The sequence below is a fragment of the Lucilia sericata genome, unplaced genomic scaffold (genome assembly GCF_015586225.1).
Source record: "Lucilia sericata isolate MDLA Ls3-8-SP2 unplaced genomic scaffold, ASM1558622v1 Contig002041F_arrow, whole genome shotgun sequence".
NCBI lineage: Eukaryota > Metazoa > Arthropoda > Insecta > Diptera > Calliphoridae > Lucilia > Lucilia sericata.
Genome location: NW_023995903.1, coordinates 9,820 through 72,897, shown reverse-complemented (window position 1 = coordinate 72,897; position 63,078 = coordinate 9,820). Strand labels below are relative to the sequence as shown.

General features: G+C 31.8%; 1 protein-coding gene across 3 annotated transcripts; it reads right to left on the bottom strand.

Moving 5' to 3' along the window:
• Positions 1-2,985: 2,985 nt before the first annotated feature.
• LOC119613275 (glycogen-binding subunit 76A) lies at positions 2,986-51,179 on the bottom strand. Of its 3 annotated transcripts, none has more exons than XM_037969275.1 (3): positions 50,468-51,179; positions 8,496-8,693; positions 2,986-8,419 (listed from the first exon to the last, which is right to left on the bottom strand). In XM_037969275.1, exons 2-3 carry the CDS (start codon positions 8,661-8,663, stop codon positions 6,668-6,670), a joined length of 1,920 nt encoding a protein of 639 aa, XP_037825203.1. In that variant the 5' UTR covers positions 8,664-8,693; positions 50,468-51,179; the 3' UTR covers positions 2,986-6,667. The 3 variants fall into 3 exon arrangements, with proteins under 3 accessions (XP_037825203.1, XP_037825202.1, XP_037825206.1); XM_037969274.1 differs by lacking the exon at positions 50,468-51,179 and adding an exon at positions 44,244-44,820; XM_037969278.1 differs by lacking the exon at positions 50,468-51,179 and adding an exon at positions 23,132-23,383.
• Between the last annotated feature and the right edge of the window lie 11,899 nt (positions 51,180-63,078).

Sequence of the window (63,078 nt, the reverse complement as noted above, 5' to 3'; positions counted from 1 at the left end):
GTATAGACTATAGTATAGACTATAGTCTGGACTATAGTATAGACTATTAGTCTGGACTATAGTATAGACTATAGTCTGGACTATAGTTGGACTAGTATAGTTTTACTGTAGTCTGGGACTATAGAATAGACTATAGTATACTTTACAGTATAAACAATAGTATGGACTAAAGTACAGACTCTAGTCTGTACTATAGTATAAACTATAGTCTGGGCTATAGTATAGACTATAGTCTGGGCTATAGTATAGACTATAGTCTAGACTATAGTATAAACTACAGTCTGGACTATAGTCTGGACTATAGTATAGACCATAGTCTGGACTATAGTATAGACCATAGTCTGGACTATAGTAAAGACTATAGTCTGGACTATAGTATAGTATAGACTATAGTCTGGACTATAGTATAGTATAGACTATAGTCTGGACTATAATATAGAATAGACTATAGTCTGGACTATAGTATAGAATAGACTATAGTCTGGAATATAATATACCACTGCAGTATAAACTATAGTCTGGACTAAATTATAGACTCTAGTCTGGACTATAGTATAGACTATAGTCTGGACTATAGTAGTCTGGACTATAGAATATACTATAGTCTGGACTATAGTATAGACTATAGTATAGACTATAGTCTGGACTATAGTATAGACTATAGTCTGGACTATAGTATAGACTATAGTCTGGACTATAGTATAGACTATAGTCTGGACTATAGTATAGACTATAGTCTGGACTATAGTATAGACTATAGTATAGACTATAGTCTGGACTATAGTATAGACTATAGTCTGGACTATAGTATAGACTATAGTATAGACTATAGTCTGGACTATAGTATAGACTATAGTCTGGACTATAGTATAGTATAGACAATAGTCTGGACTAATACAGAATAGACATAGTCTGGACTATAGATAGAATAGACTATAGTCTGGACTATAATATACACTGCAGTATAAACTATAGTCTGGACTAAATTATAGACTCTAGTCTGGACTATAGTATAGACTATAGTCTGGACTATAGTATAGACTATAGTTTGGACTATAGTCTGGACTATAGTATAGACTATAGTCTGGACTATAGTATAGACGATAGTCTGGACTATAGTATAGGCTATAGTATAGACATATTCCAGTCTGGACTTTAGTGTAGACAATAGTCTGTATTATATTATGGACTATTCGATAGTCAATAGTCTGGACTATCGTATAGTGTACAGTCTGGACTATAGTATAGACTATTGTCTTGAATATATAATATAGACTATAGTGAGTCTGAGTTATTGTATAAACTATAGTATAGTCTGGACTATAGTATATACTATAGGGTGGACTAGAGTATAGATTATAGTCTGATTTGTATTACATACTGTTGTCTGAGCTATAGTGTGTAATCTTTTCGAGACTACAGTCTATTTTAAAGACTATAGCCTGGACTAAACCCTGGACTATAGTATAGACTATAGTCAGGACTAAAGTATAGGCAATACTCGGACTATATCAAAGTCTAATATTGTAGACTATGGTTTGAACTATATAGTAGACTATAGTCTACTATATTTTGGACTATATTCTACTATAGTTTTGATTATAGTATAGACTGTAGTCTATAATATGGATTACAGGCTGTACTATAGTATAGACTATAGTCGGAACTATAATTTGGTTTATAGAATAGACTAAATTCTGGACTATGGTATAGACTATAGTCCGGACTATTGTATAGACTAAAGTCTGGATTATAGTATAGACTATAGTTTGGACTATAGTATAGACTATAGTCTGGACTATTGTATAGACTAAAGTCTGGATATAGTATAGACTAGTTTTATAGACTATAGTTTGAACTATAGTATTGACTAAAGTATAGACTATAGTCTGGACTATAGTATAGAATCTAGTCTGAATTATAGTATAGACTATAATTTTTAAATTCATTCGTAAATCATTTTGAAATATTTCGTATATTGTTATAGTAGTAGTAGTAGCTGTCTGATACTTGGGCCTAGAAGGAAGATTAAAAGTTGTTTTTGAATATTTCTTAAGCTGTCTTTGATTCGTACCAAGTTACTAAGGAACTCGAATAATAGTTTAAATTTGAATGGCTTTAAGCTTTCAAATTTTCCTGTTAGGAAGTCATTTTATTTCAATTGAGGTCCTGTAATAAAGTAAAATTTTAATAGAAATTATTTGAAAACCCCAGATTACGGTATTGCTTAGTTTAGAACCGTTAGTGATTGAAATTAGTTGTAATTAATCATTTTAATAGTTGTTTTTTGGTGTAAATAGTTTATATTTATAAACAAAATAGGAAATAAAACAATAAAATAAACAGAGAAAATTATAAACAAAATAAATACAAATAAAAAACTAAACAAAATTAAAAATAAAATTGTTCAAATAAAACATAAAATTATTATAAAACTAATGCAATATTACCTAAAAACTAATATTTTCATTTATATCGACATCTCTTTTCTAGTTTTTGCTTTTCAATAATTTATTTAAAATTTTTTTTGCATAATTTTCAATATTATTTCTTTATTAACTTTATGCAATTTTGCTTTAGAGTGCAAGTTTTCAAAATTTAATATTGAATATTTTTTTGTTAAAAACTATTCTTTTAAAAAAATTTAGTTTTTTTTTTCAAAGAATTTTGTTTATAGTTATAACAACAGTCTTTTAATAAAATTGTATAAAAAAATTTACCTGAGATTACTTATTCGTTTTTTTATTGTTTTAAAGGGGCGGAGGGGGTTTTGTTAAAAAATTTTTTTGTATAAATAGTTTATTTAAAAAAATATAATAGATAAATAAATAAAAATCAACAATACAAAAAGATTTTATTTTATATAAAAAATATACAGTCAAATCACAAGCTGTATTGTAAAGTTGTTAGAAACAATGAAAATATTATACAACTTTACAACACTGCTTGTGAATTGACTATATAATATTTCGATATGAATGTTTGTTTTTTTTTTTTTTTTTGTTATTTCATTAACAATAAAGAAAAGGCTGCAATTATAACCATAAACTTATATATAGGTACAAGATTACACCAGAATAATAGATAATAGGAAAGCCCGAGTATTCTCAATCAAAATTTCGGTTCTTGAATTAATTACATTTTTAAAGCTTTTAATATAGAAATTAATCTTCATTTTTTAATAAACTAAAGATTTGACATAGTGGATTTGTGACCCTATTATAATAGAGTCTTCCGATTTCTAAGAACTCAACCATTTAGGCGCCATGATGTTTTCAATAGGCAGAAAGACAGACAAACAGATGGAAGGACAGGTCCACGACCAATATTTTGATCTGTTACAAAATCACATCTTCTCACTTCGGTGGGTATAAATATTTGGGATTCGATCTATAAATTTCTTTTAAATTAAAGATCATCTCTAGATTACATTTAATAACAGTTTAAACTTCGCGATCGTATTCAATATAGAGTTGTATTCTATGTAGATCAGCAGTGAACTTATTTTCCTGTAATACAAGTGAGTAAAACTGATTTTGAGAAACTAAAGATCAGAACAGATCTTTTCTTGATCATGTTTAATAACAGTTTAAAACTTCCCTAATGAATTAATGGTTAATGAAAGGTGATCATTTAACAATAGTTTAAACTTTCTTAGTCAATTAATGATTAAACATAGCTGTTAAATGATCGTGTGATTGTGTTTAGGGAAGAGTTATAAATAAATAGATCATAATGTTCAAACTTCCTTAATCAATTAACTATTAAACCAAGATTGTTAGAGGAAGGTGAACGTTTTCAAGAGAGAGTTATTTTTGTGACAAACTTCTATAAGATCAGTAGTGAAGTTGTCTATAGCTGTAATAAAAACGAGTGTAAAAGGTTTGAGTAACTAAATCAGAACAGAGTATTTCTGATCATGTTTAACAAAAGTTTAAACTTCTTTAATCAATTGATGGTTTACAAGTGTTAAACAAGGTGATCGTTTTCTTGATCAACTCTTCCCTTACTTCCCTTACAGGTAAGGTGGTCGCTACACCTTCAAGACTTTCTTTTCCTCCAATATCTTGTGAAACGTCCTTAATCATTTCATGCTTAAACCTAATATGTTGAATCGTGTTTAGGGGAGAGTTTTATCCGCCAATTTTATTTATTTGTGAATCTGAACAGGAACTTGCGCATACAGTTTAAACTACGTTTAGTGTAACTAAGATCAGAACATATCATCTCTTGATAAATTTATGACCAGGTTTAACACAAAACCCGTTTTGAGTAACTTAAGAAAGGATCATCTCTTGATCAATTCAAGGAGACTTCTTTCCCTCCAATATTCTTTCTAGATCAGCAATGAACTTGTCTATAGCTGTATGCAGGGCACCTTGAGTTAAAACAGATTTGTGTTACTTAAGATCAGGAAAGATCATCTTTTGATCATATTCAATGAAGTTTAAAAACTTCAAAGGTTAATGCAAGGTATTAAAGAAGATGATTTCTATATGGATCAGGAGGGACCTTGTATTAGTAGGAACTTAATGCAAGTGTTTTGATCACATTCACAGGTGACTTCTTTCCCTCCAATATTCTTTCTAGATCAGCAATGAACTTGTCTATAGCTGTATTATAAGCACCTTGAGTTAAAACAGATTTGTGTTACTTAAGATCAGGAAGGATCATCTTTTGATCATGTTCAATGAAGTTTAATAACTTCAAAGGTTAATGCAAGATATTAAAGAAGATGATTTCTATATGGATCAGAAGGGACCTAATAGGAACTTAATGTAAGTATTTTGATCACATTCACAGGTGACTTCTTTCCCTCCAATATTCTTTCTAGATCTGCAATGAACTTGTCTATATCTGTATTATAAGCACCTTGAGTTAAAACTCATTTGTGTTACTTAAGATCAGGAAAGATCATCTTTTGATCATGTTCAATGAAGTTTAAAAACTTCAATAGTTAATGCAAGGTATAAAAGGAAGGTGATCGTGTTCAGAATTCATTTCTATATGGATCTGCAGGGACCTTACATTAGTGGAAACTTAATACAATTATTTTGATCACATTCACATGAGACTTCTTTCTCTCCAATATTCTTTGTAGATCAGCAACGAACTTGTATATAGCTGTAGTACAAGCATCTTGAGTTAAAGCAGGTTTGAGTAACTAAAGATCAGGAGAGACCATCCGTTGATCATGTTTAATAAAGTTTCAAAACTTCAATAGTTAAACCAAGATATTAAAGGAAGTTGATCGTGTTCAGAGTTCATTTCTATGTGGATCAGCAGGGACCCTGCATCAGCTGGAACTTTATACACGAGTTTTTACAAGTTTGAGTAACTAAAGATCAGGAGAGATCATCCGTTAATCATGTTTAATGAAGTTTAAACCAAGGTATTAAAGAAAGTTGATCGTGTTCTGAGTTCATTTCTATATGTATCAGTAGAGACCCTGCATCAGCAGGAACTTTATACAAGTGTTTTTGAATGGTTTCTTCAAGACACTGTTAACATTTTTTTTTACTAACGATCAGTTCTAAACTTTAAGATCAATTGTTAAACATTCAATTAACTAAGAACTAGATTTAAACTTAAAGATCAGCATTTAAGCTGCAACAAAAGTAAGTTTTGAATTCTTGTTTGTTTGGATCTTTTGATCCTTAAGTTAAAAATGTGTTTGAGCTGTGTTTAAAGTTTAGAATGATTCATCTTGATGATCTTTAAGACCACCTCCTATATACTAAACTTAGTTTAAACTTAAATGAATTGATCTAACGTTTAATATTTAAATTGAAAATTTAGTTTAAACTGAAAACTATTTCTAGTTTATACATCATTAGTTTAAACTGAGTTCAGTATTTTAAATAAAGTGCAGACATTAAAGGTTTGAATTGATCGCGCGTAAGTTGAAAACTGACTATAGTATATAAGCCATCTTTAAAGTGCATTAAGGGTATACAATTTAAACGTTTAAACCGATACAATCTTTGAACTGATCTTAAGTTTGAACTGATTTTAAGTTTGAACTGATCTTAAGTTTGAACTGATCTTAAGTTTGAACCGATCATATGTTTAAACTGATCAAATATTTGAACTGATCTAACGTTTGTGTTGATCCAACATTTGCACTGATCTAACGTTTGAACTGATCTAATGTTTGAACTGATCTAACGTTTGAACTGATCTAACGTTTAAACTGATCTAACGTTTGAGCAGATCTTATAAACTTTTTTCGCTTAAACTAAGATTAAAGTATAAAATAAAGAGTTAACTCAAGCTCTTCCCATTCGACTCAAACGCTTCAAATTTCCTGGAAAGTTTCGAACTTTCTCTTAAACTATACCATGATCATTATCAAACTTTAAATTTGCCCGCAAATCCTTTAACTTTAACGATATTTTAAGCAATTTTTTTCAATTTGTTTTCTTTTTCTCATTCGTATTATTATTCTTAAGTGTAATCTGGTCATCCTATATATATTTTTTTCTATATATATACACATACAACATAATCATGTTAACATTAATTTCTATAGAATCTATAAATTGTTGTTTTTTTTTGTTTGTTTAATTTAATTACTTTCGCTTAATTCTTAATATTAGCATTTGTTTTAATTTTAAACTTTGAGTTTCACTTCACTCCTCGTGTGTGTGTGTGTTCGAGAGAGAGCTCAATAAAACGAAGTACACCAGGTTTCACCCACGGTAGGACTTAATAGAGCGACCATATTATTGCTATGATGTGATGGAAGCATTGTTGCGATGGGATTTATGACAGGCGCCGATGCGGGCAAACACTGGAAACAGTAGTTGGAGCCATAGTTATTATCCCAATATTGTTGACCCTTACATTGAAAACGCACCGCGAATTCTAGACGCTGGCCAATGTGCAACGAATTGCCAAACAAAACGAAAGAGAATTTATCCGAGAAGCCGTCACAAGAGTTTTCCACATAATTTGCCTGCAAATCAGCAAAACTGCGCCAGCCATCTAACGAATAACGTATGTGTACGGATTTATGGAAATCCAAATTTCTTACTCGAACACTGCCGGTTATGGTGTGATTAATGCTATCGGTAACGGCAGCATTTTCCAGTGACACTAACTTTTCGCGTACAATATCCAAATAGTTGGGTAAACCTCCGGGCTGTTGGAATAGGGGCATAAGTATTTTATCGGATTTGGGTCCCAATTGTACCGGCGGTTCCGATTCCAAGATCTCTAAGTCTTCATAAGCTGATTTGGGTATGGTGGGTATTTCATCGAGGAACGTCTTAACATCGGCCAAATCCAAACCCAAGACATCAGCAAAGCGTACAATTTTCTTGCGTCCTGGGGTGCCCGGTGGAGTTTTGCCAGTTTTCAAAGAGGAACAACGTCTTATTCTCTGTGGTCGACAGTCATCTTCATCGTCGGTGGTGTCCATGTGTAAATGAGAAGTTTTGGGTTTTTCAGTTTCTGTTTGCGAAGGTACATCGAGTTCCTGTTGAGAGTCTTTTGTTATGGAGGGTTCATTTTCATTCGAGTTATTTTCCTGTTTTTTAACTTCTTTATTTTCATCTTTTTGTGGTATAACTTCTTCCACTTCTACCTTTAAAACATCTTCACCATTCTCGCCATGTCCATTTATAATGTGTACAACTTGTTTCGATTCCTGTTCCGGTTTTATTTCCTCTTCCTTAGCTGTAGCCGTTTCCGTTTCTGTTACCTTAGTTGTATCTTCTGTTATTTTACATTCCTGCTCCTCCAAATTCTTCTTATTATTATCCTCCTCCTCGTCTTTATAATCCAATGATTGTTGATGCAATTCCCTTAAGATTTGCGCCTGTACACTTTGGCTAATATCGACTTGTTTAGAGCTTTCCATGTGTAAAGTTTCCTCTTGCTGTTTGGCCATTTCAATATCGGGTCCTTCGCTGGGCAGTGTTTGTGTTAAATCTTCATGATGACTGTTATAACCATTGCATTGACCCGTTTCGGTCATTTGTTTGGACGACGATGTACAATCCACCTCATCTTTAGCCGCCTGATGATGTGGTTGACATATGTGATTTGAGGTCTGTAGCTGGTGTGGATGTAGATGACTCATGCAGGCTTCATTTTCGGAATTAACATCAAAATAGGGACCATCTGAGGAACTATGTGAACTGGCCGCTGAGGCACAAGCATAACCCGATTCTGCAGCCGAGTTGTGTGGTGTATTAGAAGTAGATTCTATAAGTCTTAAATATTCACATTCATCAACCGGACTGCCGGGACTCTCCAGTTCGCAATCGAAATCAAAAAACGAATCCGACTCATGTCTTAATGGTTGTAGATCTGTGACCGTTTGTTCTCCGCCATCACCACCGGTGACCCAAGTATTTGTATTACCTCCATTTATGATGGGTTCATCCTCCTGTGAGGGATCTGCCTCGTCAGCCTTGAAAAAGAAACAGTGACGCAGATATAAAAACATTTTGAGTTTCAACTCTCTTTTCTCTTTCTCTCTAACTCACCTGTGTGCCTAACGTGCGCAACTTGGAGGATAAACGGCGTGCAAATGCCTCAGCTCGGCCTCTACATGATGACATACCTACTATGGGTATTATAGAGACTAAACTGCAGTTCTTGGGGTCTGGTGTGGCACTACTATGTGTTACTGTTAAATCGCCTGGACCGTTCATTTACGTCAGACTTTTCAATTTTGCGCCGAACTGCAAATATACAAAAAGACATAAAATATATTAACATTTTTGTTGCTTTTGTGCAGTTTCGAAAAAAATGTAGGAAAATATTTAAATTTTATTAAAAATCTTCTTCATATAAAATTGTCTTCATTAATATTTTGACCGATTTTTTTTTATAAAAATTAAAATTAAATTCCATATATTATTTTATATAGTATATAGATAATAAAAGTAAATATGCATTTTTATTAATTATATGTATATTGTATTAAGTATATAAAGACTGAACAGTGTGGTTAAAAAAGAGAAAATATGAGCAAAAAATATTGAGATCTCAATTTTGAAACTGACCACAGTGTAGTTCAGTTTCCTTACAATAGATTTTGACAACAGATTATAGAACGGGCTATAGACTTGACTATAGTCTGAACTATAGATTGGACAACACTATTGACCACACTATAGACTGGACTACAGAGTATTATAGATATTAGACTATAGACCAAACTATAGACAATACTATAGACTAATCCAAAGACTAGACCATAGATTAGACTAAAGACTAGACTATAGATTACACTATAGACCATAAATTACACAATACAGACTAAACTAAGTATAGATTATACTATACACTAGACTATAGATTAGACTATAGACTCTACTGTACATTATACTATAGACTACACTATGGGCTAGACTATAGATTAGACTATACACTAAACAGAACTAGAACAGAACTAGAACTAGAACAGAACTAGAACTAGAACAGAACTAGAACAGAACTAGAACAAACTAGAACAGAACTGGAAGAGTACTAGAACAGAACTAGAACAGAACTAGAACAAACTACAACAGAACTAGAACAGAACTAGAACAGAACTAGAACAGAACTAGAACAGAACTAGAACAGAACTAGAACAGAACTAGAACAGAACTAGAACATAACTAGAACAGAACTAGAACAGAACTAGAAAAGAACTAGAACAGTACTAGAACAAAACTAGAACAGAACTAGAACTGAACTAGAACAGAAGTAGAACTGAACTAGAACTGAACTAGAACTGAACTAGAACTGAACTAGAACTGAACTAGAACTGAACTAGAACTGAACTAGAACTGAACTAGAACTGAACTAGAACAGAACTAGAACTGGAACAGAACTAGAACAGAACTAGAACTGAACTAGAACTGAACTAGAACTGAACTAGAACTGAACTAGAACAGAACTAGAACAGAACTAGAACAGAACTAGAACAGAACTAGAACAGAACTAGAACAGAACTAGAACAGAACTAGAACAGAACTAGAATAGAACTAGAACAGAACTAGAACAGAACTAGAACAGAATTAGAACAGAACTAGAACAGAACTAGAACAGAACTAGAACTGAACTAGAACTGAACTAGAACTGAACTAGAACTGAACTAGAACTGAACTAGAACTGAACTGAACTGAACTAGAACTGAACTAGAACTGAACTAGAACTGAACTAGAACTGAACTAGAACTGAACTAGAACTGAACTAGAACTGAACTAGAACTGAACTAGAACTGAACTAGAACTGAACTAGAACTGAACTAGAACTGAACTAGAACTGAACTAGAACTGAACTAGAACTGAACTAGAACTGAACTAGAACAGAACTAGAACAGAACTAGAACAGAACTAGAACAGAACTAGAACAGAACTAGAACAGAACTAGAACAGAACTAGAACAGAACTAGAACAGAACTAGAATAGAACTAGAACAGAACTAGAACAGAACTAGAACAGAATTAGAACAGAACTAGAACAGAACTAGAACAGAACTAGAACTGAACTAGAACTGAACTAGAACTGAACTAGAACTGAACTAGAACTGAACTAGAACTGAACTAGAACTGAACTAGAACTGAACTAGAACTGAACTAGAACTGAACTAGAACTGAACTAGAACTGAACTAGAACTGAACTAGAACTGAACTAGAACTGAACTAGAACTGAACTAGAACTGAACTAGAACTGAACTAGAACTGAACTGAACTAAAACTGAACTAGAACTGAACTAGAACTGAACTAGAACTGAACTAGAACTGAACAAGAACTGAGCTAGAACTGAACTAGAACTGAACTAGAACTGAACTAGAACTGAAGTAGAACAGATATAGAACAGAACTAGAACAGAACTAGAACAGAACTAAAAACTGAACTAGAACAGAACTAGAACAGAACTAGAACAGAACTAGAACAGAACTAGAACAGAACTAGAACAGAACTAGAACAGAACTAGAATAGAACTAGAACAGAACTAGAACAGAACTAGAACAGAATTAGAACAGAACTAGAACAGAACTAGAACAGAACTAGAACAGACTAGAACTGAACTAGAACAGGAACTAGAACTGAACTAGAACTGAACTAGAACTGAACTAGAACTGAACTAGAACTGAACTAGAACTGAACTAGAACTGAACTAGAACTGAACTAGAACTGAACTAGAACTGAACTAGAACTGAACTAGAACTGAACTAGAACTGAACTAGAACTGAACTAGAACTGAACTAGAACTGAACTAGAACTGAACTAGAACTGAACTAGAACTGAACTAGAACTGAACTAGAACTGAACTAGAACTGAACTAGAACTGAACTAGAACTGAACTAGAACTGAACTAGAACTGAACTAGAACTGAACTAGAACTGAACTAGAACTGAACTAGAACTGAACTAGAACTGAACTAGAACTGAACTAGAACTGAACTAGAACTGAACTAGAACTGAACTAGAACTGAACTAGAACTGAACTAGAACTGAACTAGAACTGAACTAGAACTGAACTAGAACTGAACTAGAACTGAACTAGAACTGAACTAGAACTGAACTAGAACTGAACTAGAACTGAACTAGAACTGAACTAGAACTGAAGTAGAACTGAAGTAGAACTGGAACAGAACTAGAACAGAACTAGAACAGAACTAGAACAGAACTAGAACAGAACTAGAACAGAACTAGAACAGAACTAGAACAGAACTAGAACAGAACTAGAACAGAACTAGAACAGAACTAGAACAGAACTAGAACAGAACTAGAACAGAACTAGAACAGAACTAGAACAGAACTAGAACAGAACTAGAACAGAACTAGAACAGAACTAGAACAGAACTAGAACAGAACTAGAACAGAACTAGAACAGAACTAGAACAGAACTAGAACAGAACTAGAACAGAACTAGAACAGAACTAGAACAGAACTAGAACAGAACTAGAACAGAACTAGAACAGAACTAGAGCAGAACTAGAACAGAACTAGACAGAACTAGAACTGAACTAGAGCTGAACTAGAACTGAACTAGAACTGAACTGGAACTGAACTAGAACAGCACTTGAACAGAACTAGAACAGAACTAGAACAGAACTAGAACAGAACTAGAACAGAATTAGAACAGAATTAGAACAGAACTAGAACAGAACTAGATCAGAACTAGAACAGAACTAGAACAGAACTAGAACAGAACTAGAACAGAACTAGAACAGAACTAGAACAGAACTAGAACAGAACTAGAACAGAACTAGAACAGAACTAGAACAGAACTAGAACAGAACTAGAACAGAACTAGAACAGAACTAGAACAGAACTAGAACAGAACTAGAACAGAACTAGAACAGAACTAGAACAGAACTAGAACAGAACTAGAACAGAACTAGAACTGAACTAGAACTGAACTAGAACTGAACTAGAACTGAACTAGAACTGAACTAGAACTGAACTAGAACAGAACTAGAACAGAACTAGAACAGTACTAGAACAGAACTAGAGCAGAACTAGAACTGAACTAGAACTAAACTAGAACTGAACTAGAACTGAACTAGAACTGAACTAGAACTGAACTAGAACTGAACTAGAACTGAACTAGAACTAACTGAACTGAACTAGAACTGAACTAGAACTGAACTAGAACTAGAACTGAACTAGAACTGAACTAGAACTGAACTAGAACTGAACTAGAACTGAACTAGAACTGAACTAGAACTGAACTAGAACTGAACTAGAACTGAACTAGAACTGAACTAGAACTGAACTAGAACTGAACTAGAACTGAACTAGAACTGAACTAAAACTGAACTATAACTGAACTAGAACTGAAGTAGAACTGAACTAGAACTGAACTAGTACTGAACTAGAACTTAACTAGAGAAAAAAGTTTGGATTATAGTCGAGGTTATAGGCTAGAGCTTATTCAATATGAAGCTTTTTGGCTTTATATAATAATCTTCGTTTTTACAACCCACTGTTTAAACTTTTTGAGAAATGATGCTTTTTATTTAATTCTGTTGTTGTTGCTATATCATCAAAAAAAAAGAAGATCTTCAATCATTAAGAAAATAAACATACATTATACGAACGTCATACCACCCAAACAAATGTAATAAAAATGAAGAATATAAATAAAAATAAATGCAAAAAAAATTTAAGAAAAAAATTTAAAACAATTTAAAAAGAACACAATATTTAAGCGCATTTAATATAGATTTCTGCACTTTTCAGTTGGAAGCAAGCCATTTTGAAAAAGAAATTGAAAAGACAACAAAGAAAAAAAAAAACGAAAACAAAAGCAATGATTTTTAAAGAAATGTTAAACTTAGAAGATAATAAATAAATAAAAATATGAAAATAATTATAAAAGTAAAAATAAATTTTAAGAAAAACCAGACTTTGAAAGTTCAGTATTCAACTTTTTGCAGTTTTTAATTGAAACAATTAAATTGTTTGTAATAACATTCTTTATAAATTTATTTATAATTTCCTTTGATACTACTACATCTGTTTTATGAGAAACTTCCGTTTGTGCTTTTCCGGTTACGGTTCAGATTTACTTTCTAGCATCTGTCAAATCTGACGTTTAACAAGTTCATATGCTAAACGTTTAGAGTCTTGTGAATTTCCTCTGTTTATTGCCAATATTTTTACGAAATTTTCATTATAGTTCAAGGCCATTGGTTAATTGGCAAAATCTTTTTTTGCAACTTAAAACATTTAAATTATTTAGTTTATTGTATTTCTTTTAATTTTTTGTTGGTTTTTCATGTAAATAGTTTTGTAATAGTTTTCAAATGTTGAAATTTTTTTTCGTTTCTATAAATTTGCCAGATGTCGGTAAATATTTCAAGAATTTTCACGTGCCAATTTGTTAAATTTGTTCCTAAAAATACTCCCCAAAAAATTGTTAATTAAATTGTTTCAAAAAACATTTAGCAAAACATTTTAATACATTTTGGTATAATTTCTTTCATAAATTAATAATAAAATTTAATTTAGCCCATGAATCATGTAATTAAAAAACCTATAATTTACAAAATTATGTTAAACATTTTCTATATTTTATGAATGATTTCTATAGAAAATTTAAACTTTTAAAGGTTTTTACGTTTGCCAAAAAAATCTATAAACATAATTTTAAAAAATTTTGTTAAAAATAGTTGACTTTGACAAATAATTTATTTTAAATACTTTTTTGCTTATAGAAATAAATTAAAAATGACATTACGCTAACAATACGAAATACTTTTCACAGTCAAGGGCAAAAGTTTAACTGCACTTTAGCTATCTCTAAACCCACGTAATATTTGTGTACTTAACAAAATCTTAGTATGACTAATTCTAATATTTATATGAATTTTTATGAATCAATTTCAAAACTATTTGAAAATAGTCTCTTGAAAAAAACAATTTTTGTGTTTTAGTGTTTTCAGGTTTATTTTAGTACCCAAAATGTCTTTTAATTGACGTACAATGTATGTTTTATTTTAAGTACTTTTACGTATTAGTTTTTATTTACTATTTACTTTATTATTAGAATTTTGTATAAAAAAAATAAACAAAATATTGGTAAAATTAAAACAAAAACTAAGTGTAGAGCTAGCACTGAACTAGAACTGAACTAGAACAGGACTAGAACAGAACTAGAACAGAACTAGAACAGAACTAGAACAGAACTAGAACAGAACTAGAACAGAACTAGAACAGAACTAGAACAGAACTAGAACAGAACTAGACAGAACTAGAACAGAACTAGAAACTAGAACTAGATACAGAACTAGACAGAACTAGAACAATAGAACAGAACTAGAACAGAACTAGAAACAGAACTAGAACAGAACTAGAACAGACCTAGACAGTAAACTAGAAACAGAACTAGAACAGAACTAGAACAGAGACTAGAACAGAACTAGAACAGAACTAGAACAGAACTAGACAGAACTAGAACAGAACTAGAACGAACTAGAACAGAACAGAACAGAACAGAAACTAGAACAGAACTAGAACAGAATAGAACGAACTAGAACAGAACTAACAGAACTAGAACAGAACTAGAAAAGACTAGAACAGAACTAGAACAGAACTAGAACAGAACTAGAACAGAACTAGAACAGAACTAGAACAGAACTAGAACAGAACTAGAACAGAACTAGACAGAACTAGAACAGAACTAGAACAGAACTAGAACGAACTAAACAGAACTAGAACAGAACTAGAACAGAAACTAGAACAGAACTAGAACAACTAGAACGAACTAGAACAGAACTAGAACAGAACTAGAACAGAACTAGAACAGAACTAGAACAGAACTAAACAGAACTAGAACAGAACTAGAACAGAACTGAACAGAACTAGAACAGAACTAGAACAGAACTAGAACAGAACTAGAACAGAACTAGACGAACTAGAAAGAACTAGAACAGAACTAAACAGAACTAGAAAAGAACTAGAACAGAACTAGAACAGAACTAGAACAGACTAGAACTGAAACTGAACTGAACTAGAAAGAAACTAGAACTGAACTAGAACTAGAAACTGAACTAGAACTGAACTAGAACTGAACTAGAACTAGAACTAGAACTGAACTAGAACTGAACTAGAACTGAAACTAGAACTGAACAGAACTAGAACAGAACTAGAACAAACTAGAAGAACTAGAACAAACTAGAAGAACTAGAACATGAACTAGAACAGAACTAGAACAGAACTAGAACAGAACTAGAACAGAAACTAGAACAGAACTAGAACAGAACTAGAACAGAACTAGAACTGAACTAGAACAGAACTAGAACAGACTAGAACAGAACTAGAACAGAACTAGAACAGAACTAGAACAGAACTAGACAGAACTAGAACAGAACTAGAACAGAACTAGAACAAACTAGAACAGAACTAGAACAGAACTAGAACAGAACTAGAACAGAACTAGAACAGAACTAGAACAGAACTAGAACAGAACTAGAACAGAACTAAACAGAACTGAACAGAACTAGAACAGAACTAGAACAGAACTAGAACGAACTAGAACAGAACTAGAACGAACTAGAACAGAACTAGAACAGAACTAGAACAGAACTAGAACAGAACTAGAACAGAACTAGAACAGAACTAGAACAGAACTAGAACAGAACTAGAACAGAACTAGAACAGAACTAGAACAGAACTAGAACAGAACTAGAACAGAACTAGAACAGAACTAGAACAGAACTAGAACAGAACTAGAACAGAACTAGAACAGAACTAGAACAGAACTAGAACAGAACTAGAACAGAACTACGAACAGAACAGAACTAGAACAGAACTAGAACAGAACTAGAACAGAACTAGAACAGAACTAGAACAGAACTAGAACAGAACTAGAACAGAACTAGAACAGAACTAGAACAGAACTAGAACAGAACTAGAACAGAACTAGAACAGAACTAGAAACAGAACTAGAAACAGAACTAGAACAGAACTAGAACAGAACTAGAAACAGAACTAGAACAGAACTAGAACAGAACTAGAACAGAACTAGAACAGAACTAGAACAGAACTAGAACAGAACTAACAGAACTAGAACAGAACTAGAAAGAACAGAACAGAACTAGAACAGAACTAGAAAGAACTAGAACAGAACTAGAAGAACTAGAAGACTAAACTAGAAAGAACTAGAACTGAACTAGAACAGAACTAGAACAGAACTAGAACTGAACTAGAACTGAACTAGAACTGAACTAGAACAGAACTAGAACTGAACAGAACTGAGAACAGAACTGAACTAGAACTGAACTAGAACTGAACTAGAACGAACTAGAAGAAAAGAACTGAACTAGAACTGAACTAGAACAGAACTAGAACAGAACTAGAACAGAACTAGAACAGAACTAGAAAGAACTAGAACAGAACTAGAACAGAACTAGAACAGAACTAGAACATAAACTAGAACAGAACTAGAACAGAACTAGAACTAGAACAGAACTAGAACAGAACTAGAACAGAACTAGAACAGAACTAGAACAGAACTAAACAGAACTAGAACAGAACTAGAACAGAACTAGAACAGAACTAGAACAAACTAGAACAGAACTAGAACAGAACTAGAACTAGAACAGAACTAGAACAGAACTAGAACAGAACTAGAAATAACTAGAAAAACTAGAACAGAACTAGAACAGAACTAGAACAGAACTAGAACGAAACTAGAACAGAACTAGAACAGAACTAGAACAGAACTAGAACAGAACTAGAACAGAACTAGAACAGAACTAGAACAGAACTAGAACAGAACTAGAACAGAACTAGAACAGAACTAGAACAGAACTAGAACAGAACTAGAACAGAACTAGAACAGAACTAGAACAGAACTAGAACAGAACTAGAACAGAACTAGAACAGAACTAGAACAGAACTAGAACAGAACTAGAACAGAACAGAACTAGAACAGAACTAGAACAGAACTAGAACATAACTAGAACAGAACTAGAACAGAACTAGAACAGAACTAGAACAGAACTAGAACAGAACTAGAACAGAACTAGAACAGAACTAGAACAGAACTAGTATTGAATTTAAGTAAAACCGATTGTTAAACCAAAAATACAACAATTCGGAGATTAGTTCTATATTAGTTACCTTTCCTGATGATTCATTACTGAAATTACGATAAGGATTTCTTTAGCTTTATGCTAGCTTTATACTAAGTTCAAGGTCCAACTAACTTGTGTTCTGTTTATTTTTAATTATACTACAAAGCACGTGCTTGCTATTGTTACTATAAATACAGTTAAAAAATATAACTATCAAGCGATATTCTATTACAATTCATATTTTTCAAAATCGTGAAAAAATTATGAATACAAGCGTAAGTTCACATCCTAAATGAGTGATCGATTTGTAAAAGTGCGACGAAATTTTTGTTTTTTAAGAACTTTAAACTCTCAGTTGATTGGCATGTGAATGCTTGGCTGATTTTGATCCAGTGATCTTGACAACTGAGTGCTTAAACTGTTGTTGTGGCTGGTGGCGAGCAAATGTAACATTTTGATTATTATAGGTATACTATATAGAAGAGAGTGATTAATATTAAAAATATTTATATATATATATAATTTTACAGTTATTATGATAATTATTTTTCTATATAATAAAAAAAAAGATTGTTTTTGCAAGCAACGCCAGTTGTTATTTTTAGAAATTTTATATGAAATGTAAACAAATTAAGATTTTTTAAGATGATTAGGATGTATATTATAGAACCTATATAAATTTCTTAGAAAACCCACTTTATACCTATATTCTACCCATGGTGCACAATTAGAGTGCTCAAACATAAGCGTTTTAAGGGTCTAATGCTTTTAGCATTAGACATGTGATAGACTTATAATAAACTCTCGACATTATCAATTAAATTCTCATAAATCTGAAAGGTTCAACCTATGAAATGCTAATGACAATTTAGAAATAAAAAACTACAAGATTGAAAAGTTGTTTAGATTATTATTTTATTTTTTTTTTTATAATCAAATTGATTATTTTGCTGTTTTGTTTTTAATTTGATTTCTATTTTTGCAAAATTTTTTTTTAAAAATACTTTTTTTTTTACTAAATTATCAATTTGTTATGAAACAAGCAGAGGCTATTTAATTTGCGTGGGTGTATTTTAAATTGTCTGTGCTATTTTCTAAAAAACAGGGGTTTCAAAAATTCCATAATAAATACATAAAAACACTGAAAAAGTGTAGAGCCAAAACATTCAGTATAAATCATGTGATAAAAATTTTTTTTCAAAAAGAAAAGTGGAAAAATATCCACCAAAATACACTTAATATTAATTTAGTAAAAAAACATATATATAATTTAAAAAATTAACAAAAAACACACACACAAACAGCATCTGTTGCAAAAACATCATTTGGTTTTTAATAAATTATAATTTAACATTTTGCGCAAAATTTTTAAATAAAAAAAATTAAAACTGACAAAGTGTTGAAAATTGCGAATTTTTCATAAGCACGATAAATAATAATTCCTTAATTGTTTTTCTTTATAACTGGAATATTGGCTATAATTAGCTTGTTATGTGAAATTGCTACATATTGCAAAAATACTTCTAACAGGGGCGGGCACGTGTTTTAAAAGTTTCTTAAGTCACGCCTTCATTTTAAGTTTATTTCGTTTTTTTTTTTTTTTTCTATAAAATCACACTTTGTTTTAAATTAATTTTAATTAATTGCTTTTTATTATAATATTTATTATTTTCAACGCAATTTTTTTTAAGTTACACTTTGTAATCATTTGCTACATGTCAAAAACTTTTCAAAATTTTATTCATCTCAATAGTAAAATTAATTATACGGAATGAAAAAATTCAATATTCCTCTTAGTAAATATGTATAATATTATAAATAAAATGATAATTTTGTAACCATTTGTAATATAAACAAGTAGGTATTCGCTGTTACAGTAAAAGCTAACTAAAGCGAATCGTAAACACTCCGTTATCTAATATATTTGATCTGCTATAAGTTAACTTCAGCTCTATTTATGTTCTAGTTCTGTTCTATTCCTGTTCTAGTTCTGTTCTAGTTCTGTTTCTAGTTCTGTTCTGGTTCTGTTCTAGTTCGTTCTAGTTCAGTTCTAGTTCAGTTCTAGTTCAGTTCTAGTTCAGTTCTAGTTCAGTTCTAGTTCAGTTCTAGTTCAGTTCTAGTTCAGTTCTAGTTCAGTTCTAGTTCAGTTCTAGTTCAGTTCTAGTTCAGTTCTAGTTCAGTTCTAGTTCATTTCTAGTTCAGTTCTAGTCAGTTCTAGTTCAGTCTAGTTCAGTTCTAGTTCAGTTCTAGTTCAGTTCTAGTCAGTTCTAGTTCAGTTCTAGTTCAGTTCTAGTCAGTTCTAGTTCAGTTCTAGTTCAGTTCTAGTTCAGTTCTAGTCAGTTCTAGTTCAGTTCTAGTTCAGTTCTAGTCAGTTAGTCAGTTCAGTCAGTTCTAGTTCTAGTTCAGTTCTAGTTCTAGTTCAAGTTCAGTCAGTTCAGTTCTAGTTCAGTTCTAGTTCAGTTCTAGTTCAGTTCTAGTTCAGTTCAGTTCTAGTTCAGTTCTAGTTCAGTTCTAGTCAGTTCTAGTTCAGTTCTAGTTCAGTTCTAGTTCAGTTCTAGTCAGTTCTACTTCAGTTCTAGTTCAGTTCTAGTTCAGTTCTAGTTCAGTTCTAGTTCAGTTCTAGTTCAGTTCTAGTTCAGTTCTAGTTCAGTTCTAGTTCAGTTCCTAGTTCTGTTCTAGTTTAGTTCTAGTCCTGTTCTAGTTCTGTTCTAGTTCTAGTTCTGTTCTAAGTCTGTTCTAGTTCTTTTCATTTCTATTCTAGTTCTCTTCTAGTTCTGTTTTAGTTCTTTTCTATTTCTTTTCTAGTTCTCTTCTAGTAATGTCTAGTTCTGTTTTAGTTCTGTTCTAGTTCTGTTCTGTTCTAGTTCTGTTCTAGTCAGTTCTAGTTCAGTTCTAGTTCAGTTTCTAGTTCAGTTCTAGTTCAGTTCTAGTTCAGTTCCAGTTCAGTTCTAGTTCAGTTCTAGTTCAGTTCTAATTCAGTTCTAGTTCAGTTCTAGTTCAGTTCTAGTTCAGTTCTAGTTCAGTTCTAGTTCAGTTCTAGTTCAGTCTAGTTCAGTTCTAGTTCAGTTCTAGTTCAGTTCTAGTTCAGTTCTAGTTCAGTTCTAGTTCAGTTCTAGTTCAGTTCTAGTTCAGTTCTAGTCAGTTCTAGTTCAGTTCTAGTTCAGTTCTTTCAGTTCTAGTTCAGTTCAGTTCAGTTCTAGTTCAGTTCTAGTTCAGTTCTAGTTCAGTTCTAGTTCAGTTCTAGTTCAGTTCTAGTTCAGTTCAGTTTCAGTTTCTAGTTCAGTTCTAGTTCAGTTCTAGTTCAGTTCTAGTTCAGTTCTAGTTCAGTTCTAGTTCAGTCTAGTTCAGTTCTAGTTCAGTTCTAGTTCAGTTCTAGTTCGTTCTAGTTCAGTTCTAGTTCAGTTCTAGTTCAGTTCTAGTTCAGTTCTAGTTCAGTTCTAGTTCAGTTCTAGTTCAGTTCTAGTTCAGTTCTAGTTCAGTTCTAGTTCAGTTCTAGTTCTCAGTTTCAGTTCTAGTTCAGTTCTAGTTCAGTTCTAGTTCAGTTCTAGTTCAGTTCTAGTTCAGTTCTAGTTTCAGTTCTAGTTCAGTTCTAGTTCAGTTCTAGTTCAGTTCTAGTTCAGTTCTGTTCAGTTCTAGTTCAGTTCTAGTTTCAGTTCTAGTTCAGTTCTAGTTCGTTCTAGTTCTGTTCTAGTTAGTTCTAGTTCAGTTCTAGTTCAGTTCTAGTTCAGTTCTAGTTCAGTTCTAGTTCAGTTCTAGTTCATTTCTAGTTCAGTTCTAGTTCAGTTCTAGTTCATTTCTAGTTCAGTTCTAGTTCATTCTAGTTCAGTTCTAGTTCAGTTCTAGTTCAGTTCTAGTTCAGTTCTAGTTCAGTTCTAGTTCAGTTCTAGTTCAGTTCTAGTTCTTTCTAGTTCTTCTAGTTCGTTCTAGTTCAGTTCTAGTTCAGTTCTAGTTCAGTTCTAGTTCATTTCTAGTTCAGTTTCTAGTTCAGTTCTAGTTCAGTTCTAGTTCAGTTCTAGTTCAGTTCTAGTTCAGTTCTAGTTCAGTTCTAGTTCAGTTCTAGTTCAGTTCTAGTTTCTAGTTCAGTTCTAGTTCAGTTCTAGTTCAGTTCTAGTTCAGTTCTAGTTCAGTTCTAGTTCAGTTCTAGTTCAGTTTCTAGTTCAGTTCTAGTTCAGTTTAGTTCAGTTCTAGTTCAGTTCTAGTTCAGTTCTAGTTCAGTTCTAGTTCAGTTCTAGTTTAGTTCTAGTTCAGTTCTAGTTCAGTTCTAGTTCAGTTCTAGTTTAGTTCTAGTTCAGTTCTAGTTCAGTTCTAGTTCAGTTCTAGTTCAGTTCTAGTTCTAGTTCAGTTCTAGTTCTAGTTCAGTTCAGTTCTAGTTCTAGTTCAGTTCTAGTTCAGTTCTAGTTCAGTCTAGTTCAGTTCTAGTTCAGTTCTAGTTCAGTTCTAGTTCAGTTCTAGTTCAGTTCTAGTTCAGTTCTAGTTCAGTTCTAGTTCAGTTCTAGTTCAGTTCTAGTTCAGTTCTAGTTCAGTTCTAGTTCAGTTCTAGTTCAGTTCTAGTTCAGTTCTAGTTCAGTTCTAGTTCAGTTCTAGTTCAGTTCTAGTTCAGTTCTAGTTCAGTTCTAGTTCAGTTCTAGTTCAGTTCTAGTTCAGTTCTAGTTCAGTTCTAGTTCAGTTCTAGTTCAGTTCTAGTTCAGTTCTAGTTCAGTTCTAGTTCAGTTCTAGTTCAGTTCTAGTTCAGTTCTAGTTCAGTTCTAGTTCAGTTCTAGTTCAGTTCTAGTTCAGTTCTAGTTCAGTTCTAGTTCAGTTCTAGTTCAGTTCTAGTTCAGTTCTAGTTGAGTTCTAGTTGTTCTAGTGAGTTCTAGTTCAGTTCTAGTTCAGTTCTAGTTCAGTTCAGTTGTTCTAGTTCAGTTCTAGTTCAGTTCTAGTTCAGTTCTAGTTCAGTTCTAGTTCAGTTCTAGTTCAGTTCTAGTTCAGTTCTAGTTCAGTTCTAGTTCAGTTCTAGTTCAGTTCTAGTTCAGTTCTAGTTCAGTTCTAGTTCAGTTCTAGTTCAGTTCTAGTTCAGTTCTAGTTCAGTTCTAGTTCAGTTCTAGTTCAGTTCTAGTTCAGTTCTAGTTCAGTTCTAGTTCAGTTCTAGTTCAGTTCTAGTTCAGTTCTAGTTCAGTTCTAGTTCAGTTCTAGTTCAGTTCTAGTTCAGTTCTAGTTCAGTTCTAGTTTATTCTAGTTCAGTTCTAGTTCAGTTCTAGTTCAGTTCTAGTTTTATTATCTATAATACACTAAAACTGGTCCGCGAATATAGAACGTCATTGGATGAGATCTTTGAAATTTGTTTTTAAATTCCTTCATAAATATATTGTCAGCTCTTTCGATTTTCGTCAGACTATATATAATAAATATTTTTATTTTTTAATTGTTTCTTTAAGTACATTTATCACACATGATTTGGATATATCACACCCCTTTTTTGCATATGGGAGTGTCTAGATATAAAAAATATGTAGACATCAGTTGATTTCTTTCAAATGTTTTTTCACATATATTATTTATAATTTGAAATCTTTCACTAATAGTTTTCACTAGATAAAGATATTATTTTTGCACTATTTACCTAATAGGAATTATGTAATTTTCACAAGATTTAACTTTTTTTTTAAATTTTATAAAAAAGTTTTTATGTTAAAACTTTAATAAAACTTTAGTTTTGTGTATATTAAATATTATTTTCATAAAAAACACTTTCATTTAAAAAATGTGAAATTTTGTAATTTTCTTTAAAGTATTAAGAATATTTTTAATGCGACAAAATTTAAAAATATAATAAAAACAAATTACAAACTTGTTTATACCGGTGTCTAAATGTGCACTGATTTGTTTTGATTTTGGCATATACAATGATAATAATATTGAAAATGAAATAAAATAAAAAAGTGTTGTATTTTCAAGATTCAAAACACAGACTGACTAAGTACCTATATGCCAGATGATTATGATGGTGAATGCGGGTAAGGCGGACGATAAGAAATGGCAGGCAGAAAACCATGTCGAAATTAACATTTAGCGAAAAAAGTGCATTTTATTTAGTACCAATTTAATCGCACTAGAGGTAGAAAATAAAACATACATGCACACAAACAGCTTTAAAGTATCGAGATGCTGCCTGCAATTAGGTAGCTAGATAGATAGAAAGAAAAATGCATCTGTGCATTCGTACTTTTATGTAGAGGTGTGAGTAAGTAGCAGATACTTGACGCCATAAAACTGCGGTTATTTTTTTGTTCACAAAAAAACGTATTGTTTTTCTTTAAGAGTGAAACCCTCCTGCCAGTTGTTCTATGGTCTACCGAATCTAGATGTTTACAACAAAAATCACAAATATTTAAATATTTTTCTTAGGAGTTTATTGTTATATATCTGCTCTGTATTTAATAGATACGGGAATAATAATAAAAACTCTCTAATTAATAAGATTTCGAAAAAAGCGAAAATAATAAAAATATTTTAATAAAATTAAAAACAATTTAATTTTCAACGAAATGTTTATACCCTACACTCCTATAGTCCAGCATAGTAGAGACCAATAACTAGGCTATAGATAATACAAACTATACCACTAGACTATAGACTAGACTATAGACTAGACTATAGACTCGACTATACACTAGACTATAGACTAGACTATAGACTAGACTATAGACTAGACTATAGACTAGACTATAGACTAGACTATAGACTAGACTATAGACTAGACTATAGACTAGACTATAGACTAGACTATAGACTAGACTATAGACTAGACTATAGACTAGACTATAGACAGACTATAGACTAGACTATAGACTAGACTATAGACTAGACTATAGACTAGACTATAGACTAGACTATAGACTAGACTATAGACTAGACTATAGACTAGACTATAGACTAGACTATAGACTAGACTATAGACTAGACTATAGACTAGACTATAGACTAGACTATAGACTAGACTATAGACTAGACTATAGACTAGACTATAGACTAGACTATAGACTAGACTATAGACTAGACTATAGACTAGACTATAGACTAGACTATAGACTAGATATAGACTAGACTATAGACTAGACTATAGACTAGACTATAGACTAGACTATAGACTAGACTATAGACTAGACTATAGACTAGACTATAGACTAGACTATAGACTAGACTATAGACTAGACTATAGACTAGACTATAGACTAGACTATAGACTAGACATAGACAGACTATAGACTAGACTATAGACTAGACTATAGACTAACTATAGACTAGACTAGACTATAGACTAGACTATAGACTAGACTATAGACTAGACTATAGACTAGACTATAGACTAGACTATAGACTAGACTATAGACTAGACTATAGACTAGATGACCAGCGGTTCCCACCGATTTTTACTTCGCGGACCCCTTGAAGAACTTATTTAATTTCGCGGACCCCCATACATATTTGATATCTTATTGTTCTAAATAATTGTCCATCCGAAAATTGACCTAGTTCATTAATTATAGGTCTAATAAATGTAGAGATTGTCATATCTATAAATATTCCCGTACTTTGCGAATATATAATATTTCAGATAGGTTTTCAATTGCATGTTTTGAGATAGAATGACTTCTTTGTTGATATGTTAACATGATGTTTAATTTTATGATCGTGAGATCTTTCATGTTCATTTTTCTTCAAGGTAGCGAAAAGGTTTCTTTATCAAATATTGTCACATGTGCTTAAGGAGTCACGTTTCAAAAATTTGTTGCGATTGCAAAGGGTGAACTGAGTAAGTGAGCTAAGTTTTCGGGAAAATAATATAAGAAGTTGGACTTCTTCTATGTTGTTGCGGAATGCGTTATCCGCATAATATATGATTTGAACTCTTTGTTAAAGTACTATGAATTTGGAACTTAAATTTGAATTTTAAAATACCAACGAATTATTTTACTTCATGGTTTTTTGGCTACATATTTACGCGAAACGCTATGGATTTTCTGATGTTAATTTAATAATATGTATTGGTCAACAAAATCAAGTTAAAATCTGTGTATCACGTCGGATTGGAATATTTATAAAGATATACATAAAGAGTCACCTCTGTTTTGGAAATATATAATTTTAGTCCTTTCAAACAAGAACACTTTTGCTTACAATTTGATAAACTTAAATCTGTAATAAGCTTGTCTTTGAATTAAACTTCATACTCCGGTACCAGTATCCCTAATTTAATTGTAAGGCAGAGTATTATTTGTCTGAAATAAAAACCATTATTTCAGTACATATACAGAAATAAAAATTACAAATCACGCAATACTTTATTTTATAAAAGTTATACAATAATTTGTAGGGCCTAGCTTCTTCCTGATAAACAACCGAAAAAATAAATTCAAAAAGTCACCAAAAAATTTGGGATTATTGCACAAAATTGGAGATATGTACATACATACATATAAAAGCAGAATATTGTTTATTCATGGTTTTTTTTCGTTCGTCTTCGCGGACCCCCTAGGATTTTTACTACGGACCACTAGGGGTCCGCGGACCCCCATTTGGGAACCGTTGGACTAGACTATAGACTAGACTATAGACTAGACTATAGACTAGACTATAGACTAGACTATAGACTAGACTATAGACTAGACTATAGACTAGACTATAGACTAGACTATAGACTAGACTAGACTATAGACTAGGATAGACTATAGACTAGACTAGGACTAGGACTAGACTATAGACTAAGACTTAGGACTTAGACTGTAGACTAGACTATAGACTAGAATATAGACTAGACTATAGACTAGGACTATAGACTAGACTATAGACTAGACTATAGACCAGACCATAGACTAGACTATAGACTAGACTATAGACTAGACTATAGACTAGAGTATAGACCAGACTAGACTCGGACTATAGACCAGACTATAGACTAGACTATAGACCAGACTATAGACTAGGACTATAGACTAGACTATAGACCAGACCATAGACTAGGACTATAGACTAGACTATAGACTAGACTATAGACTAGACTATAGACTAGGACTATAGACTAGACTATAGACTAGACTATAGACCAGACCATAGACTACGACTATAGACTAGACTATAGACTAGACTATAGACTAGACTATAGACCAGACTATAGACCAGACTATAGACTAGACTATAGACTAGTCTATAGTCTAGTCTATAGTCTAGTCTATAGTCTAGTCTGATAGTCTAGTCTATAGTCTAGTCTATAGTCTTGTCTATAGTCTAGTCTATAGTCTAGTCTATAGGTTAGTCTATAGGTTAGTCTATTGGTTAGTCTATAGGTTAGTTTATAGTCTAGTCTATAGTCTAGTCTAGTCTATAGTCTAGTCTAGTTCAGTTCTAGTTCAGTTCTAGTTCAGTTCTAGTTCTAGTTCTAGTTCAGTTCTAGTTCAGTTCTAGTTCTAGTTCAGTTCTAGTTCAGTTCTAGTTCAGTTCTAGTTCAGTTCTAGTTCAGTTCTAGTTCAGTTCTAGTTCAGTTCTAGTTCAGTTCTAGTTCAGTTCTAGTTCAGTTCTAGTTCAGTTCTAGTTCAGTTCTAGTTCAGTTCTAGTTCAGTTCTAGTTCAGTTCTAGTTCAGTTCTAGTTCAGTTCTAGTGCAGTAGGGTATTATATAGCCATGCACAACCAACACTCTTACTTATTCAGTTATATTTTATATTCTTTTTAACAATTTACTAAAATTAAAAAACCACAAAGATTTTTTTATTATTATTGCTGTTGTCGTTTTTTTTATTGACAAATGATAAGAGACCAATTGAACTTATCACACGTTTAGATGATTTATTTATATTTAATGGACCTCAGTTAGTCATTCATTTATTTGCTGCTTAAATTAATTTTATTTTCTTTTACCCAAAAAATAAAATACCAGCAAATTTTCGGTTCATTGCTAGAGAAAATTAAATATTTTTAAATTAAACATTGTATAGTTAATCAACTACAACAGCTGTCAATGTGACATTTGACATTTTGAGTATAAAATTAGGAATAATTTATAGAAAATTTTATAAATATTTTAAAATGTCAAAAGAACTAACGCAAAGGTAAGTTGCTTAAATAAGTGATGAAGAGGTAAGGAACATAAAACGCCCATTTCAAAATGGATGGATTTGCCTCTCCATTCTGTTTAGTATCTATAAGGAATATCATTGTGGTACAATTTAAACTTAATTATGTACATATACATATAACTGCTAAAATATTTTTGAAAACCTTTTAAAGAAATCACCCTGTTGTGTTTAGACTACGATTTGAACACCTTATCTTTGAACACCTTATCTTAAGTTCCACCAGTAACGAACATAGACCCAACACAATCTTCGGTGATAACATATTTTTTAATGTACATATAATCTCTGTGTTTTATATATACATGCATATAACTGTTCTAAATTTAATAAAATCTGCAAATGATTAGTAATAAAAGAATGTTATCGGTTAAACATAAAATCTTATCTGGTTTTAGAGTTTATTGTTAAACGATCGCAAATATATTTTCTATTGTAAGAATATCTATTCGAAAGTAAAAACTTTACACAATGTTGTTTAATTCATAGGATAAAGACTAAACAATAGACAAGACTATAGTTTAAACAATATACTATACTATAATCCAGAACATAGTCAAGCATATAGGCTACTTCGACTATATTCAAGAAGATAATAATGACAATAGGCAATAGTTCTGACTATAGACTAAACTAAAGACTAGAATATAGTTCAGTCTATAGGCCAGACAATATATTATACTTTAGACTGAGTATAGACTAGACTATAGACTAGACTATAGACTAGACTATAGACTAGATATAGACTAGACTATAGACTAGACTATAGACTAGACTATAGACTAGACTATAGACTAGACTATAGACTAGACTATAGACTAGACTATAGACTAGACTATAGACTAGACTATAGACTAGACTATAGACTAGACTATAGACTAGACTATAGACTAGACTATAGACTAGACTATAGACTAGACTATAGACTAGACTATAGACTAGACTATAGACTAGACTATAGACTAGACTATAGACTAGACTATAGACTAGACTATAGACTAGACTATAGACTAGACTATAGACTAGACTATAGACTAGACTATAGACTAGACTATAGACGACTATAGACTAGACTATAGACTAGACTATAGACTAGACTATAGACTAGACTATAGACTAGACTATAGACTAGACTATAGACTAGACTATAGACTAGACTATAGACTAGACTATAGACTAGACTATAGACTAGACTATAGACTAGACTATAGACTAGACTATAGACTAGACTATAGACTAGACTATAGACTAGACTATAGACTAGACTATAGACTAGACTATAGACTAGACTATAGACTAGACTATAGACTAGACTATAGACTAGACTATAGACTAGACTATAGACTAGACTATAGACTAGACTATAGACTAGACTATAGACTAGACTATAGACTAGACTATAGACTAGACTATAGACTAGACTATAGACTAGACTATAGACTAGACTATAGACAAAACTATAGACTAGACTATAGACTAGACTATAGACTAGACTATAGACTAGACTATAGACTAGACTATAGACTAGACTATAGACTAGACTATAGACTAGACTGTAGACTAGACTATAGATTAGACTATAGACTAGACTATAGACTAGACTATAGACTAGACTATAGACTAGACTATAGACTAGACTATAGACTAGACTATAGACTAGACTATAGACTAGACTATAGACTAGACTATAGACTAGACTATAGACTAGACTATAGACTAGACTATAGACTAGACTATAGACTAGACTATAGACTAGACTATAGACTAGACTATAGACTAGACTATAGACTAGACTATAGACTAGACTATAGACTAGACTATAGACTAGACTATAGACTAGACTATAGACTAGACTATAGACTAGACTATAGACTAGACTATAGACTAGACTATAGACTAGACTATAGACTAGACTATAGACTAGACTATAGACTAGACTATAGACTAGACTATAGACTAGACTATAGACTAGATTATAGACTAGACTATAGACTAGACTATAGACTAGACTATAGACTAGACTATAGACTAGACTATAGACTAGACTATAGACTAGACTATAGACTAGACTATAGACTAGATTATAGACTAGACTATAGACTAGACTATAGACTACACTATAGACTAGACTATAGATTATACTATAGACTAGACTATAGACTAGACTATAGACTAGACTATAGACTAGACTATAGACTAGACTATAGACTAGATTATAGACTAGTCTATAGACTAGACTATAGACTAGACTATAGACTAGACTATAGACTAGACTATAGACTAGACCATAGACTAGACTATAGACTAGACTATAGACTAGACTATAGACTAGACTATAGACTAGACTATAGACTAGACTATAGACTAGACTATAGACTAGACTATAGACTAGACTATAGACTAGACTATAGACTAGACTATGGACTAGACTAGACTATAGATTATACTATAGACTACACTATTTACTAGACTATGGATTATACTATAGACTAGACTATAGACTAGACTATAGACTAGACTATAGACTAGACTATAGACTATAGACTAGACTATAGACTAGACTATAGACTAGACTATAGACTAGACTATAGACTAGACTATAGACTAGACTATAGACTAGACTATAGACTAGACTATAGACTAGACTATAGACTAGACTATAGACTAGACTATAGACTAGACTATAGACTAGACTATAGACTAGACTATAGACTAGACTATAGACTAGACTATAGACTAGACTATAGACTAGACTATAGACTAGATTATAGACTAGATTATAGACTAGACTATAGACTAGACTATAGACCAGACTTTAGACTAAACTATAGACTAGACTATAGACTAGACTATAGACTAGACTATAGACTAGATTATAGACTAGACTATAGACTAGACTATAGACTACACTATAGACCAGACTATAGATTATACTATAGACTAGACTATAGACTAGACTATAGACTAGACTATAGACTAGACTATAGACTAGACTATAGACTAGATTATAGACTAGTCTATAGACTAGACTATAGACTAGACTATAGACTAGACTATAGACTAGACTATAGACTAGACCATAGACTAGACTATAGACTAGACTATAGACTAGACTATAGACTAGACTATAGACTAGATAGACTAGACCATAGACTAGACTATAGACTAGACTATAGACTAGACTATAGACTAGACTATAGACTAGACTATAGACTATAGACTAGACTATGGACTAGACTAGACTATAGATTATACTATAGACTACACTATTTACTAGACTATGGATTATACTATAGACTAGACTATAGACTAGACTATAGACTAGACTATAGACTAGACTATAGACTAGACTATAGACTAGACTATAGACTAGACTATAGACTAGACTATAGACTAGACTATAGACTAGACTATAGACTAGACTAGACTAGACTATAGACTAGACTATAGACTAGACTATAGACTAGACTATAGACTAGACTATAGACTAGACTATAGACTAGACTATAGATAGACTATAGACTAGACTATAGACTAGACTATAGACTAGACTATAGACTAGACTATAGACTAGACTATAGACTAGACTATAGACTAGACTATAGACTAGACTATAGACTAGACTATAGACTAGACTATAGACTAGACTATAGACTAGACTATAGACTAGACTATAGACTAGACTATAGACTAGACTATAGACTAGACTATAGACTAGACTATAGACTAGACTATAGACTAGACTATAGACTAGACTATAGACTAGACTATAGACTAGACTATAGACTAGACTATAGACTAGACTATAGACTAGACTATAGACTAGACTATAGACTAGACTATAGACTAGACTATAGACTAGACTATAGACTATAGACTAGACTATAGACTAGACTATAGACTAGACTATAGATTAGACTATAGACTAGACTATAGACTAGACTATAGACTAGACTATAGACTAGACTATAGACTAGACTATAGACTAGACTATAGACTAGACTATAGACTAGACTATAGACTAGACTATAGACTAGACTATAGACTAGACTATAGACTAGACTATAGACTAGACTATAGACTAGACTATAGACTAGACTATAGACTAGACTATAGACTAGACTATAGACTAGACTATAGACTAGACTATAGACTAGACTATAGACTAGACTATAGACTAGACTATAGACTAGACTATAGACTAGACTATAGACTAGACTATAGACTAGACTATAGACTAGACTATAGACTAGACTATAGACTAGACTATAGACTAGACTATAGACTAGACTATAGACTAGACTATAGACTAGACTATAGACTAGACTATAGACTAGACTATAGACTAGACTATAGACTAGACTATAGACTAGACTATAGACTAGACTATAGACTAGACTATAGACTAGACTATAGACTAGACTATAGACTAGACTATAGACTAGACTATAGACTAGACTATAGACTAGACTAGACTATAGACTAGACTATAGACTAGACTATAGACTAGACTATAGACTAGACTATAGACTAGACTATAGACTAGACTATAGACTAGACTATAGACTAGACTATAGACTAGACTATAGACTAGACTATAGACTAGACTATAGACTAGACTATAGACTAGACTATAGACTAGACTATAGACTAGACTATAGACTAGACTATAGACTAGACTATAGACTAGACTATAGACTAGACTATAGACTAGACTATAGACTAGACTATAGACTAGACTATAGACTAGACTAGACTAGACTATAGACTAGACTATAGACTAGACTATAGACTAGACTATAGACTAGACTATAGACTAGACTATAGACTAGACTATAGACTAGACTATAGACTAGACTATAGACTAGACTATAGACTAGACTATAGACTAGACTATAGACTAGACTATAGACTAGACTATAGACTAGACTATAGACTAGACTATAGACTAGACTATAGACTAGACTATAGACTAGACTATAGACTAGACTATAGACTAGACTATAGACTAGACTATAGACTAGACTATAGACTAGACTATAGACTAGACTATAGACTAGACTATAGACTAGACTATAGACTAGACTATAGACTAGACTATAGACTAGACTATAGACTAGACTATAGACTAGACTATAGACTAGACTATAGACTAGACTATAGACTAGACTATAGACTAGACTATAGACTAGACTATAGACCAGACTATAGACTAGACTATAGACTAGACTATAGACTAGACTATAGACTAGACTATAGACCAGACTATAGACTAGACTATAGACTAGAGTAGACTATAAACAACCGGAAATAGAAGAAAAAGAAAACATATGGAAATAAAACTTTAGTAAAAAAAGTATTTAAACTCAAAATAACAAATTAATTATTAGAAAAATGTACCTGAAAAATGCCTTTTAAATAATTTATATTTTTACACACTTAACAAAAAAAAACAATTTATGCCCAAATAGTATTATTAAAAATTTCTTTTGCAATCAATAAATTGCCAAAGATTTCTGAAAAGCAAAATATCACATGAGCATGTTTTCTCCTCACAATCAATAAATTAAGAACAAAAAAAGTTTAAGTATTTTTTTCGGTATATAAAGGAATAAATAACAAAAAAACAATGTTGTATTTTTGGTCCAATCTGCGTTTTTTGTTTTTGTCTGTAAATACGTAAACTTTGCAGACTATAGACTAGACTATAGACTAGACTATAGACTAGACTATAGACTAGACTATAGACTAGACTATAGACTAGACTATAGACTAGACTATAGACTAGACTATAGACTAGACTATAGACTAGACTATAGACTAGACTATAGACTAGACTATAGACTAGACTATAGACTAGACTATAGACTAGACTATAGACTAGACTATAGACTAGACTATAGACTAGACTATAGACTAGACTATAGACTAGACTATAGACTAGACTATAGACTAGACTATAGACTAGACTATAGACAAAACTATAGACTAGACTATAGACTAGACTATAGACTAGACTATAGACTAGACTATAGACTAGACTATAGACTAGACTATAGACTAGACTGTAGACTAGACTATAGATTAGACTATAGACTAGACTATAGACTAGACTATAGACTAGACTATAGACTAGACTATAGACTAGACTATAGACTAGACTATAGACTAGACTATAGACTAGACTATAGACTAGACTATAGACTAGACTATAGACTAGACTATAGACTAGACTATAGACTAGACTATAGACTAGACTATAGACTAGACTATAGACTAGACTATAGACTAGACTATAGACTAGACTATAGACTAGACTATAGACTAGACTATAGACTAGACTATAGACTAGACTATAGACTAGACTATAGACTAGACTATAGACTAGACTATAGACTAGACTATAGACTAGACTATAGACTAGACTATAGACTAGACTATAGACTAGACTATAGACTAGACTATAGACTAGATTATAGACTAGACTATAGACTAGACTATAGACTAGACTATAGACTAGACTATAGACTAGACTATAGACTAGACTATAGACTAGACTATAGACTAGACTATAGACTAGATTATAGACTAGACTATAGACTAGACTATAGACTACACTATAGACTAGACTATAGATTATACTATAGACTAGACTATAGACTAGACTATAGACTAGACTATAGACTAGACTATAGACTAGACTATAGACTAGATTATAGACTAGTCTATAGACTAGACTATAGACTAGACTATAGACTAGACTATAGACTAGACTATAGACTAGACCATAGACTAGACTATAGACTAGACTATAGACTAGACTATAGACTAGACTATAGACTAGACTATAGACTAGACTATAGACTAGACTATAGACTAGACTATAGACTAGACTATAGACTAGACTATAGACTAGACTATGGACTAGACTAGACTATAGATTATACTATAGACTACACTATTTACTAGACTATGGATTATACTATAGACTAGACTATAGACTAGACTATAGACTAGACTATAGACTAGACTATAGACTAGACTATAGACTAGACTATAGACTAGACTATAGACTAGACTATAGACTAGACTATAGACTAGACTATAGACTAGACTATAGACTAGACTATAGACTAGACTATAGACTAGACTATAGACTAGACTATAGACTAGACTATAGACTAGACTATAGACTAGACTATAGACTAGACTATAGACTAGACTATAGACTAGACTATAGACTAGACTATAGACTAGATTATAGACTAGATTATAGACTAGACTAGACTATAGACCAGACTTTAGACTAAACTATAGACTAGACTATAGACTAGACTATAGACTAGACTATAGACTACACTATAGACCAGACTATAGATTATACTATAGACTAGACTATAGACTAGACTATAGACTAGACTATAGACTAGACTATAGACTAGACTATAGACTAGATTATAGACTAGTCTATAGACTAGACTATAGACTAGATTATAGACTAGTCTATAGACTAGACTATAGACTAGACTATAGACTAGACTATAGACTAGACTATAGACTAGACCATAGACTAGACTATAGACTAGACTATAGACTAGACTATAGACTAGACTATAGACTAGACTATAGACTAGACCATAGACTAGACTATAGACTAGACTATAGACTAGACTATAGACTAGACTATAGACTAGACTATAGACTATAGACTAGACTATGGACTAGACTAGACTATAGATTATACTATAGACTACACTATTTACTAGACTATGGATTATACTATAGACTAGACTATAGACTAGACTATAGACTAGACTATAGACTAGACTATAGACTAGACTATAGACTAGACTATAGACTAGACTATAGACTAGACTATAGACTAGACTATAGACTAGACTATAGACTAGACTATAGACTAGACTATAGACTAGACTATAGACTAGACTATAGACTAGACTATAGACTAGACTATAGACTAGACTATAGACTAGACTATAGACTAGACTATAGACTAGACTATAGACTAGACTATAGACTAGACTATAGACTAGACTATAGACTAGACTATAGACTAGACTATAGACTAGACTATAGACTAGACTATAGACTAGACTATAGACTAGACTATAGAGACTAGACTATATAGACTAGACTAGACTAGACTATAGACTAGACTATAGACTAGACTATAGACTAGACTATAGACTAGACTATAGACTAGACTATAGACTAGACTATAGACTAGACTATAGACTAGACTATAGACTAGACTATAGACTAGACTATAGACTAGACTATAGACTAGACTATAGACTAGACTATAGACTAGACTATAGACTAGACTATAGACTATAGACTAGACTATAGACTAGACTATAGACTAGACTATAGATAGACTATAGACTAGACTATAGACTAGACTATAGACTAGACTATAGACTAGACTATAGACTAGACTATAGACTAGACTATAGACTAGACTATAGACTAGACTATAGACTAGACTATAGACTAGACTATAGACTAGACTATAGACTAGACTATAGACTAGACTATAGACTAGACTATAGACTAGACTATAGACTAGACTATAGACTAGACTATAGACTAGACTATAGACTAGACTATAGACTAGACTATAGACTAGACTATAGACTAGACTATAGACTAGACTATAGACTAGACTATAGACTAGACTATAGACTAGACTATAGAGACTAGACTATAGACTAGACTATAGACTAGACTATAGACTAGACTATAGACTAGACTATAGACTAGACTATAGACTAGACTATAGACTAGACTATAGACTAGACTATAGACTAGACTATAGACTAGACTATAGACTAGACTATAGACTAGACTATAGACTAGACTATAGACTAGACTATAGACTAGACTATAGACTAGACTATAGACGACTATAGACTAGACTATAGACTAGACTATAGACTAGACTATAGACTAGACTATAGACTAGACTATAGACTAGACTATAGACTAGACTATAGACTAGACTATAGACTAGACTATAGACTAGACTATAGACTAGACTATAGACTAGACTATAGACTAGACTATAGACTAGACTAGACTAGACTATAGACTAGACTATAGACTAGACTATAGACTAGACTATAGACTAGACTATAGACTAGACTATAGACTAGACTATAGACTAGACTATAGACTAGACTATAGACTAGACTATAGACTAGACTATAGACTAGACTATAGACTAGACTATAGACTAGACTATAGACTAGACTATAGACTAGACTATAGACTAGACTATAGACTAGACTATAGACTAGACTATAGACTAGACTAGACTAGACTATAGACTAGACTATAGACTAGACTATAGACTAGACTATAGACTAGACTATAGACTAGACTATAGACTAGACTATAGACTAGACTATAGACTAGACTATAGACTAGACTATAGACTAGACTATAGACTAGACTATAGACTAGACTATAGACTAGACTATAGACTAGACTATAGACTAGACTATAGACTAGACTATAGACTAGACTATAGACTAGACTAGACTATAGACTAGACTATAGACTAGACTATAGACTAGACTATAGACTAGACTATAGCTAGACTATAGACTAGACTATAGACTAGACTATAGACTAGGACTATAGACTAGACTATAGACTAGACTATAGACTAGACTATAGACTAGACTATAGACTAGACTATAGACTAGACTATAGACTAGACTATAGACTAGACTATAGACTAGACTATAGACTAGACTATAGACTAGACTATAGACTAGACTATAGACTAGACTATAGACTAGACTAGATAGACTATGACTATAGACTAGACTATAGACTAGACTATAGACTAGACTATAGACTAGACTATAGACTAGACTATAGACTAGACTATAGACTAGACTATAGACTAGACTATAGACTAGACTATAGACTAGACTATAGACTAGACTATAGACTAGACTATAGACTAGACTAGAGTAGACTATAAACAACCGGAAATAGAAGAAAAAGAAAACATATGGAAATAAAACTTTAGTAAAAAAAGTATTTAAACTCAAAATAACAAATAAAATTATTAAAAAGATGTACCTGATAAATACTTATTTAAATAATTTATATTTTTACACACACAAAAAAAGCAATTTATGCCCAAATAGTATTATTAAAAATTTCTTTTGCAATCAATAAATTGCCAAAGATTTCTGAAAAGCAAAATATCACATGAGCATGTTTTCTCCTCACAATCAATAAATTAAGAACAAAAAAAGTTTAAGTATTTTTTTTCGGTATATAAAGGAATAAATAATAAAAAACAATGTTGTATTTTTGGTCCAATCTGCGTTTTTTGTTTTTGTCTGTAAATACGTAAACTTTGCAGATTATTTTTGGTAATTTTCCTTTTTTTTTGTTATTTTATTTTGTTACTTTCTTTCTGAAATTGTTGTGATATATATTTTTTTTTTAATTTTGTTTTTATTATTGTTGTAGTGGTTCTTGTGATTTTGTTTATTTTGACTTTAGTCGGTAAGAAGAGGCAGAAGAAGCAGAAAAATAATAAGAAGCAGCAGTAGCAATAGAAATTGTTCTTGTCTGCATGACATTTATTTTGGCATCCAATGTCATACAAATATAAATCGTACACAGACACGCGCTCATTTTATTAGCTCCATATTCACCCCCACAAAAACAACAGAAAAATTAAGAAAATAATAGCAGCAGCAACAACAATAATAGAGGCGACACCAATAACAACTTGAAAATGAATTGATGATGAAAGAAAGCTACAAAAAAGCAATAAATATTTAGGTCTATACACCGCGAGGAAATTCGGTAATAGAAATGAACTTTGGAATGGAAACTTACAGCTAGATAGTGCACAGCACTATAGTGTAGATTATTTTGTAGTTTATTGTAGTCTAGTCTATAGTATAGTCTATAGTCTAGTCTATAGTATAGTCTATAGTCTAGTCTATAGTCTAGTCTATAGTCTAGTCTATAGTCTAGTCTATAGTCTAGTCTGTAGTATAGTCTACAGTCTAGTCTATAGTCTAGTCTGTAGTCTAGTCTATAGTCTAGTCTGTAGTATAGTCTATAGTCTAGTCTGTAGTATAGTCTACAGTCTAGTCTATAGTCTAGTCTGTAGTCTAGACTATAGTCTTGTATAGTATAGTCTATAGTCTAGTCTATAGTCTAGTCTATGTCTAGTCTATAGTCTAGTCTATGGTCTAGTCTAGTCTAGTCTTTTATAGTCTATAGTCTAGTATAGTCTAGTCTATAGTCTAGTCTATAGTCTAGTCTATAGTCTAGTCTATAGTCTAGTCTATAGTCTAGTCTATAGTCTAGTCTATAGTAATCTATAGTCTAGTCTATAGTCTAGTCTATAGTCTAGTCTATAGTCTAGTCTATAGTCTAGTCTAGTCTATAGTCTAGTCTAGTCTATGTCTAGTCTATAGTCTAGTCTATAGTCTAGTCTATAGTCTAGTCTATAGTCTAGTCTATAGTCTAGTCTATAGTCTAGTCTATAGTCTAGTCTATAGTCTAGTCTATAGTCTAGTCTATAGTCTAGTCTAGTCTATAGTCTAGTCTATAGTCTAGTCTATAGTCTAGTCTATAGTCTAGTCTATAGTCTAGTCTATAGTCTAGTCTATAGTCTAGTCTATAGTCTAGTCTATAGTCTAGTCTATAGTCTAGTCTATAGTCTAGTCTATAGTCTAGTCTATAGTCTAGTCTATAGTCTAGTCTATAGTCTAGTCTATAGTCTAGTATAGTCTAGTCTATAGTCTAGTCTATAGTCTAGTCTATAGTCTAGTCTATAGTCTAGTCTATAGTCTAGTCTATAGTCTAGTCTATAGTCTAGTCTATAGTCTAGTCTATAGTCTAGTCTATAGTCTAGTCTATAGTCTAGTCTAGAGTCTAGACTTAGACTATGTATAGTCTAGTCTATAGTCTAGACTTTAGACTAGTGTATAGTCTAGTCTATAGTCTAGTCTATAGTCTAGTCTATAGTCTAGTCTATAGTCTAGTCTATAGTCTAGTCTATAGTCTAGTCTATAGTCTAGTCTATAGTCTAGTCTATATTCTAGTCTATAGTCTAGTCTATAGTCTAGTCTATAGTCTAGTCTATAGTCTAGTCTATAGTCTAGACTTTAGACTAGTGTATAGTCTAGTCTATAGTCTAGTCTATAGTCTAGACTTTAGACTAGTGAATAGTCTAGTGAATAGTCTAGTCTATAGTCTAGTCTATAGTCTAGTCTATAGTCTAGTCTATAGTCTAGTCTATAGTCTAGTCTATAGTCTAGTCTATAGTCTGGTCTATAGCCTAGTCTATAGTCTAGTCTATAGTCTATTCTATAGTGTAGTCTATAGTCTAGTCTATAGTCTAGTGTATAGTCGAGTCTATAGTCTAGTCTATAGTCTAGTCTATAGTCTAGTCTATATTCTAGTCTATAGTCTAGCCTATGGTCTAGTCCATGCATATAGTCTTAACACTACCTTAATGAAATTCTGTAGACTCTAGGTAGCCACATAGCCAATACTAATGTCATTAAGTTCTAAAATGTATAAGAAATTTTCCATGCGAAATAAAACGACGTAATACTATTTTACGCACCTTTTTCGTCATTGGTTGTTGTATTTGTATTTGTAATCTATATTATATTAACCTATATAATCTGCTATATATATTATACATGTCCTTTAAAACAACTCCTTCCAAAATTGTAAACAAAGTAGGAAAAAAACTAGAACTTAACTGTTGTTTACTTTCATTTAAAACGCATTTAACTCGTTCCATAATTTAAAACATTTTGATGAACAAAACGACACCGGGTCGATCAATATCTTTAATATTTTATGAAATTTATTTTCATTTATAAGAATTGTGGTCACTTTATGTTAAACATATGAATTGTCAAAAAAAAAAAATAATAAGAAATGTTAATAATTTTTTTATTATTAGTTATTTATTCAAACGTTAATTGAGTATTATTTGAATTTGTTATTGAGAACAAGAGAAAAAATACTTGAATATATTTATGTCATGACATAATATTTATTCATGTCTTCCATTGTATTTAATGTTTGTTTGCATTGAAATTTTTGTTCTCGGTTTTTTTTTTTACAGAACAATGGTCTTGGTGATTTAAAATTAACTTTAATATACAATTTAAACTGCGTCAGTAGATGTTTATTATTGTTTTTGTTTCGAGATGTTTTCTCTCTTTCTATCAGCAACTAAAATGATTTGTGGGTTATTATTAACCTTTTAGGGGGAGTTGGGAGCACTTTACCATAAGTTTGAATTCGTATAATATGTTCGATCTCTCAAGATACACATGCTAGAGATGGGGGCAAATACAGGTCAGATGGATATTGTTAAGAACACCACTACTAACTCTCCATGAGCTAAAGATATTAAGACCGGATTTCAAACTTGGAGACAGGGTCTCGTGGGCACTACAGCCCCAATATTAAGAGAATCTAGTTTAAAAAGTGCACATTCATTACCATATCCTTCCTTGCCAAGTTAGCTCTAAAATCCTGCGTTCATATTGGATCCAGAAAAGGTTTAAAGTTCTTTTGAGTATTCGAGATCCTGCTAACATTCACCTTAATTAAGATAGGTTAGATTACTTAGAGATCTCGTAGCTTAAGTTATATGAAAAGATTACGATTTTATTAGATAGCTCGGAGTCCATTTCGGTAAATATGATACCTCTAAGATTATACAGGTCGTTAAAAGTTTAAAAAAGTCCAAACCCATGGCCTACGTTTATTTTTCTGTAGTAAAATCTAAATCTGACCTCCGAATTTCTTGAATACCTCATGTGATCGAACTAGTCACATTAGGTTTTCGGTTTTTTACCGATAATTTCTCTTTTCCGTCTAAACAACTTTTGCAATAACTATAAAGTGGTTAGTCCACACGATTCGCCATACGTCCAATCATAAAGTACCCACTAATTCTGCTTATATGAAGCTCTAACGAATTTTCATCTAGGGTCCAGAAATTCGAGACCCTTTTTCCAAATCAGATCGACAGAATGTCGTCTAATATCTGCGTAGATCTTAATGTTGGACGTCTCAAAGTTTTTCTCAAAACTATTCGGCAGAATGTCGTCTAAGTTGAGACAGGGATTGTATAAGTTTGAGGTGCGAGCCTTGAGAGATGCCAGACTAGGCAAATTAGTGGAGACTAAGATTTGCCCAAGGATGGAAATGCTAGAGAGCTGGTAAGTCAGTTAAAGTTAGTGTTGACTGAAAACACGTCACTTAATTCAAAAGTCTTCTTTTTTGGTATTTTGTTCTTTAATGGAACAATTGTGTTTCCCTCATCCTATCTATGGTATCCATTAAAGATGAGTTGGAATACCCCACGTTCGTGGTGAGAAATGCCAGATTCTCGAAGTTAATAGTTGATCTCTCGTATCTCCGAGTACTAAATCTCTAATACCTAATGGATACTAAGCTCATCACAATATCCTTAAAAGAAACAGATTTGTACAAGAATGGAAATGGTAGAGAGCTCATAAGTCAAAAATAATTCGACCTGGTCTTCTCTTGTTGTTATTCCGTTCTTTAATGAAACAATTGTGGTTCCCTCATCCTATGTATGGTATTCATTAAAGAAGAGTTGCAATACCCTTTAATGATTTCCGTAGAAGTTGTTAGAATAAAGAAGAAGAGGATTCAATTCAAACAGCTTATATCTCTGGCCTACATTAGAGAGCATTCGCTCTGAGAATCTAGGGTAACGACTTGTCCGAATGATTTGGTTTAAGGCTAGATCATTCGCACAAGGCCTATGTCAGACACTGTAATTGATTCGGTAATAATTATTCTTAATGGCATCCCAAATGATATCCTTATGAGTCTGAAGAGACTCTTGAACTTCTCTTTGTCTCTTCTAACTTCGTTTCATATTAATGACATTTTTTTTACAACTCCTCCATTTCTCCTCAGTCTCTCTTTTAACTGCATCACAATGGTATCACAATGATATGAGTCTTCAGACTCTTGCATTTCTCTTCATCTCTTCGCCTCTTCTAACTTCTGTTCATATTCATAACATTTCTTCACAGCTCCTCCATTTCTCCCCCTGTCTCCCTATCTTCGAAAATAATTACTCTTAATTTGCTCTTCGCTTCTTCTAACTTCTGTTGATATAACATTTCTTCACAACTCCTCCACAACTCCTCCATTTCTCCTTAGTCTCTCTATCTACGGAAGTAATTACTCTTATTTGCCTCACTATGGTATCCCTATCAGTCTTCAGACTCTGGCATAACTCTACAATCCTTCGCCTATTCTAACTTCTGTTCATATTCATAACATTTCTTCACAACTCCTCCATTTCTCTGCAGTCTCTCTATGTTCGGAAATAATTACTCTTAATTGCATCACAATCCTTATGAGTCTTCAGAATCTTGCATTTCTCTTGTTCTTCGCCTCTTCTAACTTCTGTATAACATTTCTCCACAACTCCTCCATTTCTCCTCAGTTTCTCTATCTCCGGAGGTAATTACTCTTAATTGCAATACAATGGTATCCCTATTAGTCATCAGACTATTGCATTTCTCTTCATATCTTTGCCTCATCTAACTTTTGTTCATATACATAACATTTCTTCACAACTCCTTCATTTCTCCTCAGTATCTCTATCTTCGGAAATAGTTACTTATAATTGCATCACTATGGTATCCTTATGAGTCTTCAGCATCTTGCACTTCTCTTTGCTCTTCGCCTCTTCAAACTTTTGTTCATATTCATAACATTTCTTCACAACTTCGTCATTTCTCCTCAGTCTCTCTATCTTCGGAAATAATTACTCTTATTTGCATCACTATAATATCCTTATGAGACTTCAGACTCTTGCACTTCTCTTTGCTCTTCGTCTCTTCTAACTTCCGTTCATATTCATAACATTTCTTTACAACTCCTCTATTACTCCTCAGTCTTTCTATCTTTGGAAATAATTACTCTTAATAGCAACATAAATGGTATCCTTAGGAGTTAGTTTAGACTCTTGAACTTCTCTTTGCTCTTTGCCTCTTCCAACTTCTTTATTCATTTCTTCACTATTCCTCTATTCCTCCCCTTGTCTCTTTAAACTTTTAAACATTTTCACTTATCATTAAGGAATCAAAAGGAACCAAGTGTCCCTCCCCCCTTCCTAAAGAAAAACATTCAATACTTTTTTTTAACAAAATTTTCACTTTCTTTAAAAACGATTTGATTCTTTTAAGGAGATGTTTTTTTAAATTAAGATACACACTTTTCATTTTTTTTATTATAATTTATTAAACATGTGTGTTACTATTTGTTATTATTAGTTTATTTATTTTTAAATATATGGACTATTTGTTTTTATTTTTATAAATTTTTTTTTCTTTGTTTTTTTTTGCAAGTTTGCAAATGTTTGCTTATGCGTGTGTGTGTGTGTGTGTATATGCTTAGGCATGCCTTCATGTAAGTGTATGCTTTGTTTTGATTCTCTCTTTTCGCCCAAACGCTTTTATGTTTAAAAGAATATGAAGAATCAAAATAGAAAAGCAGAAAGTTTCCTAAAGTAAACTTACTTTTGTTTAAGGTTTTAAAGGTTTCCTTATCTTCCTTTTCTTCCTTTCTTGTTGACAGCTAAGTTTTAAGTTTCTCTCTTTATTTTTGTTGGAAATGAGTAAAAGGTCTCTTTCTTTCTCACTAATTTGCTGTGTTTAGCTTGGTGATGATGATGATGTTGATGACGTTTCGTTGAAAGCCCTCCGTGTTTATGGGAAGGGTATGTGGCAAACTAGTATGTTTTGTATTTTTTCTTTTGCTTTTGTTTTGTTTGATTTTTTGTTGTTGTTGTTGCTAAATTTCGGGTATTATTAACTAACACGCGTGTAATCAGAAAAAACAAAAAATAAAATATTTTTTTTTGGGTAGAGTGGGCGACTAAATAGTATTACTTGTGGACTTATTATTAAGTGTTTATGTGTGTGTGTGTGCAGAAGTTATTCAACTTGTCCTTTTTTGGAAGGGATTTCTAGAAATATTTTTCTTGTTTTTTTTTAAATATTTTAAAGTTTTCTTTTTAAAATTTTCTTTTGTTTTTTTATAAAAAGTTGTAGTCGTTATTTTGTTAATTACAATTCGTTTTTTTTGTTTTCTATTTATTTTAAAGAAATTTTCTTTTTTTTCACTTTTTATTAAGATTAGATAATATTTAGATTTTCTTTTAAATTTTATGTCAAAATTTTCTTTTTAAAAATTATGTTTTAAACTTAAAATAAGTTTTCCTTTAAAAAAAAAAAAATAATAATAAAATTTGCCACTTTAAGCTTTTAATTTCCGTTTCCTTTTAGTTTGAATTTTAAATTTTCTTTCTTCAAACCAGCTTTTCTTTAATATTTTTCTATATTTTTATTCTTATTATTTAATATTAATATTTTGTATTTATTTTTATTATTTATTTATTTATTTATTTTTTTCTTATTTTTTATACAAATTGTCATCCACCGTGTTTTGACTTTTGTAGTCTTGCCGTAGCCGCCCGCCGTTCAAATATGTTGTAGTACAATCCCGTTAATATAAAGTCAAACTGTTGTTTGAGTTTATTTTTTTTTTGTATTTGTTCCGCTGTTTTACTGCTGTATAGTCTTCTTGGCGTTCTGTTCGGTTTGCTGTGCGCACACAACAGTGTCATTCAAGGGCATTGCAAGGTCGTACGGAGTACTCTGTGTATATATATATATTTTTTTTGTTAATTTCTATATGTTGTGTTTCTTTTCAGATTTTTTTTTTTCGCTTTTCACTTTTTATTTTTGCCTTTTGTGCTGTTTTTGTAGTTTTTGGTCTTCAGTCACTTACTGCCCGTCTTCTCAAGCACTACACACCACCATTCATCATCCATCCATCCATTCCCTGTATACTGAGTCTATTGCTACTACTACAACATCAACTGCTACTAATTTATGCTTTACTGTGGCTGGTTTCCCTTGTCTGCCCAAAAAAAAAAATTTGTTTCCATCACCAGCCATATATCATTCATACACACTTTTTGTTTAACCCTCCACTGCTCTCTACACCCGTCTTCGTTTAGAGTTTAATTGTTGTTGTTATTGTTGTTGCCACACAATCATTCATTGATACTTATACATATTAACTTTTACTCATCATCATCATCATTAACAGCAACATCATCATCATTTTCATAAATTCTGTTCTAAAATACTATACAATTAACAGCGAGAGCAACAAAGTTGTCGTTTAGAATTCTACAGCTGTTTCTAGAGTTTTACCGTACTATACCATACGCTACACTCAAAAAGAGTCATATGAAGATCTAATACATAGAAAGCTACCGCTATGCTTTACTACAGCGACTGCTATGTCAGCTAGAGACGAACCAGTTTTAGATCAGTTCAGTTCTAGTTCGGTTCTAGATCAGTTCTAGTTCAGTTCAAGTTCTAGTTCAGTTCTAGTTCATTTCTAGTTCATTTCTAGTTCAGTTCTAGTTCAGTTCTAGTTCATTTCTAGTTCAGTTCTAGTTCAGTTCTAGTTCAGTTCTAGTTCAGTTCTAGTTCATTTCTAGTTCAGTTCTAGTTCAGTTCTAGTTCAGTTCTAGTTCATTTCTAGTTCATTTCTAGTTCAGTTCTAGTTCAGTTCTAGTTCAGTTCTAGTTCATTTCTAGTTCATTTCTAGTTCATTTCTAGTTCATTTCTAGTTCAGTTCTAGTTCATTTCTAGTTCATTTCTAGTTCAGTTCTAGTTCATTTCTAGTTCATTTCTAGTTCAGTTCTAGTTCATTTCTAGTTCAGTTCTAGTTCAGTTTCTAGGTCAGTTCTAGTTCAGTTCTAGTTCAGTTCTAGTTCAGTTCTAGTTCATTTCTAGTTCATTTCTAGTTCAGCTCTAGTTCAGTTCTAGTTCAGTTCTAGTTGAACTCTAGTTCAGTTCTAGTTCAGTTCTAGTTCAGTTCTAGTTCAGTTCTAGTTCAACTCTAGTTCAGTTCTAGTTCAGTTCTAGTTCAGTCTAGTTCAGTTCTAGTTCTGTTCTAGTTCAGCTCTAGTTCAGTTAGTTCAGTTCTAGTTCAGTTCTAGTTCAGTCAGTTCTAGTTCAGTTCTAGTTCAGTTCTAGTTCAGTTCTAGTTCAGTTTTAGTTCAGTTCTAGTTCAGTTCTAGTTCAGTTCTAGTTCAGTTCTAGTTCAGTTCTAGTTCAGTTCTAGTTCAGTTCTAGTTCAGTTCTAGTTCAGTTCTAGTTCAGTTCTAGTTCAGTTCTAGTTCAGTTCTAGTTCAGTTCTAGTTCAGTTCTAGTTCAGTTCTAGTTCAGTTCTAGTTCAGTTCTAGTTCAGTTCTAGTTCAGTTCTAGTTCAGTTCTAGTTCAGTTCTAGTTCAGTTCTAGTTCAGTTCTAGTTCAGTTCTAGTTCAGTTCTAGTTCAGTTCTAGTTCAGTTCTAGTTCAGTTCTAGTTCAGTTCTAGTTCAGTTCTAGTTCAGTTCTAGTTCAGTTCTAGTTCAGTTCTAGTTCAGTTCTAGTTCAGTTCTAGTTCAGTTCTAGTTCAGTTCTAGTTCAGTTCTAGTTCAGTTCTAGTTCAGTTCTAGTTCAGTTCTAGTTCAGTTCTAGTTCCGTTCTAGTTCAGTTCTAGTTCCGTTCTAGTTCAGTTCTAGCTCAGTTCTAGTTCAGTTCACTATAGACTAGACTAAAGTCTAGTCTAGACTATAGACTAGACTTAGACTAGACTATAGACTAGACTATAGACTAGACTATAGACTAGACTATAGACTTGACTATAGACTAGACCATAGACTAGACTATAGACTAGACTATAGACTAGACTATAGACTTGACTATAGACTAGACCATAGACTAGACTATAGACTAGACCATAGAATAGACTATAGACTAGACTATAGACTAGACTATAGACTAGACTAAGACTAGACTATAGACTAGACTATAGACTAGACTATAGACTAGACTATAGACTAGACTATAGACTAGACTATAGACTAGACTATAGACTAGACTATAGACTAGACTATAGACTAGACTATAGACTAGACTATAGACTAGACTATAGACTAGACTATAGACTAGACTATAGACTAGACTATAGACTAGACTATAGACTAGACTATAGACTAGACTATAGAATACACTATAGACTAGACTATAGACTAGACTATAGACTAGACTATAGACTAGACTATAGACTAGACTATAGACTAGACTATAGACTAGACTATAAACTAGACTATAGACTAGACTATAGACTAGATTATAGACTAGACTATAGAATAGACTATAGACTAGACTATAGACTAAGCTATAGAATAGACTATAGAATAGACTATAGACTAGACTATAGACTAGACTATAGACTAGACTATAGACTAGACTATAGACTAGACTATAGACTAGACTATAGACTAGACTATAGACTAGACTATAGACTAGACTATAGACTAACTATAGACTAGACTATAGACTAGACTATAGACTAGACAATAGACATAGACTAGACTATAGACTAGACTATAGACTAGACTATAGACTAGACTATAGACTAGACTATAGACTAGACTATAGACTAGACTATAGACTAGACTATAGACTAGACTATAGACTAGACTATAGACTAGACTATAGACTAGACTATAGACTAGACTATAGACTAGACTATAGACTAGACTATAGACTAGACTATAGACTAGACTATAGACTAGACTATAGACTAGACTATAGACTAGACTAGACTATAGACTAGACTATAGACTAGACTAGACTAGACTATAGACTAGACTATAGACTAGACTATAGACTAGACTATAGACTAGACTATAGACTAGACTATAGACTAGACTATAGACTAGACTATAGACTAGACTATAGACTAGACTATAGACTAGACTATAGACTAGACTATAGACTAGACTATAGACTAGACTATAGACTAGACTATAGACTAGACTATAGACTAGACTATAGACTAGACTATAGACTAGACTAGACTAGACTATAGACTAGACTATAGACTAGACTATAGACTAGACTATAGACTAGACTATAGACTAGACTATAGACTAGACTATAGACTAGACTATAGACTAGACTATAGACTAGACTATAGACTAGACTATAGACTAGACTAGACTAGACTATAGACTAGACTATAGACTAGACTATAGACTAGACTATAGACTAGACTATAGACTAGACTATAGACTAGACTATAGACTAGACTATAGACTAGACTATAGACTAGACTATAGACTAGACTATAGACTAGACTATAGACTAGACTATAGACTAGACTATAGACTAGACTATAGACTAGACTATAGACTAGACTATAGACTAGACTATAGACTAGACTATAGACTAGACTATAGACTAGACTATAGACTAGACTATAGACTAGACTATAGACTAGACTATAGACTAGACTATAGAATAGACTAGACTAGACTATAGACTAGACTATAGACTAGACTATAGACTAGACTATAGACTAGACTATAGACTAGACTATAGACTAGACTATAGAATAGACTATAGACTAGACTATAGACTAGACTATAGACTAGACTATAGACTAGACTATAGACTAGACTATAGACTAGACTATAGACTAGACTATAGACTAGACTAGACTAGACTATAGACTAGACTATAGACTAGACTATAGACTATAGACTAGACTATAGACTACTAGACTAGACTATAGACTAGACTATAGACTAGACTATAGACTAGACTATAGACTACTAGACTATAGACTAGACTATAGACTAGACTATAGACTAGACTATAGACTAGACTATAGACTAGACTATAGACTAGACTATAGACTAGACTAGACTAGACTATAGACTAGACTATAGACTAGACTATAGACTAGACTATAGACTAGACTATAGACTAGACTATAGACTAGACTATAGACTAGACTATAGACTAGACTATAGACTAGACTATAGACTAGACTATAGACTAGACTATAGACTAGACTATAGACTAGACTATAGACTAGACTATAGACTAGACTATAGACTAGACTATAGACTAGACTATAGACTAGACTATAGACTAGACTATAGACTAGACTATAGACTAGACTATAGACTAGACTATAGACTAGACTATAGACTAGACTATAGAACTAGACTATAGACTAGACTATAGGACTAGACTATAGGACTAGACTATAGACTAGACTGATAGACTAGACTATAGACTAGACTATAGACTAGACTATAGACTAGACTATAGACTAGACTATAATAGACTATAGACTGACTATAGACTAGACTATAGGACTAGACTATAATGACTATAGACTATACTATGACTAGACTATAGACTAGACTATAGACTAGACTATAGACTAGACAATAGACTAGACTATAGACTAGACTATAGACTAGACTATAGACTAGACTATAGACTAAACTATGTACTAAACCATTGACTACTTAGTCCATGGACTAGTCTATTGATACTAAAAATTTTAAATTCTAAATTTTCAAAAAAATTTGAAATTTTTACTAAAAATTTGAAATTTTACAAAAAATTAAAAATTTTACTAAAAATTCTAAATTTTACTAATAACTTATGAAACTTTTACTTAAATTTATGATTTGCAGATTATTTGTGATTTTTGAACAATAGGGTACTCAAAATTCGTTTTTGCCTTATGTTGCAAGTTTACTCATCTCATTAACATATGTATGTACATAAATATGTATGTATAGATAATATTTGATTTATAAAGTTTAATATTTTGACAGTTGAGTAAGGTATTTTGAAGGTCGTTGCTACTTACCTTTGCAATAATTAAAATGTTTGAGGAAGATGTTGTAGTTGTATTTACATAAACGTTTTGTAATGCTTGATTAAAGTTCAATTAAAAACTTTTTTATTTCGTTGATATCTCGTAACAAATTCTATTTTTTTTTTTGGCGTTTTATTTATCTTCTAGTATAGTACGTTGTTGTGTTAAATTTTATTAAATTTATTTGTTTACATATACTTTTTTGCTTTTAAATACACTTTCACTTTATCTGTTTTTATTATGTGTCAAAGAATAAATATTGTGTTTTTATTTATTTATTATTTACATACATACAACAATAACAACAATTTCTGCATTTCGGTTTGATGTTGTGTTCTAAATTTTTGTGGCTGCATTATCAAAAAATTTGTTTTTGTTTTTTATTTAAAAATATTTTGTTTTAATTACACATTAGTTTAATTGTTGTATTTGTTATTGTGTTTTTAATTGTTTATTTTTGTTATTATTCTTAATTGTTTGCTTTTTTGGTGAATTTATTTTGACATTTATGTAGTTATAGAAATTGTTGTATTATTTATCTTATTCTTCTTACCATCTACAAACTAATCTCGTTGAAGTATTTATTCGTAATGTATTTGTTTTAACTATTCTCTGTTTGAAAACTTAATTTTCTTTCTATTTTCTTGGCGTAAATTATGTTTTCAAACGACCGACCCACCGAAAAAACCCACAATCCTGACATATTTTCTTAGAACTGGTTGTATACAAATTGCTAAATTTGTTGTTGCTATTTTTAATTTTGACATCTTTTTTTGATGTTATTCTCTTATTTGGTATTGTTGTGTATCACTTACTCTCTTTCTGTTGTTATTCTCGCGGTGACATGCCTTGAAATCAGGAATGGAAAGCTCAGAAGTAGTAGAATTATCAATAGGTAGTCTATTCTATGGTTTGAATACTATTTTAGACTATCATATGTCTAGCCTATTGTGCATCATGTATATTCTAGTCATAGGCCGGTCTAATAGTATAGTCTATAGTCTCATATTCCTTGTCTAGAATAAAGTCTATGCCAATTATTAGTATGAAATCTATAGTCTAGTCCATTCTAGTCTATAGTCTAGTCTATAGTCTAGTCTATAGTCTAGTCTATAGTCTAGTCTATAGTCTAGTCTATAGTCTGTCTATAGTCTAGTCTATAGTCTAGTCTATAGTCTAGTCTATAGTCTAGTCTATAGTGTAGTCTATAATCTAGTCTATAGTCTAGTCTATAGTCTAGTCTATAGTGTAGTCTATAGTCTAGTCTATAAACTAGTCTATAGTCTAGTCTATAGTCTAGTCTATAAACTAGTCTATAGTCTAGTCTATAGTGTAGTCTATAGTGTAGTCTATAGTCTAGTCTATAGTCTAGTCTATAGTCTAGTCTATAGTCTAGTCTATAGTCTAGTCTATAGTCTAGTCTATAGTCTAGTCTATAGTCTAGTCTATAGTCTAGTCTATAGTCTAGTCTATAGTCTAGTCTATAGTCTAGTCTATAGTCTAGTCTATAGTCTAGTCTATAGTCTAGTCTATAGTCTAGTCTATAGTCTAGTCTATAGTCTAGTCTATAGTCTAGTCTATAGTCTAGTCTATAGTCTAGTCTATAGTCTAGTCTATAGTCTAGTCTATAGTTAGTCTATAGTCTAGTCTATAGTCTAGTCTATAGTCTAGTCTATAGTCTAGTCTATAGTCTAGTCTATAGTCTAGTCTATAGTCTAGTCTATAGTCTAGTCTATAGTCTAGTCTATAGTCTAGTCTATAGTCTAGTCTATAGTCTAGTCTATAGTCTAGTCTATAGTCTAGTCTATAGTCTAGTCTATAGTCTAGTCTATAGTCTAGTCTATAGTCTAGTCTATAGTCTAGTCTATAGTCTAGTCTATAGTCTAGTCTATAGTCTAGTCTATAGTTAGTCTATAGTCTAGTCTATTAGTCTAGTCTATAGTCTAGTCTATAGTCTAGTCTATAGTCTAGTCTATAGTCTAGTCTATAGTCTAGTCTATAGTCTAGTCTATAGTCTAGTCTATAGTCTAGTCTATAGTCTAGTCTATAGTCTAGTCTATAGTCTAGTCTATAGTCTAGTCTATAGTCTAGTCTATAGTCTAGTCTATAGTCTAGTCTATAGTCCAGTCAATAGTCTAGTCTATAGTCTAGTCCATATTCCAGTCTATAGTACGTTCCATAGTCTATAGCATAGTCTATAGTCAAGTCTATAGTCTCATATTCCTAGTCTAGAATAAAGTCTATGCCAAATTATAGTATGAAGTCTATAGTCTAGTCCATAGTCTAGTATATAGTCTAGTCTATAGTCTTGTCTATAGTCTAGTCTATAGTCTAGTCATAGTCTAGTCTATAGTCTAGTCTATAGTCTAGTCTATAGTCTAGTCTATAGTCTAGTCTATAGTCTAGTCTATAGTCCAGTCAATAGTCTAGTCTATAGTCTAGTCCATATTCCAGTCTATAGTACGTTCCATAGTCTATAATTTAGACTATAGTATAATCTATAAGCAAGTCTATAGTTAAGTCTATAGTCTCATATTCCTAGTCTAGAATAAAGTCTATGCCAAATTATAGTATGAAGTCTATAGTCTAGTCCATAGTCTAGTCTATAGTCTAGTATAAAGTTTGGTCTATAGTCTAGTCTATAGTCTAGTCTATAGTCTAGTCTATAGTCTAGTCTATAGTCTAGTCTATAGTCTAGTCTATAGTCTAGTCTATAGTCTAGTCTATAGTCTAGTCTATAGTCTAGTCTATAGTCTAGTCTATAATCTAGTCTATAGTCTAGTCTATAATCTAGTCTATAGTCTAGTCTATAGTCTATATAGTCTAGTCTATAGTCTAGTCTATAGTCTAGTCTATAGTCTAGTCTATAGTCTAGTCTATAGTCTAGTCTATAGTCTAGTCTATAGTCTAGTCTATAGTCTAGTCTATAGTCTAGTCTATAGTCTAGTCTATAGTCTAGTCTATAGTCTAGTCTATAGTCTAGTCTATAGTCTATTCTATAGTCTAGTCTATAGTCTAGTCTATAGTCTAGTCTATACTCTAGTCTATAGTCTAGTCTATAGTCTAGTCTATAGTCTAGTCTATAGTCTAGTCTATAGTCTAGTCTATAGTCTAGTCTATAGTCTAGTCTATAGTCTAGTCTATAGTCTAGTCTATAGTCTAGTCTATAGTCTAGTCTATAGTCTAGTCTATAGTCTAGTCTATAGTCTAGACTATAGTCTAGTCTATAGTCTAGTCCATAGTCTAGTCTATAGTCTAGTCTATAGTCTAGTCCATAGTCTAGTCTATAGTCTAGTCTATAGTCTAGTCTATAGTCTAGTCTATAGTCTAGTCTATAGTCTAGTCTATAGTCTAGTCTATAGTCTAGTCTATAGTCTAGTCTATAGTCTATTCTATAGTCTAGTCTATAGTCTAGTCTATAGTCTAGTCTATAGTCTAGTCTATAGTCTAGTCTATAGTCTAGTCTATAGTCTAGTCTATAGTTTAGTCTATAGTCTAGTCTATAGTCTAGTCTATAGTCTAGTCTATAGTCTAGTCTATAGTCTAGTCTATAGTCTAGTCTATAGTCTAGTCTATAGTCTAGTCTATAGTCTAGTCTATAGTCTAGTCTATAGTCTAGACTATAGTCTAGTCTATAGTCTAGTCCATAGTCTAGTCTATAGTCTAGTCTATAGTCTAGTCCATAGTCTAGTCTATAGTCTAGTCTATAGTCTAGTCTATAGTCTAGTCTATAGTCTAGTCTATAGTCTAGTCTATAGTCTAGTCTATATCTAGTCTATAGTCTAGTCTATAGTCTAGTCTATAGTCTAGTCTATAGTCTAGTCTATAGTCTAGTCTATAGTCTAGTCTATAGTCTAGTCTATAGTCTAGTCTATAGTCTAGTCTATAGTCTAGTCTATAGTCTAGTCTATAGTCTAGTCTATAGTCTAGTCTATAGTCTAGTCTATAGTCTAGTCTATAGTCTAGTCTATAGTCTAGTCTATAGTCTAGTCTATAGTCTAGTCTATAGTCTAGTCTATAGTCTAGTCTATAGTCTAGTCTATAGTCTAGTCATATCTAGTCTATAGTCTAGTCTATAGTCTAGTCTATAGTCTAGTCTATAGTCTAGTCTATAGTCTAGTCTATAGTCTAGTCTATAGTCTAGTCTATAGTCTAGTCTATAGTCTAGTCCATATTCCAGTCTATAGTACGTTCCATAGTCTATAATTTAGACTATAGTATAATCTATAAGCAAGTCTATAGTTAAGTCTATAGTCTCATCTATACTTTTGTCAATAGTATAGTCCATAGTCTAGTCAATATTTTAATCTATAGTGTAGTCTATAGTATATATATATAGTTTAGTATATAGTCTAAGTCTATAGTTTAATCTACAAACTAGTATATAGTACGTTCGATAGTCTATATTTTAGCCTATAGTCTAATCTATAAGCAAGTCTATAGTCTAGTCTATAGTCAAGGTCTATAGTCTAGTCTATAAGCAAGTCTATAGTCTCATCTATAGTCTAGTCTCTGGTATAGTCCATAGTCTAGTCTATATTCTAGTCTATAGTCTAGTCTTTAGTCTAGTATATAGTCTAGTCTATAGTCCTGACTTAGTTTAGTCTATAGTCTAGTCATACAAATACAAATAAATTTTTAATATTTATATCATACATTTCCATCTCTGTTGTTATTTAGCTCTTTTCTTCTTATTTTCTCTCTCTCTCTCTCTCTCTTTGTTTGTGTTACTTGCTCTTTTAGTATACCGGCTTTTTTCTGCAATTGTTTATTTTTGCATTGCGCACTTATTTATTAAAATATTTTACAAAATACCTATTTATGAATGTTTGAGATAAAAGATTCGTTTTAATTGCATTGAGGAACCTATTGAATATTTGAGGTATGTTCACTTTTGATTTAACGAAGAACTTAATGGAAAAAGGCCAAAACAAAATAATTGTGGTCAGTTTTAGTAAATATGTAGGAGTGAATTCGCAGGTTGTGCACAAAGTTACATAGGTATGTCTTTAGTCGTTAGGCTATTGTGTAGTGTATAGTCCCAGAATATAATATTACATGTAGCATAGTCTATAATCTGTTTTCATGTCATGTATGGAAAGACAGTCTGGTAAATAGCAAAATAATGACCTGCACACAGTGTCGCCAGACCAAAATCATGATGATTTCGAGTTTTATTATGTACAGATTTTCGTGGGGAGGTTGTGCGTATTTCTAACAGGTTTAGTAAGGGATACGACGATTTTATTGAATTGCCCGAGGTTGATCTAAGGCATTCGCCTCCAGCGCCACCTAATCAACCCCAAAATCCAACCGAATCGACCCCCCAAATCAAATATCCATGGTGCAAAACAAACAATCAGTAGGGGCCTGCACCAAAAACAATAAGTAAAATTCGTTCAAATCGAGCTTTGAACAAAAAATGCCTGGGAGATTCGACCAGTCTGGTAGCTGTAATATTAATTCGGCCAGATGTTGAAAGACCAGTTAAAATTCCCCCTAATTAGAACTCCCAGGAGTTCGGTCGAACAGTCCCGAACTATCTATTTAACCTAAAATTTAGGTTAACCTCTAGCCACCGAATGTCCAGGTGACTAGGTATTTTGTCCTACGAGGAAGTCAATCGTCACCCATGGGACACTAAAGGACGATTGTCTTCACCCTCGTTTACAAAGAGTACATCCGTGAAGAAAGACGAAATAGAGCCAACCAGGGGGTGTTAGACGTAAATGGAAATCACTGTCTTTTTCGGATGCATTGACTCCTTTGTCGAACTGCCAAGCGGGCCACAGGTATATTGTATAAGCATTTACTTTAAAGGTTTTTACTTAGTAAGTACTTACCAACGAAAATTTATGCCATTTATAAAATAGCATAGACCAACAACCTTTACGTACAACATAGAGACATCTATATGTCAAATGAATGATAGCTGAAATGGCGTTGCCAACACTACTGCAAATAAGAAGAGAAAATGGGAACCCGGTTAGGAAGTAAACTAACTAACTAACTAACTACTAACTAACTACTAACTAACTAACGAACTAACTAACTAACTAACTAACTAACTAACTAACTAACTAACTAACTAACTAACTAACTAACTAATACTAACTAACTAACTAACTAACTACTACCTAACTAACTAACTAACTAACTAACTAACTAACTACTAACTAACTAACTAACTACTAACTAACTACTACTAACTAACTAACTACTAACTAACTAACTACTAACTACTAACTAACTAACTAACTAACTTAACTAACTAACTAACTAACTAACTAACTAACTAACTAACTAACTAACTAACTAACTAACTACTAACTAACTAACCTAACTAACTAACTAACTAACTAACTAACTAACTAACTAACTAACTAACTAACTAACTAACTAACTAACTAACTAACTAACTAACTAACTAACTAACTAACTAACTAACTAACTAACTAACTAACTAACTAACTAACTAACTAACTAACTAACTAACTAACTACTAACAACTAACTAACTAACTAACCTAACTAACTAACTAACTAACTACTAACTAACTAACTACTAACTAACTAACTAACTAACTAACTAACTAACTAACTAACTAACTAACTAACTACTAACTAACTAACTAACTAACTACTAACGACTAACTAACTAACTAACTAACTAACTAACTAACTAACTAACTAACTACTAACTAACTAACTAACTAACTAACTACTAACTAACTAACTAAACTACCTAACGAACTAACTACTAACTAACTAACTAACTAACTAACTAACTAACTAACTAACTAACTAACTAACTACTAACTAACTACTAACTAACTAACTAATAAACTAACTAACTACCTAACTAACTAACTAACTAACTACTACTAACTACTAACTAACTAACTAACTAACTAACTAACTAACTAACCTAACTAACTAACTAACTAACCTAACTAACTAACTAACTAACTAACTAACTAACTAACTAACTAACTAACTAACTAACTAACTAACTAACTACTAACTAACCTAACTAACTACTAACTAACTAACTAACTAACTAACTAACTAACGAACTAACTAACAACTAACTAACTAACTAACTAACTAACTAACTAACTAACTAACTAACTAACTAACTACTAACTAACTAACTAACTAACTAACACTAACTAACTAACTAACTAACTAACTAACTACTACTAACTAACTAACTAACTACCTAACTAACTAACTAACTAACAACTAACTAACCAACTAACTAACTAACAAACTAACTAACTAACTAACTAACTAACTAACTAACTAACTAACTACTAACAAACTACCTAACTAACTAACTAACTGGAGAATATATCGCTAAATCAAAATTTCAATGTCGCTTGAGTAGTCCTTGAACTGGTGTATAGATTAGCCTATTGACTGGTCTATTGATTAGTCTCTTCACTAGTCTATGGACTCCCCCCAATTAACTAGTGTTTATTAACTAGCTATTCTACAGAGTAGTCTTCTGTCTTGTATTTGGACTAGTCTATTGAGCCTACTGACTATTCTATGGTATAAGTTATTGACTAGTCTATGGACTTTAAGGTGCTTCCACTGAGCTTACTCGTTTTTGATATTTGAACAAATTCGATAATATTATTTTGATTAAACGAAAAAAATTGGATATTCTTTAGAATTATATATTAAAAATAGAAACTTACGGTTGCAAATGTATCTATTTAAATGCCACCAATTTAAAAATTATAGTTGTTGTTATTTGTCAATACGAAATGAATTACTTGTTCGATGAAAACATTCAATTAGAATTGATAGCCCATATTTGAGGTGTTTTATCCAAGATACAACGCAGTGTTGCATCTTGCACAAGCTAGTTGTTTAAGTAGTAGTTTTGTACGAGAAAACAATATGATTTCAACTGTATTTTTTACCAAAATCATATTCCCGCTCTTTTTGTTTTGTTTTGCTAATAATTTTCATTAGCACCAAGATATTATATATATTCTATAGTTGTGTTTAAAAACAAGACTCGTATATAAAGTTCGTGACATTCAGTTTAATAATACACTTTGCTTATACACTTAATCATCGCTTTAAGTTTGATAAAATAAATTAATATATTTATTAAAAAATGGATATAAATGAACTAATTATTAAAGAAGTTAAGAAATATGAAATTTTATATAATACGCAACTTAAAGATTACAGAAAAAGTGGGATCAGAGACGAAAAGTGGAAGGAAGTTGCAAAGAATGTTAAGAAGGATAGTAAGTACTATTCAGTTTTAAAAAATTTTATTAGTTTTTTAACGTATTTGATTATTTTCACATGTTTTATATATTTAAAGTTGATTTTGTAAAAAAAAAATGGATAAGATGAGAACTGGTTATAATAGATATAAAAATAAAGAAGTCATGTCATCTGGGAGTAATCAAACAAATTGTAGACCGTATAAATACGCCGAAGTTTATCATTTTTGGACAAGTTTCGAAATACACAAGCGTGAGTAAGAATAATTTATAATTTTAATTATATATGTATGTGTGTATGTGTGTGTGTTCGGGGATTCACAATCAATATTTCAAACGAACTACACGCAACTACTACCCTAACCAATGTTTCTGTTTTTCTATTCAATGTTATCGAAATTTTTAAAAATAAAAATTATTAAAATGCTCTCTCTTAAAGAATCATATTCAAAAAAGACCGAGTATGTTTTAATAATCATGTGTTTTGAACTCATGCCATAGAACATACAAAGAGTCTAGTCTATAGTCTAGTCTATAGTCTAGTCTATAGTCTAGTCTATAGTCTAGTCTATAGTCTAGTCTATAGTCTAGTCTTAAATAGTCTAGTCTATAGTCTAGTCCTATAGTCTGTCTATAGTCTAGTCTTAGTCTAGTCTATAGTCTAGTCTATAGTCTAGTCTATAGTCTAGTCTATAGTCTAGTCTATAGTCTAGTCTATATCTAGTCTATAGTCTAGTCTATAGTCTAGTCTATAGTCTAGTCTATAGTCTAGTCTATAGTCTAGTCTATAGTCTAGTCTATAGTCTAGTCTATAGTCTAGTCTAGTCTATAGTCTATAGTCTAGTCTATAGTCTATAGTCTAGTCTATAGTCTAGTCTATAGTCTAGTCTATAGTCTAGTCTATAGTCTAGTCTATAGTCTAGTCTATAGTCTAGTCTATAGTCTAGTCTATAGTCTAGTCTATAGTCTAGTCTATAGTCTAGTCTATAGTCTAGTCTATAGTCTAGTCTATAGTCTAGTCTATAGTCTAGTCTATAGTCTAGTCTATAGTCTAGTCTATAGTCTAGTCTATAGTCTAGTCTATAGTCTAGTCTATAGTCTAGTCTATAGTCTAGTCTATAGTCTAGTCTATAGTCTAGTCTATAGTCTAGTCTATAGTCTAGTCTATAGTCTAGTCTATAGTCTAGTCTATAGTCTAGTCTATAGTCTAGTCTATAGTCTAGTCTATAGTCTAGTCTATAGTCTAGTCTATAGTCTAGTCTATAGTCTAGTCTATAGTCTAGTCTATAGTCTAGTCTATAGTCTAGTCTAGTCTATAGTCTAGTCTATAGTCTAGTCTATAGTCTATAGTCTAGTCTATAGTCTAGTCTATAGTCTAGTCTATAGTCTAGTCTATAGTCTAGTCTATAGTCTAGTCTATAGTCTAGTCTATAGTCTATAGTCTAGTCTATAGTCTAGTCTATAGTCTAGTCTATAGTCTAGTCTATAGTCTAGTCTATAGTCTAGTCTATAGTCTAGTCTATAGTCTAGTCTATAGTCTAGTCTATAGTCTAGTCTATAGTCTAGTCTATAGTCTAGTCTATAGTCTAGTCTATAGTCTAGTCTATAGTCTAGTCTATAGTCTAGTCTATAGTCTAGTCTATAGTCTAGTCTATAGTCTAGTCTATAGTCAGTCGATAGTCTAGTCTAGTCTAGTCTATAGTCTAGTCTATATCTAGTCTATAGTCCTAATCTATAGTCTATTCTATAGTATAGTCTATAAATAGTAGGTCTTTCTTGATTTCTTCAAAAATTATGCCATTAAAATTATCTTTTCTTAACATTCCGACCAATCTTACCTTCTAGACAATATTATCTATCCATTATATATAATAATAAAAAATCATATAATAATAAAAAATATGTTTTAGGAAGAAATTGCTTCCTCAACGGCTCAATCATCCGCAAAAAATCCAGCCAGGTGCCAAACAGAGATGAAGCTGATATATATGGTGAATCGTGGATAGTCACATATCGTAAGCTGGCGCCAGATCAGAAAGTTTTAGCTAAACGTCTGATAGATGAAACTCTTGTGTTCGCGGAATTGGGCCAGCTGGCGTGGCCAGTTCAATTGATACTGGAGAAAACAATATTACTCCTACATTTGATCCCAATATAAAACAACATCTAACACCACTATCCAACACTATCATCAATACAACACCATGGAATACCAAATAGAAGAAGTAGTTTACGACCTCGTGTTCTTTCAATTTGTAGAAACTAGCATTGTCCTTATCATGAAAATCGAGCCAGGAAATGTGAACCATCTTGTACATTTTCAAATGAAAATTCGAGAAACTAAAATAATTTGCAGAATATGGGCTGAATATCAAACCAGGGAAGTGTACAGATATACACATACATATGTAAATTGTTATAGATAATTTTTGTAAATAATATCGTTTCGAAAGTTACAGAACACAGGCACTGGTTTGTTTGTTACTAAACCACTCTCATTATATTATATTATTATATTTTTATTTAAAACTTCTGTATCGTTTAGTGTTTAATCAATTTCAAAATATTTCTATGTGGAGGTACAATAAAGAAAATTTATTTTTTTATCGCAAAAAAAAAACCGCAAATATTTATTTTACAAATTGCTTTAAACATTTCTTTTAAAAATGCATAAATTATTGCAAATATCACCGGTTGTACTAGTTTTTTAACGGAATTTTTTCTAAAATAAAAAGAAAAAAATCTTAGACAAGTTTTCTACAGATCTTTAGAAATTTTTCTATAGAAAAGTAACTTTGTAACAGTTTTTATAAAAATTTCTTCCTTAGGCAGTTTCTATAGAAAGTGTATTTTATGACAGAAATCTATAGATAAGTATCTCTATAGATGATTTCTTCTTAAAGAGTATTTTCGATAAATTCCATTGAAAAAAGTCTTCTTTAGACAGTATTCTCTATGAGAGTTTCCTTTTCAGGCAGTTTTCTATAGAACAACGCATTTTTTTATGCAGAATTTTGTAGGTAATTGTTTTTAGAAAATCTTCTATAGAAAAATGTCGTTTTTTAGGGAATTTTTATAGTTCAGTTCTAGTTCAGTCTAGTTCAGTTCTAGTTCGTTCTAGTTCAGTTCTAGTTCAGTTCTAGTTCTATATAGACTAGTCTATAGTCTAGTCTATAGTCTAGTATATAGTCTAGTCTATAGTCTAGTCTATAGTCTAGTCTATAGTCTAGTCTATAGTCTAGTCTATAGTCTAGTCTATAGTCTAGTCTATAGTCTAGTCTATAGTCTAGTCTATAGTCTACTCTATAGTCTAGTCTATAGTCTAGTCTATAGTCTAGTCTATATTCTAGTCTATAGTCTAGTCTATAGTCTAGTCTATAGTCTAGTCTATAGTCTAGTCTATAGTCTAGTCTATAGTCTAGTCTACAGTCTAGTCTATAGTCTAGTCTATAGTCTAGTCTATAGTCTAGTCTATAGTCTGGTCTATAGTCTAGTCTATAGTCTGGTCTATAGTCTAGTCTATAGTCTAGTCTATAGTCTAATCTATAGTCTAGTCTATAGTCTAGTCTATAATCGTCTTAAGTCTAGTCTGTAGTCTAGTCGATAGTCCAGTCTATAGTCTGGTTTATAGTCTAGGCTAGTCTAAGCTAGTCTAGTCTACACTCTACTCTACTCAGTTTATAGCAGGGTTTAATATTTAGTTTTTAGTTTTATTTTTTTAAATGTCGACTGAACTGAAGAAAGTTCAAGTATTTATTTTTCCCTCACAAGCTAACTGAAGTCAGTCAACTGTGTCAACGCACTGCTGCAATAACTTGCAAGTGGTTTTGTTTTTCTTCAGCAGCCACACACAAGCAGCGGCCATGTTAAGTTTTTCAACTCAGCCGAACTGAACACAACGACTGAACAGTAAAAACAGATTTGCGTGTGCTGCTTACGTATTGCTTAGTTCTTGGTTTCGTTTTCTTACTAAGGGACGTAAAAAAAACTGATAGTTTGACTGGTTAGTACAAATCAAGCCGACTGAACAATAAAACTTGATGGGTTGTTTGTTCAGTAAGACTTTGTTATTGTATGCAATTTGTTTTAGTATATTGTATGTTTTTGTGTTTAATTTGACAAAAGTAAAAAGTAATTGATAATTATTGCTAATAGAAATTGTTAATTAATTTAAAATTTATAAAATTATAAATTACTATACTTATAAATTTAGATATTTTCTTTAAATAAAAATTGATTTAAATTTAAGCATTTTGATGATTTTTTGTGATTTTTAGTGAGATTTTGTTATTGTATGTATGTTATTAGGGTGGGTCGAAAATAGGCTTTTCGCTCGGATCAACATCTAATA

What these genes read in the sequence shown, in the direction of transcription:
- LOC119613275 (XM_037969275.1), bottom strand. Translation starts at nt 8,663, where the DNA reads ATGAACGGTCCAGGCGATTTAACAGTAACACATAGTAGTGCCACACCA. An exon ending in TGCGCACGTTAGGCACACAG is followed by an intron (nt 8,420 to 8,495) that starts GTGAGTTAGAGA and finishes TTCTTTTTCAAG; the next exon opens with GCTGACGAGGCAGATCCCTC.